This window comes from Triticum urartu, chromosome 6, assembly GCF_003073215.2.
Source record: "Triticum urartu cultivar G1812 chromosome 6, Tu2.1, whole genome shotgun sequence".
NCBI lineage: Eukaryota > Viridiplantae > Streptophyta > Magnoliopsida > Poales > Poaceae > Triticum > Triticum urartu.
Window position 1 is genome coordinate 556,984,786 of NC_053027.1, and position 72,089 is coordinate 557,056,874.

A 72,089-nucleotide genomic window follows, 5' to 3' on the forward strand; every position below is an offset into this window, starting at 1 on the left:
AGACTATGATTCCCCCACAAGTCGGGATGAGACTCCGGATGAAAAATAAAAAAAGAAAAAAGAAAAGAGGCCAAAAAGAAAAAAGGAAGAAGTCCCAAATAAAAAATAATAATGAGAGAAAAAGAGAGAAGGGACAATGTTACTATCCTTTTTCCACACTTGTGCTTCAAAGTAGCACCATGGTCTTCATGATAGAGTCTCCTATGTTATCACTTTTATATACTATTGGGAATTTTACATTATAGAACTTGGCTTGTATATTCCAATGATGGTCTTCCTCAAAATTGCCCTAGGTCTTCATGAGCAAGCAAGTTGGATGCACACCCACTTAGTTCTTTGTTGAGCTTTCATACACTTATAGCTCTAGTGCATCCGTTGCATGGCAATCCCTACTCGCTCACGTTGATATCTATTGATGGGCATCTCCATAGCCCGTTGATATGCCTAGTTGATGTGAGACTATCTTCTCCTTTTTGTCTTCTCCACAACCACCATTCTATTCCACATATAGTGATATATCCATGGCTCACGCTCATATATTGCGTGAAGATTGAAAAAGTTTGAGAACATCAAAAGTATGAAACAATTGCTTGGCTTGTCATCGGGGTTGTGCATGATTTAAATATTTTGTGTGGTGAAGATAGAGCATAGCCAGACTATATGATTTTGTAGGGATAACTTTCTTTGGCCATGTTATTTTGAGAAGACATGATTGCTTAGTTAGTATACTTGAAGTATTATTATTTTTATGTCAATATTAAACTTTTATCTTGAATCTTTCGGATCTGAACATTCATGCCACAATAAAGAAAAATTACATTGAGAAATATGTTAGAAAGCATTCCACATCAAAAATTCTTTTTTTATCATTTACCGACTCAAGGACGAGCAGTAATTAAGCTTGGGGATGCTTGATACATCTCCAACGTATTTATAATTTTTGATTGCTCCATGTTATTATATTATTTGTTTTGGATGTTACTGGGCTTTATTTTACACTTTTATATCATTTTTGGGACTAACCTATTAACCGGAGTCCCAGCCCAAATTGCGGTTTTTTTGCCTATTTCAGTGCTTCACAGAAAAGGAATATCAAACAAAGTCCAAATGTGTCAGGACCCCGATTCCAAGTCACATCGATCTAGCCGGTAACACCTCATATCACTTTGTGGCCTCACGCACGGCATTCCCACGGGTGTCGCCTTACCATGGCCCGGGACCGTTTGCGCCTTTTGGCTCACGTATATGATAGTGTCGCTAGCATCCATATGATAGAGAACCCGGGCCGACATGGCTAGTCATGAACCCAAAGCGGCACTAACCTATGGGGACAGGCATACATGAATCACATCGAGCATGTCGGTCAGCAGCGTGTGAATCCGGACTGTAGCACTGGGCTAACAGGACTCTGGGAACCCGGGCTGTAGCAGGCTAGGCAGGACTCCGGATGTCACCACGTGACATTTCCCCGAAGGGACAGACACGGGAATGAAGTGAAACACATGCCGGCCAGTCAAGTGTCCTGAGCAGTAGTGCTGGGATAACAGGACTCCGATGAACCGGACTGTAGCGGACTACTATGGCTCATGGAAGCACTAGACTACATTTCCCCATAAGAGAGGCTGCCAAGGATAAACAACTAGATTGTCGGATCCCACACATACCAAGCATTTCAATCATACACACAATATGCTCGATATGTGTAAATACAACATGGCATCACAACATAACTCTACAACTCAAGTATTTATTCATTAGGCTCCGAGGAGCGAGATATTACAAACATGGGTCTCATGACCCAACAATCATAGCATACAAATCAAAGCACATGCGGAAGCTTAACATGTCTGAGTACAGACATCTACAAATGAAAAAGGCTAAGAAGCCTGACTATCTACCAGATCCTGCCGAGGACACAAGATCGTAGCTGAGGTATCAAGCTAAACGTCGAAGTCCACATGGAACTACTAGCGAGACTGACGTCTCTCTGCAAAACATAAAATAGGAAAACGTGAGTACAAATGTACCCAGCAAGACTTACATCAGAACTAACTACATATGCATCGGTATCAACAAGGGGGGGTGGTGGAGTTTAACTGCAGCAAGCCAGCTTTGACTCAGTGGCTAACCTGAACTACGACTGCAAGCAACTCTTTTGAGGTGGCGCACACGAGTCCACATATTCACCATATCAATACACCACTATGGATCCGCTCTCGTCTCCCTACAAGAAGGCCATCCATAGCACTCACGCTTATCTTGCGAGTTTTAGAGTATCCACTTTCACTTGTCTATGAACTATGCAAGGGGTCCAAGTTTCCATATCCGAGGAATCCGGATTTTCGAATAGATAATGAAAACCCTGCAGGGGTGTACTTATTCACACATGCTCCCACCACTTACCATCATTTACACGACATGTACTCGGCAACCTTCGAGTGGAAGCCCAACGAGGGTGTCGGCCACGGCCTACCTAATCACTCAAGTCTCTAGTCCAGGTTTATCGCCTATCCAGGTTCCATCCGCAGGGAGTCCGGCCGAGGTTTCCACATATGGCCCCGAACGATGTGATCAGGGTTCCCGAGACACCAAACGGGCGCCCGGTACACCGTGCCACGGTGTATCTACCGCATCATAGCCCACCCTTAGGGTCAGCGCTACGCACGGCCGCCAACACATAACCTACAAACACCAGAAACTAGTTGCAACTCCTGGACAGAGTACTAGGGTGATTAAGAAGCCGGGAGGGTTAATTAAGGATCCCAATGAGTGGTAGTAACTGTTAATGGATCACAGACACAGAACTCAGTTCCTAAGGACGGTTTCAATGAGACAACCCACCATGTACTCCTACATGGCCTCTCACCGCTACCTTTATCAAATCGTGTTCACACACTTAGCTCACACATAGTAGGACATGTTCACACACCTCCGATTCATCCTCGATGAATCAGACCTGACACAACTCTATGCAATAGCAGGCATGACAAACAAGCATGAATGAGTAGGCACATCAGGCCTCAAACAACTCCTACTCATGCTAGTGGGTTTCATCTATTTACTGTGGCAATGACGGGTCGTGCAGAGGATAAGGGGTTCAACTACCGCAGCAAGTAACAGATGAATCGTTGTTGTCCTAATGCAGTAAAAGAGAGCAGGAGCGAGAGAGTGGGATTGTATTGAAATGGACAAGGGGGTTTTGCTTGCATGGCACTTCTGAAGATAATATAGTTCTTCATCGGTGTCATCGATCACGTCGTCGGAAACATCGTCGTCTGAGAGGGGACGGTTACCGGCAAACAGAGAAGGACACAATCAATGCAATGCAACAATATGATGCATGAATGTGACATGGCAATATGCTATTGATTGGCCTAATGCAACTAGCAACAAGTTAAATGGAGTTGGTTTGAACACTAGGTTCAAATTCAAACTCCATATGTGCTTTCCTAAATGCCATTTAATTAGTTTGTCCTAAACAGCAATGTTAACTTGCTCAAATATGCATGAAAATGCCATAAACAGATTCCTTGAATTTTTTTGATAATTTTTCATATATAACTTATTTCATTTGGAGTTACGGTTGAATTTCTATGATTTTTAGAAGTTTATACTATTTTCTGGAATTTTCTGAAAAAGAATAAATCAATAAAATAATTAACTACGTCACTGTGATGTCAGCGGTCAACGGGGCCGGCCAGAGTCAAACCTGACGCATGGGACCCACTGGTCAGTGACTCAGGGCCAGTTAGTGTCACTGACAGGTGGCCCTGGTCAACTGCCACGTCAGCCAGTCAACCCTGACGCGTGGTTCCCGCTGGGTTAATCTAAACTAAACAGGAAATAAAACTCGGGGTTAATTAGGGTGTGGGGCCCATGTGTCAGTGGATGTGGGGTTGGTTAGCGGGGTTATTATCAGGTAGTTAGGTGCTAATGACGGCGCCACATCGACGTTGTCGTAGTTCAACGCCGGCGACCTATAACCGCGGCGGTGTCCGCTCAGGAGGCCGCGGGAGGACCACCCGAGCTCACCAGGCGGGAGAGCGCACTCGCGCGCATCCACTGAAAGTGGCAGAAGGGCGCGGGGTAGCCGGAAACGATGCCGGTGATGACCTCGCGCGGCGGCGCACACACGGGCTCAACGGGGAGGAGGCTACGGAGCACGGGCGAGCAAGCTGAAGCTTTCTACGGCCATCTGGGAGCGCAAGGAGGACGGTAGCATCCTCAGGCCCTACTGGTTCGAGCTCAGGCTACGACGGCGACGAGGCCGTGTGACGGCGAGCTTCGGCTTGTGCGGGCAAGGAAGATAGAGGGCATGAGAGAGCAGGAGAGATGGGGGATTCGATGCGTCAGCTCACAGCGGTTTGGAAGAAGCAGACGGCGAGCTCGGCGAGGCGAAGACGGCGAAGATCCATGGCGGCCGAGGAGGAAGACGAGGACGCTAGCGATGAAACAGAGCCCTCCGGCTCCTTTCCTTCAGCTTGGGGGTGTGGTGATCGATGGCGGAGCTTCTGGTCACGGTCACGGGGCGAGGGGCGGCCGGTGGACGCGGTGGCAGCGAGCGGCGGCAACGGTGGTGTTCGGTCGCGGGAGAGAAAGGGCGGCAGAGGAAGGGATGAGCATGAGAGGGAGTGAGAGGGGCCTGGGGGTGTGTGGCGTCTCCAGGGAGTCGCGGGAGGAAGCAGGGAGGCAGGAGGTGGCCTAGGCGCGTGCTCGCGTGCGCTGGCCACGCGCCCGTCCTCCTGGCGCGGTGGAGAAGATGACAGGGGTTGTGCTGCTGGGCTGGGCTGCCAGCTACAGTGCTGGGCCAGGTAGGCCGGCCCAGGTAATTCCTCTGCCTCTTTTTTTAAAATTGTTACTGTTTTCTATTTTTGTTCTGTTCGTTTTGATTTAGTAGGAGTACTAAACAAATTTATTTTTTTCTGTAAATTATTGTATGGACTAGAGATATTATTCTAGAGCCCCACAATAATTTCCAGAATTATTGGGCATGTATTTCTTTTATAACAGAAATGAAGCCAATTCAAATACATTATGATTTAATTCAAATGCCCAAAATAAATATTTCTGTGACTCCAAAAATATTGGTTTGAATTTTACCTCTTACCAATATTTTCACAGGATAACAGGAACATTTCCTTGGACTCATTTGATGAGAATTAAATGTTGATTATTTTTGAACTGGTTTCTGAGGGTTTCAACAAACCTCAATTCAACTTTCAGAAATTTTAGACATGATGCATGAGTGCAGATGCAACTATTTCACTCAGGTACTCTAGGGCTGTGACAACTCACCCCTACTAAACAAGAATCTCGTCCCAAGATTCAGGTCGTGAGGTAAGAAGACAGAGGGGGCACCAACTAACACAATCTTCTTGATCCAACTGCTCTTCTCGAAGATGTTGATTCATTGCATCATATTAATCTTGACATCTTTGCTTTCGAGATCTTCACCCAACACGACAAGGGAAAGAGAGGGAAGCTCTACAGGATTCGATCTTCACGAAGATCAAGCAAATCATGATCAACTCACGGAATGAGATGTAGTAACATCTCTCGAACTAAGACACAAAACACACATAGAGAGGGATGGAAGAAACAGATGGCGAAAGTTCAATTTGGTAGGCAACAATTCCACACCTAAGAAGATGGTGGACGAAGTCAGAGTAGCGAGGAGTTAATTGCTATGATTCCATAACGGGGCACCTTAGGAAAGGTGACTCGTAGAATTATTCCCTTAAGTGGCAAAAAGAATTACTTTTGATTTAGAAATCATTGAGACTCTTTATACCAGCCTAAGGCAATCACAATCGATCATTTGAAGGAGTTCGAAGAAATGGCATACCCGGACTAGAATGGACGATGTGGACTACCTTGTTGAAGACAACGCAATGGATGACTTTTGCTTATCACCAGAAATGGATGGGACCCATGACAGGACCACTTTTGAAGATGATCCTGGATAGAAACTACCGAGAAGAACATCCCATGGAAAATTGACACGATGGGGTGCAAGCTGGGAACAAAATACAAATGTTGGGAATGTTCCAACCATCATATCTGCCTGAGATTCGGATCTGGTTAGAAGCAGGATACTTCAGACTCACATGTCTGAAAAGAAAAGTTGCAACACAAATCGACGAGATAACGTTGCAATACTCTCAGGAGAAGAACTACGATAGCGAGCTCCAAAACATGAGCGGGTTCTGCTACACTCCTGTGGACACACTATCCTAGACAAGCATGACGACATGGTAGTCTTATAATTAAACACTACCGAGTTCTGGTTGGGAACCAACATCGAGGATAATGAAATCCTGTACAAATCCGTCTGGTACCTTCAGGACTAGCACTTAGAACTTATTATCCTTGAACAAGTCAATCAGTGGCTTGGCGTGCTAGGAAATACATTTGGAATGGAGGTAGCTAATCTCACAAACCAATGTATACTTCACACATGCATGACTGACTTGGGATGATTCCAGAGGAAGCAACAACAAACTTTCTCGAATCCACGGCGGCAACTTACATCGATTGCACGTGAACTTTGAGTAAGTCACTACTTTCATCCAAACATATGCTTCATGAACGGAACATGAAGGCATCGTTTACAAAGTTTCCAACACTAGCTTCATGTTTAACACGAATCATGGTGGAGACAAGATGCTGCTGATGGGCTCAACAGCAACTCATCGGAATTTTCCATATCACTGGAATTCCACCATTATGTGAACAATGTGATAGTATTGGTCAAACCAAAGGATGTAATGGTGTATACTCGAGGAACAACCACGATTAGGACAACATTATGAATATCGTTGGTTCTAACTTGATTTGACGATAGCCCACACTCAAATCAAGGTTTGGATAAGACGATAGATTCAACAACTGATCACGAGGAACAATCGATGAAGATATCATCTCTCATCAACACACACACACAAGATATCCCCTTTAAAGTGAACTAAGTGGATTAAGCTTTTATCTTCCAACTCTCCAAGTTGTTGTTTGGTTTAACCAACTAGCTCAGGGGTATCCAACACAGATTCTTGGAGAATGGGTGGTTTGGAGGAAAACCAACATGATCACGAACTCAACATAGCGGTCAGGGGACAACCTGGTAATGCTTCTGAGAAGATATTCGGAAAATCACGAACCACCAATATGTTACAAGGCTCGAGAACAATCTTTCTTTTTAGGGCAAGATGATATGATCAAAAGAGCGAGGAATGACACAATCCTAACTCATTGATCGAAGAGTGCACCGGAAATAAGGACAAGGTAGCACAATCAATCCTAGAATAGTGTTTCAATAACCAACACGCTAAGAATGATATTAGTGTCCATTAACTACCAAGCAACATGGTTGCTAGGAGTATTGATTTCACACATCATGGTTCACTTGTCGGCATTCTGGTTGCGACAACACAGGAACGAGGAATGAATGATGATGGTGCGAAGTATCACTGCATCAAGAATTCATAAGAGATGGTGCAATTCCCACGATATTCTTGACATAAAGTGGGTAATACTTCAGGGTAGAACAGAATCAAAAGCTTGATTGCATTTGATCTGCGGAATACAACTGCTTTGACCCAATCCTAGAAATGGATGAGGTATTGGAGCTTGTTTCTCCTAGTCATTCTGGAATAGAATGGCTTGACGAACCACAAGAATAATAAGCATTGATAACACGGATGCACAATTACTCCTGACTATCAATTGATAGATGATAGTCGAAATACAAATGAAGAGGAACAACTCAAGGAACATATAATTTTCTGAGTTATGGATGCATGGATTAGCATGTTATTTCTTCCGGATAACCCATGCAGAAATGTTGAACTGGAAGAGTCACAATATAGAATGGAGAACTCCTCAAGAGTACTCTGATTGTAATATTTTGGTTCAAGAGAACTCCTGCCATATTGGTTCATGGTATTGGAAGAACGTTGTACCACGGACCTCGAGGACTATCGCAAAGGTTGCTAATATCCTAAAGGAACTATCAAACACTATCAACATGAGGTAAGTAGGGTGAATCTCGGGTTCAAGAACCCATGAATAGAATACCTACCACTACATGGCATCACGGGATGCTTTCAAGAATGATGGCCAGAATCATCACACTGGGGATACGAAAGCATTGCTAAATTACTAGGTGACTCCCTAAAACACCTAGGGTCATAATAATAGCTCCAACATATATGTCGAGGTAGTAGAGTACCTCAACAGACCGTTAGTGTGCTTAATCTGGCCCAAAAGGACATCGGAAACGGGAAGAAGGGATTTGCAAATGCATCAGACTAGTTAGAGACCTGGGATGACTCGGATAGCATAACGGCTGTAAATGCTCAAAAGATTTGAGACATCCTGCAAAATGGTGGCATAACCACTCAACAACACAATATCAAGGTTCCGAGATCAACTGTCAACATACAGAAGTAGTGGGAACGAAACTGAGGCTTGAAACTATCAATTCTATAAGTCTATGGATTAGTAACACGTCATCCTGATAGATAGATGAGAAGGCCTAGTTCTTAATCCCCGTAGAAAAGAAGAGGTTGACTCGGATCAAAAGGGCATAGGGTAAAGGAGTAAAAATAGCCTTACGTTCCCTTCCACAATCAATTCCCTTACATAACTAAAGCATTTCTAGACTCGACGTCGGCCAGTTTGGCTTGGTAATCCTACAGGCAGTCAGGCTCTGATACCAAAGCTTTCAGGACCCCGATTCCAAGTCACATTGATCTAGCTGGTAACACCTCATATCACTTTGCGGCCTCAAGCACGGTATTCCCACGGGTGTCGCCTTACCATGGCCCGGGACCGTTTGCGCCTTTTGGCTCACGTATATGATAGTGTCGCTAGCATCCATATGACACAGAACCTGGGCCGACATGGCTAGTCGTGAACCCAAAGCGGCACTAACCTATGGGGACAGGCATACATGAATCACATCGAGCATGTCGGTCAGCAGCATGTGAATCCGGGCTGTAGCACTGGGCTAACAGGACTCCAGGAACCCGGGCTGTAGCAGGCTAGGCAGGACTCCGGATGTCACCGCGTGACATTTCCCCGAAGGGACAGACACAAGAACAAAGTGAAACACATGCCGGCCAGTCAAGTGTCCTGAGCAGTAGTGCTGGGCTAACAGGACTCCGGTGAACCGGGCTGTAGCGGACTACTATGGCTCATGGAAGCACTAGGCTACATTTCCCCATAAGAGAGGCTGCCAAGGATAAACAACTAGATTGTCGGATCCCACACATACCAAGCATTTCAATCATACACACAATATGCTCGATATGTGTAAATACAACATGGCATCACAACATAACTCTACAACTCAAGTATTTATGCATTAGGCTCTGAGGAGCGAGATATTACAAACATGGGTCTCATGACCCAACAATCATAGCATACAAATCAAAGCACATGCGGAAGCTTAACATGTCTGAGTACAGACATCTACAAATTAAAAAGGCTAAGAAGCCTAACTATCTACCAGATCCTGCCGAGGACACAAGATCGTAGCTGAGGTATCAAGCTAAACATCGAAGATCACACGGAACTACTAGCGAGACTGACGTCTCTCTGCAAAACATAAAATAGGCAAACGTGAGTACAAATGTACCCAGCAAGACTTACATCAGAACTAACTACATATGCATCGGTATCAACAAGAGGGGGTGGAGTTTAACTGCAGCAAGCCAGCTCTGACTCAGTGGCTAACCTGAAGTACGACTACAAGCAACTCTTTTGAGGTGGCGCACACGAGTCCACATATTCACCATATCAATACACCACTATGGATCTGCTCCCATCTCCCTACGAGAAGGCCATCCATAGCACTCACGCCTATCTTGCGAGTTTTAGAGTATCCACTTTCACTTGTCTATGAACTATGCAAGGGGTCCAAGTTTCCATATACGAGGAATCCGGCTATTCGAATAGATAACGAAAACCCTGCAGGGGTGTACTTCTTCACACACGCTCCCACCACTTACCGTCGTTTACACGACATGTACTCGGCAACCTTCAAGTGGAAGCCTAACGAGGGTATCGGCCACGGCCTACCTAAACACTCAAGTCTCTAGTCCAGGTTTATCGCCTATCCAGGTTCCATCCGCAGGGAGTCCGACCGAGGTTTCCACATATGGCCCCGAACGATGTGAACAGGGTTCCCGAGACACCAAACGGGCACCCGGTACACCGTGCCACGGTGTATCTACCGCATCATAGCCCACCCCTAGGGTCAGCGCTACGCACGGCCGCCAACACGTAACCTACAAACACCAGAAACTAGTTGCAACTCCTGGATAGAGTACTAGGGTGATTAAGAAGCCGAGAGGGTCAATTAAGGATCCCAATGAGTGGTAGTAGCTGTTCATGGATCACAGACACAGAACTCAGTTTCTGAGGACGGTTTCAATGAGACAACCCACCATGTACTCCTACATGGCCTCTCACCGCTACCTTTACCAAATCGTGTTCACACACTTAGCTCACACACAGTTGGACATGTTCACACACCACCGATTCATCCCCGATGAATCAGACCTGACACAACTCTATGCAATAGCAGGCATGACAAACAAGCACGAATGAGTAGGCACATCAGGGCTCAAACAACTCCTACTCATGCTAGTGGGTTTCATCTATTTACTGTGGCAATGACGGGTCATGCAGAGGATAAGGGGTTCAACTACCGCAGCAAGTAACAGATGAATCGTTGTTGTCCTAATGTAGTAAAAGAGAGCAGGAGTGAGAGAGTGGGATTGTATCGGAATGAACAAGGGGGTTTTGCTTGCCTGGCACTTCTGAAGATAATATAGTTCTTCATCGGTGTCATCGAACACGTCGTCGGAAACATCATCGTCTGAGAGGGGACGGTTACTGGCAAACAGAGAAGGACACAATCAATGCAATGCAACAATGTGATGCATGAATGTGACATGGCAATATGTTGTTGATTGGCCTAATGCAACTAGCAACAAGTTAAATGGAGTTGGTTCGAACACTAGGTTCAAATTCAAACTCCATATGTGCTTTTTTAAATGCCATTTAATTAGTTTATCCTAAAAAGCAATGTTAACTTGCTCAAATATGCATGAAAATGCCATAAACAGATTCCTTGAATTTTTCTGATAATTTTTCATATATAACTTATTTCATTTGGAGTTACGGTTGAATTTCTATGATTTTTAGAAGTTTATACTATTTTCTGGAATTTTCAGAAAAAGAATAAATCTAGAAAAGAACTAACTGCGTCAGCACTGCGTCACTGTGACGTCAGCGGTCAATGGGGCCGGCCAGAGTCAAACCTGACGCATGGGACCCACTGGTCAGTGACTCAGGGCCAGTTAGTGTCGCTGACAGGTGGCCCTGGTCAACTGCCACATCAGCCAGTCAACCCTGACACGTGGGTCCCGCTGGGTTAATCTAAACTAAACAGGAAATAAAACCCGGGTTAATTAGGGTGTGGGGCCCACGTGTCAGTGGTTGTGGGGTTGGTTAGCGGGGTTATTAGCAAGTGGTTAGGTGCTAATGACGGCGCCACGTCGGCGTTGCCAGAGTTCAACGCCGGCGACCTGTAACCGCGGTGGTGTCCGCTCAGGAGGCTGCGGGAGGACCACCCGAGCTCACCAGGTGGGAGAGCGCACTCGCGCGCATCCACTGAAAGTGGCAGAAGGGCGCGGGGTAGCCGGAAACGATGCCGGCAACGACCTCGCGCGGCGGCGCACACACGGGCTCAACGGGGAGGAGGCTACGGAGCACGGGCAAGCAAGCTGAAGCTTTCTATGGCCATCTGGGAGCGCAAGGAGGACGATAGCATCCTCAGGCCCTACTGGTTCGAGCTCAGGCTACGACGGCGACGAGGCCGTGTGACGGCGAGCTTCGGCTCATGCGGGCAAGGAAGATAGAGGGCACGAGAGAGCGGCAGAGATGGGGGATTCGATGCGTCAGCTCACAGCAGTTTGGAAGAAGCAGACGGCGAGCTCAGGGAGGCAGAGACGGCGAAGAATCGTCGGTGAAGATCCATGGCGGCCGAGGAGGAAGACGAGGACGCTAGCGACGAAGCAGAGCCCTCCGGCTCCTTTCCTTTGGCTTGGGGGCGTGGTGATCTATGGCGGAGCTTCTGGTCACGGTCACGGGGCGAGGGGCGGCCAGTGGACGCGGTGGCAGCGAGCGGCGGCGACGGTGGCGTTCGGTCGCGGGAGAGAAAGGGCGGCAGAGGAAGGGATGAGCACGAGAGGGAGTGAGAGGGGCCTGGGGGGTGCGTGGCGTCTCCAAGGAGCCGCGGGAGGAAGCAGGGAGGCAGGAGGTGGCCTAGGCGCGTGCTCGCGTGCGCTGGCCACGCGCTCGTCCTCCTGGCGCGGTGGAGAAGACGACAGGGGCTGCGCTGCTGGGCTGGGCTGCCAGCTATAGTGCTGGACCAGGTAGGCCGGCCCAGGTAATTCCTCTGCCTCTTTTTAAAAAAAATTATTACTGTTTTCTATTTTTGTTCTGTTCGTTTTGATTTAGTAGGAGTACTAAACAAATTTATTTGCTTCTGTAAATTATTGTATGGACTAGAGATATTATTCTAGAGCCCCACAATAATTTCCAGAATTATTGGGCATGTATTTCTTTTATAACAGAAATAAAGCCAATTCAAATACATTATGATTTAATTCAAATGCCCAAAATAAATATTTCTGTGACTCAAAAATATTTGTTTGAATTTTACCTCTTACCAATATTTTCACAGGATAACAGGAACATTTCCTTGGACTCATTTGATGAGAATTAAATGTTGATTATTTTTGAACTGGTTTATGAGGGTTTCAACAAACCTCAATTCAACTTTCAGAAATTTTAGACATGATGCATGAGTCTAGATGCAACTATTTCACTCAGGTACTCTAGGGTTGTGACAAAATGGAATGAAACCTTTGGGAACGTGATTTTCTCAACAAACGTGATCCAGGAGACTTGGAGTGGGCGTCAAGAAACAATCGAGGAGGCCACGAGGCAAGGGGCGTGCCTTCCACCCTCGTGGGCCCCTCGTTGCTCCACCGACCTACTTTTTCCTCCTATATAATTCCACGTACCCCGCAAACATCCAGGAGCACCACGAAAACCTAATTCCACTGCCGCAACCTTCTGTACCCGAGAGATCCCATCTTGGGGCCTTTTCCGGAGCTCCGCCAGAGGGGGCATTGATCATGGAGGGCCTCTACATCAACTCCATGGCATCTCCGGTGATGTGTCAGTAGTTTACTTCAGACCTTCGGGTCCATAGCTAGTAGCTAGATGGATTCTTCCCTCTCTTTGGATCTCAATACAAAGTTCTCCTTGATTCTCTTGGAGATCTATTCGATGTAATCTTGTTTTGCGGTGTGTTTGTCGAGATCCGATGAATTGTGGGTTTATGATCTAGATTATCTATGAACAATATTTGATTCTTCTCTGAATTATTTTATGTATGATTGGTTTATATTTGCAAGTCTCTTCGAATTATCAGTTTGGTTTGGCTTACTAGATTGATCTTTCTTGCAATAGGAGAAGTGCTTACTTTGAGTTCAATCTTAGGGTGCTCGATCCCAGTGATAGTAGGGGAAACGACACGTATTGTATTGTTGCCATCGAGGATAAAAATATGGGGTTTATATCATATTGCATGAGTTTATCCCTCTACATCATGTCATCTTGCTTAAGGCGTTACTCTGTTCTTATGAACTTAATACTCTAGATGCATGCTGGATAGCGGTCGATGTGTGGAGTAATAGTAGTAGATGCAGGCAGGAGTCGGTCTACTTGTCGCGGACGTGATGCCTATATACATGATCATACCTAGATATTCTCATAATAATTCGCTTTCCTATCAATTGCTCGACAGTAATTTGTTCACCCACCGTAATACTTATGCTATCTTGAGAGAAGCACTAGTGAAACCTATGGCCCCAGGTCTATTTTCCATCATACAAGTTTCCAATCTATTTTATTTTGCAATCTTTACTTTCAATCTATATCATAAAAATACCAAAAATATTTATCTTATTATTATTATCTCTATCAGATCTCACTCTTGCAAGTGACCGTGAAGGGATTGACAACCCCTTTATCGTGTTGGTTGTGGGGTTCTTATTTGTTTGTGTAGGTATGGGGTGACTCACGCGTGGTCTCGTACTGGATTGATACCTTGGTTCTCAAAAACTGAGGGAAATACTTACGCTGCTTTACTACATCACCCTTTTCTCTTCAAGGAAAAACCAACGCAGTGCTCAAGAGGTAGCAACATCTTCACCAGCACCATCTCATCTCAAACCCTAGTTCATCTCTTGTATCCAATCTTTGTCCCAAAGCCTCAGATTGGTACCTGTGGGTTGCTAGTAGTGTTGATTACTCCTTGTAGTTGATGCTAGTTGGTTTATCCGATGGACGATCATATGTTCATATCCTTTATGCATATTAATACCCCTTAGATTATGAGCATGAATATGATTTGTGAGTAGTTATGTTTGTTCCTGAGTACATGGGAGAAGTCTTGCTATAAGTAGTCATGTGAATTTGGTATTCGTTCGATATTTTGATGAGATGTATGTTGTCTTTCCTCTAGTGGTGTCATGTGAACGTTGACTACATGACACTTCACCATTGTTTGGGCCTAGAGGAAGGCATTGCGAAGTAATAAGTACATGATGGGTTACTAGAGTGACAGAAGCTTAAACCCTAGTTTATGCGTTGCTTCGTAAGGGGCTGATTTGGATCCATATGTTTCATGCTATGGTTAGGTTTACCTTAATACTTCTTTTGTAGTTGCGGATGCTTGCAATAGGGGTTAATCATAAGTGGGATGCTTGTCCAAGGAAGGGCAGTACCCAAGCACCGGTCCACCCACATATCAAATTATCAAAGTACCGAACGTGAATCATAGGAACGTGATGAAAACTAGCTTGACGATAATTCCCATGTGTCCTCGGGAGCGTTTTCCTTTATATAAGAGTTTGTCCAGGCTTGTCATTTGCTACAAAAAGGATTGGGTCATCTTGCTGCACCTTATTTACTTTTATTACTTGTTACCCGTTACAAATTACCTTATCACAAAACTATGTGTTACCGATAATTTCAGTGCTTGCAGAGAATACCTTACTGAAAATTGCTTATCATTTCCTTCTGCTCCTCGTTGGGTTCGACACTCTTACTTATCGAAAGGACTACGATAGATCCCCTATACTTGTGGGTCATCAAGACTCTTTTCTGGCGCCGTTGCCGGGGAGTGAAGCGCCTTTGGTAAGTGGAATTTGGCAAGAAAAATTTTATATAGTGTGCTGAAATTTACTGTCACTTGTTACTATGGAACATAATCCTTTGTGGGGCTTGTTCGGGGTATCTTCACCCCGACTAGTAGAGCAAAGAGTTGCTCCTCAACCTACTGAAAATGTTTACGTTGAAATTCCTTCGGGTATGATAGAGAAACTGCTAGCTAATCCTTTTACAGGAGATGGAACATTGCATCCCGATTTGCACCTAATCTATGTGGATAAACTTTGTGGATTATTTAAGCTTGCAGGTATGCCCGAGGATGTTATCAAGAAGAAGTTGTTCCCTTTATCTTTGAAGGGAAAAGCATTGACATGGTTTAGGCTATGTGATGATATGGGATCATGTAACTACAACCAATTGAAATTGGAATTTCATCAAAAGTTTTATCCTATGCATCTTGTTCATCGTGATTGCAATTATATATATATAATTTTTGGCCTCGCGAAGGAGAAAGCATCACTCAAGCTTGGGGGAGTCTTAAGTCAATGTTATAATACTAGAACACCTACACCCTCTGAGCAAATTAAAGTTGAACCTAGTATTGCTATGGTTAAAGATCTCTTGGCTGATAATATTGATGGGCATGTTATTTAATTTTGTGATGAAGCTGCTAGAATTGCTAGACCTGATACTAAAAATAAACATAGACCAGTTGTAGGCATGCATGTTATTTCTGTTAAAATAGGTGATCATTGTTATCATGGCTTATGTGATATGGGTGCTAGTGCAAGTGCAATACCTCATTCCTTATACAAAGAAATTATGCATGATATTGCACCTGCTCAGATAGCGGAAATTGATGTTACAATTAAGCTTGCCAATAGAGACACTATTTCACCAGTGGGGATTGTTAGATATGTTGAAGTCTTGTGTGGGAAAGTTAAATATCCTGCTAATTTTCTTGTTCTTGGTTCCCCACAAGATGACTTTTTCCCCATTATATTTGGTAGACCCTTCTTGAATACTGTTAATGCTAAGATAGACTACAAAAAGGATGTTGTTACTATTGGTTTTGGGGGATATGTCTCATGAGTTTAATTTTGCTAAATTTCATAGACAACCCCATGATAAAGAATTGCCTAGTAAATATGAAATTATTGGTCTTGCTTCTATTGATGTGCCTCCTAGTGATCCTTTAGAACAATATTTGCTCAACCATGAAAATGATATGTTTATGAATGAAAGAATGGAAATAGATGAAGTATTCTGTAAACAGGGACCTATTTTGAAACACAACTTGCCTAGTGAAATTCTAGGGGATCCTCCTCCACCCAAGGGTGATCCTGTGTTTGAGCTTAAACCTTTACCTGATACTCTTAAATATGCCTATCTTGATGAGAAATATATATATCCTATTATTATTAGTGCTAACCTTTCAGAGCATGAAGAAAAGAAATTATTGAAAACTCTGAAGAAGCACCGTGCTGCTATTGGATATACTCTTGATAATCTTAAGGCCATTAGTCCCACTCGATGCCAGCACGAAATAAAATTGGAGGAAGACACGAAACCGGTTGTTGATCACGAGCGACGGTTAAATCCTAAGATGAAACAAGTGGTAAGAAAAGAAATACTAAAGCTTCTGGAGGCAGGTATAATTTATCCCATTGTTGATAGTCAGTGGGTAAGTCATGTCCATTGTGTCCCTAAGAAAGGAGGTATTACTGTTGTTCCTAATGATAAAGATGAATTGATCCCATAAAGAATTGTTACAGGTTATAGAATGGTAATTGATTTCCGCAAATTAAATAAAGCTACTAAAAAGGATCATTACCCTTTACCTTTTATTGATCAAATGCTAGAAAGACTATCCAAACATACACATTTTTGCTTTCTAGATGGTTATTCTGGTTTCTCTCAAATACCTGTGTCAAAAGAGGATCAAGAAAAGACCACTTTTACTTGCCCTTTCGGTACTTTTGCTTATAGACGTATGCCTTTTGGTTTATGCAATGCACCTGCTACCTTTCAAAGATGTATGAATGCTATATTCTCTGACTTTTGTGAAAAGATTGTTGAGCTTTTCATGGATGATTTTTCCGTTTATGGAACTTCTTTTGATGATTGCTTAAGCAACCTTGATCGAGTTTTGCAGAGATGTAAAGAAACTAATCTTGTCTTGAATTGGGAGAAGTGCCACTTTATGGTTAATGAAGGTATTGTCTTGGGGCATAAAATTTCTGAAATAGGTATTGAAGTTGATAAAGCTAAAGTTTATGCTATTGAAAATATGTCCTGTCCTAAGGACATCAAAGGTATAAGAGGTTTCCTTGGTCATGCCGGTTTTTATAGGAGGTTCATTAAGGATTTCTCAAAAATCTCCAGGCCTCTAACTAATCTCTTACAAAAAGATGTTCCTTTTGTCTTTGATGATGATTGTGTAGAAGCATTTGAAATACTTAAGAAAGCTTTGATTTCTTCACCTATTGTTCAGCCTCCTGATTGGAATTTACCCTTTGAAATTATGTGTGATGCTAGCGATTATGCTGTAGGGGCTGTTTTAGGACAAAGGGTTGATAAGAAATTAAATGTTATCCAATATGCTAGTAAGACTCTGGATAGTGCCCGGAGAAATTACGCTACTACTGAAAAAGAATTTTTAGCAGTTGTATTTGCTTGTGATAAGTTCAGACCTTGTATTGTTGATTCTAAAGTAAATGTTCACACCGATCATGCTGCTATTAAATATCTTATGGAAAAGAAAGATGCTAAACCTAGACTTATTAGATGGGTTCTCTTGCTACAAGAATTTGATTTGCATATTATTAATAGAAAGGGGGCTGAGAACCCCGTTGCAGACAACTTGTCTAGGTTAGAGAATGTTCTTGATGACCCACTACCTATTGATGATAGCTTTCCTGATGAACAATTAGCTGTCATAAATGATTCTCGTACTGCTCTATGGTATGTTGATTATGTTAATTATATTGTTGCTAAATTTATACCACCTAGTTTCACATAGCAACAAAAGAAAAAGTTCTTCTATGACTTAAGACATTACTTTTGGGATGACCCACACCTTTATAAAGAAGGAATAGATGGTGTTATTAGACATTGTGTACCTGAGCATGAGCAGGAACAGATCCTACGCAAGTGTCATTCTGAGGCGTATGGAGGACACCATGCTGGGATAGAACTGCACATAAGGTATTGCAATCCGGTTTTTATTGGCCTACTCTCTTCAAGGATGCCCGTAAGTTTGTCTTGTCTTGTGATGAATGTCAAAGAATTGATAATATTAGTAGACGTCAAGAAATGCCTATGAATTATTCACTTGTTATTGAACCATTTGATTTTGGGGCTTTGATTATATGGGACCGTTTCCTACCTCTAATGGGTATACACATATTTTAGTTGCTATTGATTACGTTACTAAGTGGGTAGAAGCTATTCCAACTAGTAGTGCTGATCATAACACCTCTATTAAGAAGCTTAAAGAAGTTATTTTTCTGAGGTTTGGAGTCCCTAGATACTTAATGACTGATGGTGGTTCACATTTTATTCATGGTGCCTTTCGTAAATGCTTGCTAAGTATGATGTTAATCATAGAATTGCATCTCCATATCATCCATAGTATAGTGGCCAAGTAGAATTGAGTAATAGAGAGCTTAAATTAATTTTGCAAAAGACTGTTAATAGATCTAGAAAGAATTAGTCAAAGAAACTTGATGATGCATTATGGGCTTATAGAACTGCATATAGAAATCCTATGGGTATGTCTCCGTATAAAATGGTTTATGGAAAAGCATGTCACTTACCTATAGAACTAGAACACAAGGCATATTGGGCAATTATGATTTCAAACTTACCGGTGAGAAGAGGCTTTTTGACATTAGCTCACTTGATGAATGGAGAACCCAGGCCTACGAGAATGCCAAACTGTTTAAAGAAAAAGTTAAAAGATGGCATGACAAAAGGATACAAAAATGTGAGTTTAATGTAGGTGATTATGTATTATTATACAACTCTCATTTAAGGTTTTTTGTAGGAAAACTCCTCTCTAAATGGGAAGGTCCTTACGTTATCGAGTAGGTCTATCGCTCCGGTGCCATAAAAATCAACAACTTCGAAGGCACAAATCCAAGGGTGGTGAACGGTCAAAGAATCAAACATTATATCTCAGGTAATCCTATAAATGTTGAAACTAATGTTATCGAAACCGTAACCCGGAGGAATACATAAAGGACACTTCCAGAACGTTTCAGACTCCGAAAAGGAATAGGTATGAGGTACAGTAAGTAAACCGACTCCAAAACAGTTCTAATAGCAATTTTTCTCCGTTTTGGAATATTTAAGAAAATAGGAAAATAAGAAGCAGTCCGGGAAGGACACGAGGCTTCCATGAGGGTGGAGGGCGCGCCCTACCCCCCTGGGCGCGCCCCCTGCCTCTTGTGCTCTCGGGACTCCATTTTCTTGCACGATACTTCTTTTGGTCTGTAAAAATTCATTATATAATCTCCCGAAGGTTTTGACCACCATATCACGCAAATATCTCATGTTTTTGTTTCGAGCTATTTTCTGCCAGGGTTGTCAAGGCCAGGCATCATGTCGTCTCCCTCCTCCTCCAACAATGAGGGCAACGATCCTTGGCTAATGAAGATAGAGCTGAAGAGAGAAGAGCCCGGAGAGATCAACAAGGATGATGGGATCAAGAAGGCCATGGGAGATCAAGTGCCGGCAGTAGTAGAAGAAGACATCCTTCAACCTCCTCACAATCTCTTTACTCCAACGGAGATTGAAGCTTTCAAGAGATTGAATTAGCTCGCATTCAAAACAAGTATCTCACAAGTGAAAATATTTTGTTGAAGGAGCATATCATCGCACTCAAGGGCATTATCTGCAAATTGGAGGATCTCCTACGCTCGATGTGCGATTATCCATCATCACAAACACCTTCTTCACCAACAAAGAAGAACTGAGTATCTGGTATGGGCACTCCCCTTGGCAACTGTCAAGCTTGGGGGAGTGCACCGGTATCGTATCACCATCACACCTTTATCTTTACCATTTTTCTTAGTTCGATCCTTTTGGTAATATTTTGATCTAGTAGAATAAAGTTTTAGTATGATCTAGTTTTGAGTTTTTCTTAATGATCCTCCTATGTAATTGAGTCCGTGAGTTATATAATAAAGATTAGTGTTGAGTCAAGGGCTTGGTTATCTTGCTATGATCTTGAGAGAATAAAAATAAAAGAGAAAGAATAAAAAGAAATATAGAGATCTTATGGATCTTATGGAGAGTAATGACTTCACATATAAAGAGTATGATGAATAAAAGTTGTTGAAAGTTGACAAGCATAGTTTTGGTCATCCTTGCAATTAGTAGGAAGTAATAAAGAAAGAGAGGTTCTCACATATAAATATACTATCTTGGACATCTTTTATGATTGTGAGCACTCATTAAAATATCACATGCTAAAGAGTTGATGTTGGACAAGGAAGACGACGTAATGGGTTATGTTTTCTTACATCTGAAATAAATTATATTGTAATTGGATCATCCACTATGTTGAGCTTGCCTTTCCCTCTCATGCTAGCCAAGTTCTTTGCACCAAGTAGAGATACTACTTGTGCTTCTAAATATCCTTAAACCCAGTTTTGCCATGAGAGTCCACCATATCTACCTATGAATTGAGTAAGATCCTTCAAGTAAGTTGTCATCGTTGCAAGCAATAAAAATTTCTCTCTAAATATGTATGATTTATTAGTGTGGAGAAAATAAGCTTTATACGATCTTGTGATGTGGAAGAAATAAAAGCGATAGACTGCATAATAAAGGTCCATATCACAAGTGGCAATATAAAGTGACGTTCTTTCGCATTAAGATTTTGTGCATCCAACCATAAAAGCATATGAAAACCTCTGCTTCCCTCCGCGGAAGGCCTATATTTTATTCTTGTCTTATACTTCATACAAAAGTCTTGGTGATCTTCACCTTTCCTTTTTTTACATTTTATCCTTTGGCAAGCACAATGTGTTGGAAAGATCCATATATATATAGCTAATTGGATGTGAGTTTTCATGAACTATTATTGTTGACATTACCCTTGAGGTAAAAGGTTGGGAGGCAAAACTATAAGCCCCTATCTTTCTTTGTGTCTGATTAAAACTTCATACCCATAAATATTGCGTGAGTGTTAGCAATTGTGAAAGACTAAATGATAGTTGAGTATGTGGACTTGCTGAAAAGCTCTTATATTGACTCTTTCCGATGTTATGATAAATTGCAATTGCTTCAATGACTGAGGTTATAGTTTGTTAGTTTTCAATGAAGTTTATGATTCATACTTGAAACTGTGAATGAATTGTTACTTTAGCATAAGAGATCATATGACAAACTGTGAATGATCATGATGCCCTCATGTCCATATTTTATTTTATTGACACTTCTATCTCTAAACATGTGGACATATTTTTCGATATCGGCTTTCACTTGAGGACAAGCGAGGTCTAAACTTGGGGGAGTTGATACGTCCATTTTACATCATGCTTTATATCGATATTTATTGCATTATGGGATGTTATTACACATTATGTCACAATACTTATGCATATTCTCTCTTATTTTATAAGGTTTACATGAAAAGGGAGAATGCCGGTAGCTGGAATTCTGGGCTGGAAAAGGAGCAAATATTAGAGACATATTCTTCACAACTCCAAAAGTCCCGAAACTTCACGGGAGCACGTTTCAGAATATATAAAAATATTGGGCAAAAAAATACCAGAGGGAGGCCACCGACCGTCCACGAGGGTGGGGGCGCGCCCTACCCCCTGCCTCGTGGGCCCCCTGGCAGCCCTCTGATGCCCATCTTCTGCTATATGAGGTCTTTCGTCCAGGAAAAAATCATAAGCTAGCTCACGGGATGAAACTCCGCCGCCACGAGGCGGAACCTTGGCGGAACCAATCTAGGGCTCTGGCGGAGCTGTTTTGCTGGGGAAACTTCCCTCTGGGATGGGGAAATCATCAACATCGATCCTCTCATCGGGAGGGGGTCAATCTCCATCAACATCTTCACCAGCAACATCTCATCTCAAACCCTAGTTCATCTCTTGTATCCAATCTTTGTCCCAAAGCCTTAGATTGGTACATGTGGGTTGCTAGTAGTGTTGATTACTCGTTGTAGTTGATGCTAATTGGTTTATTCGGTGGACGATCATATGTTCAGATCCTTTATGCATATTAATACCCCTCTGATTATGAGCATGAATATGATTTGTGAGTAGTTACGTTTGTTCCTGGGGACATGGGAGAAGTCTTGCTATAAGTAGTCATGTGAATTTGGTATTCGTTCGATATTTTCATGAGATGTATGTTGGCTTTCCTCTAGTGGTGTCATGTGAACGTCGACTACATGACACTTCACCATTGTTTGGGCCTAGAGGAAGGCATTAGGAAGTAATAAGTACATGATGGGTTGCTAGAGTGACAGAAGTTTAAACCCTAGTTTATGCGTTATTTCGTAAGGGGCTGATTTGGATTCATATGTTTCATGCTATGGTTAGGTTTACCTTAATACTTCTTTTGTAGTTGCGAATGCTTGCAATAGGGGTTAATCATAAGTGGGATGCTTGTCCAAGGAAGGGCAGTACCCAAGCACCGGTCCACCCACATATCAAATTATCAAAGTACCGAACGCAAATCATATGAACGTGATGAAAACTAGCTTGACGGTAATTCCCATGTGTCCTCGGGAGCGTTTTCCTTTATATAAGAGTTTGTCCAGGCTTGTCCTTTGCTACAAAAAGGATTGGGCCATCTTGCTGCACCTTATTTACTTTTATTACTTGTTACCCGTTACAAATTACATTATCACAAAACTATCTGTTACCAACAATTTCAGTGCTTACAGAGAATACCTTATATACTTAAAACTGCTTATCATTTCCTTCTGCTCCTCGTTGGGTTCGACACTCTTATTTATCGAAAGGACTACGATAGATCCCCTATACTTGTGGGTCATCAAAGCCCTGTTCCGGTAGCAACATCATCACCGTCATCACGTCGTCGTGTTGACGAAGCTCTCCCTCGAAGCTCTATCGTGAGTTCGCGGGACGTCACCGAGCCGAACGTGTGCGGATCACGGAGGTGCCGTACCTTCGGTGCTAGGATCGGTCGATCGTGAAGACATACGACTACATCAACCGCGTTGTCATAACGTTTCTGCTTACGGTCTACGAGGGTACGTAGGCGCTACTCGCCCCTCTCATTGCTATGCATCACCATAATCTTGCGTGTGCGTAGAAATTTTTTAAAATTACTGCGTTCCCCAACACTCTTTATACTCAGTAGTGATTACTGTAAGCTCTATGTGATGGACAATGGGTGCATATGCACCTAGGAGCCATAGCCAATTTCCATACCAGCACATGCTTCTCTATCCCTTAGACGTTGTTTAAACTTTCTTCCATTGTTGGCCACGAGGTCAGATTTATTGTAGAAAATCGAAGGGGGGGAAACGTATGGCCATTGTTAGTTAGGTAATTCATTTATAATTACCATCAGCGCGAACCTCCATCTCTGTGATCGGCTGAGAGAGGAAAAATAACACGAGGAACCAAAAACGCCTATGCATATGCATGTTCGGCATAGAAATGTTGATGAAGAGTGAAAATATATTTAAAATAATATTTTATTATAGAAAAACTCCTCCTGAAAATTTAAAAACAATGTGTTTTTTAACACGCTTAAAAGCGCAAACACACACCCACGCTTACATACCATCTACTAAAGAATGGAGTTGCCAATTTTAATACTCATTCCATTAGAAAGCATAAGGTGTAGTTTGACCATCATAATTTCATGCTTTGACTATCAATGTTATAGAACAAAACCATATCTAATATTTAAACTACACATTGATTTTATTTTTTTCCGTTATACTCGTTTTAAAATTCTCCGTGTGGAAGTGTTCCATTGGTATATATTTATGTTTACAAAATACCAAGACATAAAAATCATCGAACAAATTACTTAGTGTAGTAGTTTCAAGTTGCTAGACATTGCTACATTAACTATTAAATACCATCTTTGAAATCATAGAAAATAGCGTAAAACATTCTAATCTTTACTACACTAGATATTGAAAGTGCTAAACTTAAATTTATATGCATTCTCTTGGATCGGATTGGTTTATAGTTTTTTTTTGCAGGGGGTTGATTTATAGTAATAGTCATCTAATAATAAAAGGAAGAGGAATAGAAATGTTTTCTAAATTTAGGTACTGTTTTCATATTTTGTGTGTGTGTGTGCGGACACACACACAGCATATTTAATAAAAATAACGTATGATCAACAATATCTCATAATAGGCATATGTTTATGGACAGAATAAATCTCAGTGTTACAATTTTATGAAATATCCATCTCTAAGAGGGCTACTGTGTTAGTTTAATTAGTCTAAATATAAAATTAAGATGATGCATCGCATCGATCCTACCAGGCTACCACTTGGTTCTAGCTAAGGATATAGCAAAGGGGGTTGACAAGGAATGAGGAGACTCAACGAAGAAGAGCCAAACATGGTGGAGGGATCTTTTTATACATGACTATTAGTCAAGGGGGTTTCCATAAAATGCACAGAAGTTCCACCAATTCCCGATGCATTGAATCTGAGACATCCATTCAAAATCCGATGGATGTCACTGATTTTTTTTCTATTTTTGCACACTAGGTGTTGCTTACACTATCTCTCCAACATAAAGTCCTAGTAACTCCAGAGCGCGACATCAGCTCCGGCTCCGCCGTCGGCGCAGTCTCCATTGTCCCAGTACGCCCCGGTGGCCATGGTAGGCGGTGGCTCCATGAGCAGGCCCTGCGCAAGGTTCGCGTAGTAGTACGTGTCCGAGTCCGTCTCCCCAAACAGGCAGTCGAGGTCGAACATGTCCATGCCTAATGCGGCCGCCTCTTCAAAAGTGGCATCACCGGAAGTCTTCGCCGTCTCGGACGAGGGGACGCTGCACGCCGCCGACGACGGGACGGCCACGCTGGACGTGACTTCCTGGCCCGCCCCAGCGGCGGCACCCGTGGCCTCCGGACGGCGCAGGAAGTCCGCGACGGCCTGGACGGCCGCGCGCCGGACATCAGAGAGATTGGAGAAGGCGGGCGGCACCGCAAGCAGCCACGCGGAGTCCCGGAAGTTGAGGCACGCGGCGGAACGGCCGCGCAGCATGAGCATGGCGGCGTCGTGCGCGCGCGCAGCCGCCTCGGCGGTGAAGTACGTCCCGAGCCAGAGGCGCGTGCCGCGGTCCCCGGGGACGCGCACCTCGCAGACCCACCGGCCGGCGTTCCCGCGGCGCCGCACGCCGCGGAACACGGGGTGCCGCGTCTCGCGGAACTTGGTACGGCCAGCGGGGCGCTTCGGTGGCCACGGCCATGCCGTCCCGCCGCGCTCGGTCGTGGACGAGGAGGAGGCAGAGCTCGAGTGCTCGAGGCTCATGTCCATGGCTGCTGGCTGCCGGTGGATGGCTCGCTGGTGGTATCTAGCTTGAGGCTTGTGCTCGAGCGAGAGAGTGAGAGTGTTGCTTGGTGTAGTGCTAGTGCCTGTGCGTATTTATACGTGTGACAATAAGATGACAGCTGTTTCCTTAGCCGCGTTGCTGCATCGCGTCTACTCGCCGACGCGTTTTGGCAACGCAGCTTACGCCGCTTTGTGTGCACTCCAGCGGGCAAGACGCGGCTTGGTCTAGCATCTCTGCTCGTAGCCGCCAGCTGAGTTCACGTGTTGTCAAGTCGCTATCCGAAACGTCGATTTGTGGCATGGTGGCGCTTTCCTGCAGCGCGTTATGTTACCACGTGGGAAGGATGGCGCTTTCATGCCGGGCGTTTGCCTGTTCGCTAAGTGAGTGTGAAGAAAGTCAGGTCAGGTCAGGTCAGATGCCACGCGTGACTCGTGAGGCTAGCGACTGGCATAGTGGTGGCAACTGGCAAGGGCTTTGCTGAAACTGAAAGCTTGCGTTTAGTTTCAGGGGCGTTTGGGTTCCATGTACATCGCATGTCAGTATCTATTGAAAACATGAATAAAGCTAATATCAGAGTTTTAGCACCTCAAAACGAACGCATTTTTCAACATTAGATTATTAGCACGAATCTCAGGGCTAATCTACTGCCATGTAGGCTTCTGCCATCCCTTCTTATGGTCGAACGAACGGAACGACAACCGGCAGCCCACCCAGTCATCTCCCTGCTCACAGGACGTCTAGGCTTAAATAAATGCGGAATAAAACTAAGTATACCAGGTTTAACTATGTGCACCTGCAATTTGTGCTAAACCAGATACACAACTATGTGGTTGCAAGATATATAACCTGAAGCATAATCCAGCAACGGCGACGGTGTGAGCTTCGAGGGGAAACCCTAGATCTGGGTCTACCGGATCGGGTGATGATAGCATCTTCGATGTCGCTGTCCCTTCTGGAGGCATCGTTTTGGAGCACGCGCTGGCTGGAGGGGACAAGAGGAGGAGCGATGTTACATCTACCGCAAGGCCGGCGGCGGATCCTGGTGGCATGGCGCCGCAAAGATTCGGCGATGGGCGCATCTGGAGATGGACTCGCGCAGGAGGAGGAAGCTGTCTGGCGTCATGGTGGCGTTGATGGCAGAGAGGCTTGGCAAGGTCGGTGCAACAATTTGCTTTGAGGATGGACCGAGGGATGATGGAGGTGACGGCCCTTGCAGCGTGCGGTGCTCACTGGGAGTGTGCCTGACCGGTGTGGGACCCAATCCAGGTAGTGGCTTGGAGGGGACACCCGGCTTTAGATGTTAGGTTTTAGTGCGATGTCTATTTGGTATTAGGCCCGGACATTTGGCACGCCTTCATCAAGGGGATAGAAGTAGCAACGGTGTTGTCAAGATGGTGGCTTCAGGCTTATTGATGTACCACCTTATATGGTCTTTGTGAATAATTAATAATATGGCTGCATGCATCGTCCAGATGCAGAGGCCGGGGATACATCCTCCTTTTCTAGAAAAAATAAAATAACCTGAAGCATAATGACTATCATAAAATAAGTGCATAAGTAAAGAGCTCGGTTAAGAGATAACCAAGGCTTACGGAGACGACGATGTATCCCGAGGTTCACCCCTTTACAGATGCTAATCTTCGCTAGAGCGGTGTGGATGCACATTGCTCCCTAAGAGCCACAATGGCTCACAATATTCTCCTCACGCCATCACACAATATAAGGTGTTGTGAATCTACTAAGAGACCCTTGAGGGTGATCACCGAACCCGTACAAATGGAGACCCTTAAGGGCGGTTACCGAACCCGTACAAATTGCCCGGGGCAATCTCCACAACTTAATTGGAGGCTCTCAAAGATTTCCCAAAGCTTTACACCATAATGATTGAGCTCCGTGACAACACCAACCATTTAGGGCACCCAATCACCCAGGAGGAACAAATTGTAGGGTACCAAGCACCCAAAAGTAAAAAACTTCTCAAAATTTCACTTCCATGTATCATTGTGGAGAACTCAAATCTATGCACCAAATACAATGGCAAGAGCATATGGGATGCTCAAGTCCTTCTCCCCAAATCCCACCACAACAAAAAATGTTATGCAGAAATATGAGAGAAAGAACAAAAGAGAATAACACAAAAGAATGCCAAGATCTAAATCTAAAGGGTTCCCCTCACTTAGAGGAGATATGGATTGGTGAAAATGTAGATATAGATATCCTCTCTCTTTTCCCTCAAATAGACGCAAGAATCAGGGGAGGAATAGAGAGAAAGCAAACTACAAGAGGTCAACAATGATGGGGGAAAACTTGCTCAGATTAATTGGGGCCATTGGGGAAGAAGACCCCCTTAAATAGGCTCCTACGAATCTAAATGTTATGCTGCAGAGAAACACTAGAGCAGTACAAGCACTTGAATAAATGGTACAACCACTCCAAACAGTAAAACCAGGCAGTAGTGGCCTGAGCGGTACAACCGCCTATCACACCGGTTGCACCGTTTACTAAAACATAACCGGAACTACGGTGCTCCCACCGCTCAGTACCGCACCCCAAACCCAGAGGAATCACCCTCGAGCAGTAGTTGTGGCGGTGCAAATGCTGGAATAGCCGTCTCAAAAGCTCACATGAGTGGCTGTAAGTTTCATTGCGATACAAATGTCGAAACAACTGTCCCAAAACCATGCACATGCCAGTCAAGCAACCCAAACCGCCAAAGTCGTTGACGGAACCGAGAATATCCGTTAACGCATGAGTGGTTACATTTCATTGACCAAACTGCTAAGAAGAGACCATCTGTTCAAAATCCAACATTGAAGATGCTACGGTAAGCTTACGCATCCGACACAAGTGTATGCCAATAATAAATCTGGGTGTTATCTCACGTCCCAGAAAATACATCGCCTTTGCTGCACCTTCATAACCGCAACTAGCCATCACTAATTTTGTCAAGCATGACCTGACCATTCCTTTTCAAAAAAATAGCATGGCCACCCAAACGAGACTAAATTGGAAAAGTAAAAAAAAATGGAACATGATATTCAAATATGGTACTTGTGTACAAATCAGACTTGCAAGAGCAAGACACATTTTTCTCTCTTGATCCCAAATTACGATATCATTCTTTCTTTTTTTAGGAAGAAGAATTTATTAATAATGGGTAGAAGTACATTCATTACAAAATAAATAATGCCCCCTCCGTTCCAAAATACTTGTCGTGGTTTTAGTTCTATTTACATGCCACACTTTACTTTGTAGAAATACACAATTAATTTTATGCTGAAGTTCCATACTCCTGACAGTATTTTCTTTTCTTGCTACAGCTTTGCTCTTGTTGTATCAGATAGGCTTGTCCCCTGTCCTGCCCTGTTACAAGTACGCGCGCTTCTGTGCTATGGGAACAACGGGAAGAGGCAGATGTCCCTTTTTCTGCAAGCAGGCCACTGTCTCGTACAAACTTTCTTTCAACGGAGTGAACTCCAATCCCAGGTCTCTGAGCCTTTGGTTCGAGAACTTGTACGGCTTCGCCATGGGCTTGCCGTCCTCTTCGCACCTGCCGCGCCAATGAATTCCGCGGTGAGCAAGCAAGCAATGCCCAAAATCGAATCAAACACGATTGAAATAAGATCGATCATGTTGTGCTTATACTTGGCGGTTATGTGGTACTGCGGGAAGAGGTCGCCGAGGAGCTGGAGGAAGTGCGCGCGGTGTAGCACGGCGCCGATGCAAAGGTAGCGGCCGCACGCGTCGGGGTGCTCGTAGACAAGGACGTGTGCGCGGGCGACGTCACGGACGTCGGTGTAGGCGGCGACGGCGTTAGGGTAGGTGGGTTTGGCGCCGGTGAGGTAGCGGGCGACGTGGCTGCTGCTGAAGTTGAGTGACTGCTGCAGCATGGGGCCCATGGTCATAGACGGCACCACCACCGCCAGCTCCAGGCCCCTCTTGGCCGCCTCCTCCGTCGCCGTGATCTCCGCCATCATCTTGGCGCAGCAGTACAGGTTCTGCAGTGCACACGATCTCAGTTCACCGGCTAGAAAGATCGGGTGCGATGGAGCAGAGTATTCGTTAATTTCTTACCCCTGTTTTTTTGCAGTACTCGTAGTCGCTCCAGCACGTCTCGTCGAGCACGGCGTCCGGGCAACGGTTGGGGTCCATGTGAACGGCGCCGTAGGACGAAGTGAACACCACGCGCTGCACGCCGGCGTCCGCTGCAGCTCTGATCACGTTCCTGGTGCCCTCAACGGCGACCGGCACGAGGTCCTGCAAAAACCGGCAGCACATGTAACAGGTAAGTACGCGGCCCTTGCTGAAACTAAAATAAGTGAGCAGCGCAAAGTATGTGCACTGACGGGGTCGTTGGACACCGGCGAGGCGACGTGGAAGACGCCGCGGCAGCCGCGGAAGGCGGCGCGGAGGCCGTCGTAGTCGAGGACATCGGCGCAGCACAGGGCGAGCCTCTCCTCGGCCCCCTCCAGCGCCAGCAGGTGCGCGTTCTTGCGGTCAGCTTCACAAACCAATGCAAAGGCGCGCGCCATTAGATGAGCTGGTCAAGCACCACAACACTCGGCGAGATCATGGGTGGTGTGTTAGCTGATGCTTACCAGGATCTCGGGCGGTTCCCCTGACGCGATAGCCGCGGAGGAGGAGCTCCTTGACGACCCAGGAGCCGATGAAGCCTCCGGCCCCCGTGACGCAGACCAGCTCCTGCTCCGGCTGCCTCTGCTTCAGCTCGCCGTTGTCGATGGCCTTGTCGATCGACGGCATGGTGACTGACGAGCACGGTGGACGCAAGAAAGATTTGCAAGTTGACTGCACGGGCTAGTACGTACTACCAATTTGCCTTTGCTTTGTTGTTGCTGCTGCTGAGCAATGGATGAAGCTTGTGTGGTCTGTACATTCAGTCCGCGGCACCATTTATACTACTGGCTGGTAGGCTGGTACTGGCACACGACAAAACTGCGGTGCGATACTACGCGTGAGCAGGGAGGAAGGCGAGGGGAGGCTCGGGTGCAGCTTGGCGGGAAGCAAAACATGGGGCCGTCGCGTTTGGTCATGGAGCGATACAGCGACTCAAGGAATATTCAGCGGCGGGTGCAGATGCAGCGCCGACGGGCTCGATGGGTGGCTTCGGACCGGCCTGGGCCACGTGACCGCAAGCGCGGACAGAATCCTTCCTCCTGCCACGGAAAAGGTCCATCACCTGGCACGTCACCGTTGCACGACCAAGGTCCTGTTTGGATACGCTAACACTGTTAGAGTTAGAGTTATTTTCTAACCCACTCTAACTCAAATAAGCACCTCTCCATCAGGATAGTTGGGTTAGATGAAACTAATCCACTCTAATCCTTTCTGTTTGAATACTTTTGGATTATTTGAGCCCCAAACTAATCCAAACTAGCTCTAACCCCATGATCCAAACAGGAAGCTATGCTGGTTTCTCCGCTCGCTCAGCTACCAAAATGCTTCTGCGTCCTGGATTTGACTTCCGGCAGAGTTTGAACACGTTTGCCGGCCAAGAATGATGATGACTTGGTTATACGGAGTACGTGTTTACCTCTTGTAACGGGTCTAGCTTTATTGGACATTTCGTTTACTATGTTTCCTTGTGAGATGATTAAAGCCTCATCGTCTAGCCATCACGATATAGCGGGTACTAGGCGTCGGTCAACCGGGAGATACCCCGATCGGTCATCTGATCCGCGAGAACGTATTCAGTGCACCGGTGGTTGTGGTGCTACCGGTGCACCGGACACCCTAACATTTTTGAAAATGTTTTTTTAAAGAAACAAATTAGAACATTCACTCAACATCAATATTTGGTATCACAAAATTTCAAATCAAAATATGAAACATTCTTCGAGATAAAAAAATGGTAAATTTGATATCAATGTGATAATCGGTCAAATCTAAAGTCCAACTTATACTACGTACTATTCGGTGTTAAATTTATCATTTTTGTATCTCGGGCAATGTTTCGAATTTTGATTGAAAATTTTACGACAATAAATATTGATGTTGTGTGAATGTGCTCAGTTGATGTCACACTTTTTGGAATTATTTTAAATGGGCTACGGAGATTCGGTGTACCAATAGCACCACAAGCACCGGTGCACTAGATATTAGCTGTTTGGTCCATGCACTGTACATCATTTTTCACCTTCCGCACCTTAGATCTAATCGAAATTCAAGAGGAAAAAAATCCCCTTCCACACCATCTTGTCTCTGCTCCACAACGGCGTGCATAAGAGCGCGTAGATGTGTGGCGAAACCGCACCCCCCTACTCCCACAGTTGCTCGTCGTCTCCGGCTCCCATATCAGACTCGTCGGTGTACCCCCCCCCCCTCTCCCCCCTCGCCGTCCCATGCTCTCCAATAGTAGTAGCCCTGACAGCAGATTGTAGGATTGAAGAAAGTCGGTTCCCTATCTCCCATCCTTGCTCACAACTCCTACCCCCTACCGCCATGATCGCTCGTAGCTTCCACTCTCACATCTCTAGCACCACATGCTTCTCTGGGCAGTAGTGGCGGTTGTGGTCGCAATAGTGTCGACCGTGGTCGTAGGATCCCCGACAGTCGTTTCCAGCAAACCCCATCCGTCGGTCGTTCAATCCTCAACTATCGGTTGCAACATATCTCAGTTGCAACATCCTCGACCGCCGATCGTTGCATCTTCAGGAGGCGGGTCCAGCTTCGCTTGCAGACACCCCTTTCTCTTGGTTTCAACATTGTCAAGAGAGGGTACCAATTTTAGCACCATCCGGTCGCTGCATCCGCGGCTGCAGGTTGCAACATCGCAGCCCACGGGTCATAGCATCCCCATGTGCTCGTCGCATCGCTATCAGACATCTCTTGTAGCACTCTGCAACCGTGTTCCCCCGATTTGCTAACTCACCGTCTCTGGCACAGGACAAGCGCTCCCCCCCCCCTCTCATAGAAGTCGTGTGGCCGCTTGCACTGGTGAGGGCAACGCGTGGTCGACCTTGAAGCTCCCTCGTGGTGCTCGCTCCTGCGGGGGGGGGGGGGGGGGGGGGGGGGGGTGGTAAGGTTATCAGTGATTTTCTACATACTTGTCGCGTAGAAATGGTCATAAGCTGACTGCACTAAATTTGCAAAGTTGCTGCAATTAATCTTGTCTTGAGTCAAAATTTGCAAACTTTAATGAAGTTTATAGAATAAAAATGTCAACATTTATTAGACCAATCATATTGTTTGACCTATCATTAAGTTTATCTTGCATTTTTGCATTATTTTGAATGAAGCTACCTTGAGTTGTTGCTCAAAGCAGTCCGCGGCATATTGTGAGAAGAGGTATATGAGTCGAGTTGACTGATTTCACTCGCATGCTGCCTTTCAAAAGACGGCATATGTTTGGTAGCTTGGAGGAAGCCACATGGTACGGCAATGGATGTTAGAGGATCTCTAATCAGACACAACGTCTTTTCTAATGTGCCCGAACATGAGAGAGAGAGAGAGAGTAAACTTTTTTTTCAACTAGAGCCCTAAATCATTCCTACATAACCCTGCAAAAAAATCATTCCTATATGTACGGGTGTCTGACACTCCTTAAATCCAGTCCATATATGGGAAGGGTATGAAGGTGTTCTAGCAGCCCGCCACATAAGATATGGCCCTGCAAAAAAGATTTAGGCCTCCTTTGGTTTAGAAGAATTTTGTAGGAATTTCATAGGATAGGATTTCTATAGGAAAAATTTCTTTAGAGCCCATTTGGTTTGTAGGAATGGAATCCTATTCCTGTGGAAGAATTCTTCCTATCCTCCACATTTTATAAGAAAATAAACATTAGCCTAGACTCAATGGAAAAAATCATATGATGTGAATCAAAGGGCATCTTCTTTCCTATTCCTACTCATAGGATTTGAGATACATGTCATCTCATTTCCTATGACTTTACTATTTCTACGATTTTTCTACCCTATGAACCAAAGGAGGCCTTAGCAGTTGGAAAGGTAAACTGCTGTCTCTAGGGAAAAGATTGGTCCTCATAAGTTCAGTACTTAGTAATATAGTACTATATATGATTTCCTTCTTCCAGTTACCAAAAGGAGTTTTACATAGATTGGATTACTTCCGATCAAGATACTTTGGGCAAGGAGATAGCGGGAGAAAGAAATATCGACTGGCTAAATGGAGTGTGGTTTGCCGTCCTAAAGACCAAGGCGGGTTGGGCATTCATGACCTTGAGGTTAAGAATAGGGCCCTCCTCGATAAATGGTTGTTTAAATTACTAACGGAAGATGGTGTATGGCAAACCCTTCGAAGGAGAAAATATGTGGGTTCCAAGGCGGTATCCCAAGTATATCGGAAGCCTGGGGATTCCCACTTTTGGGCGGGTCTAGTGGCTACAAAGAAATATTTCTTCTGTTATGGATCCTTCTTGATTAAGGACGGCTCGGAAATTAGATTCTGGGAGGACAAGTGGCTAGGAAATGCCACACTCCAGAAACAATATCCGGCTCTATACAACATTGTGCGCCACAAAGGTGATACTATTGCCACGGTAATGGAATCATTTCCGCCAAATGTGACGTTCAGAAGAGACTTAATTGGACCCAGACTCCAATCGTGGAACATCCTGCTCCAACGGTTGTCCATGGTGCAATTGTCACATGGGTCTGATGAATTCCGATGGAACCTCCATTGGAATGGACAATTCTCAATGGATTCTATGTATAGAGCGTTAATTCAGTCTGATGTGCTAGTTGTTAATAACAAGAAGATCTGGAAGATGAAGATACCTCTTAAGAATAAAATCTTTGCATGGTATCTTCGTCGCGGAGTCATTCTTACTAAAGATAACCTTATTAAGAGGAATTGGCATGGAAGCCCGCTATGTGTCTTTTGTCACCATGAGAAGACAATAAAACATTTATTCTTCCAATGCAAATTGGCTCGTTCTATATGGTCAGTCATCCAAATAGCTTCTGGCTTGTACCCTTCCTGTAGTGTTGCTAATGTATTTGGCAACTGGTTACATGGGATTGATCACAGGTTTAGAAGTATTCTCATGGTGGGAGTGCTTGCCGTTATTTGGTCGCTTTGCTTATGTAGAAATGATAAGGTTTTTAATGATAAAATTACTTCTCTGTTGCAGGTTATCTACAGATGTATCAGGACTCTTCGTTTATGGTCCTCTCTACAACGCGTGGAGAATCGAGGCCTGTTTACGGAGGTGTGTACACGATTGGAGGCTACGGCGAGGGATACTTTTACCCAACATGGGTGGCAGCAGGATCTAAGGATTGGCCTCCTCCGCTTTAGGCGTTATACGGATTCTACATGTTTCGTTGTAATTCATCTTTTTATTTTTATTTTATGTTAGAGGATCTTATTTGGCTGTGTGTATCTTAGTTATGCATAGGCCGGGTGTAATGCTTAAATATTTTAAATAATAAAGCGCCTCTTTTAGAAGAAAAAAAAAGATATGACCCACCTTGAATCATCATTTTATTTCTTTCTCACTCTCCATCGCACCAATCATATGCTTGTGACCAGACAATTTTGAAGGTCATGGCTGCATGCATGAACAAACGAGAGCTTAAAGTAGATACACCTGAACATTGTTCAGTTGTGTCAACGGGCTTCCTCTATTTCATAATGTAAGACGTTTTTTGACTCTACACTAGAATGAAAACATCTCACATTATGAGGCGGAGGGAGTAGAAAAGAGCAATTGGCAATCTCCCATTATTAACACTTACATAGACTTGTAGGCACCAAGAGGGAACACGAAAGTTGCCAAAAAAAAAAAGAGGGAACCCGAAAGCTTCTTCGGACCTCGTTCGTTTTTCTCAAAATAATGAGAAGACAATATTAAATATTATCCTCCTCTGTTGATCAAAACAGTCAGGCCAATACGCAGCATATTCACGAGTCGAGTTGACTGCCTGACCTCCAGCAGCCGGCATATATATGCTCGGGAAGCGGCTGGTATCGTGATGGTACTGCCCCATGTTTGAGATTCCAGAACGTGCTTTTGACGGCCTCTTGCTCGCGTCAGCGGAGAAGCAAAGAAGCAACTCGTGCTGCTCCTCCCGCGTGGGGTAGCTCCGGTGGCCCGTGTCTCTCTGTCGGCAGCTCGTTCCTGCCAATCTTTTTCCTGCGGGCGCAGCTTAAGTCCACCACGCGTAGGTGCACCGGGCAGCATCGGACGGTACCCAGCAGCCGATTTCAAATCAGCCATTTTTTCAATGCTAAAAATAATATTTTAGAAACCATTGTGCTACAAAAAAAATTAAATCCAGATTTGAAAGGGTACTGCTATGGGTCAACTGACCGATCCCATCCTACGATCGGTCCCTCGTGGGTCATAGGATTAGCACACCAGTGATCGTTGGATCATGTTGTCTTTTGTTTTTTGAACACTTGGATCGTGTTGTCGTTCCTTCGCCTCGCAACCTCTTCTTCTATACAAAAAATAGACACCGGCCGAAAGCGCACTCTTAGCTTTGGGCTGTCGTATGCGTCCCTGCTTAACGTTGTTGTTGCTGACACTTTGTGACCCTCCCATCGGTCATCGTCGTCGGTCGTCGGCGAATTGTAGCATCGCCGATGGTGTTTCCTTCTCGTCGATAGCTCGCAACATTGTGAGTCACCCGCGACATGAGTCTTCGGCCGGCTGCATCAACTCGGTGTCGTGCTCACCGCTTGCCAGCGGGCTTGCAGCAACCCGAGGCCGCACTCATGGCATGCCCCGCTAACGAGCACACATCATCGCCGCCAACCGATTCCAGCATCGCGCACTCCTAAGAGCAACATCACTGTCAACCAACTCTGGCACGAGGGTCATCGCAGTATCACCGACAACCGGTTCCAAAATCACGTACTCACGCAAATAGCATCGCCGACAGCCGGCTCCAGCACATGACGGTCATGCTCGCAGCGGGCGGTCACAGCCATCGCAGCACCCCGATTCACTATGGTCGTGCAACCAGCCACCACGGTCGCAACACATGGTCGCCACCATCGCAACATCCCTTGAAGCAGCATCTCTCGACTTCGAAACATCCTCGTTTTGCAGCATTACCCTCTCAGTGCCCCTATTGCAACGGCATGGTCCCTACCATCGCAACTTCCCTTGACGCAGGATCTCTCGACTTCGAAACATCTTCGTCTTGCAACACTACCCACTCAGTGCCCCTATTGCAACTACATGTGCATTGAGGAGATGATGAGAGAGGGAGCCAAAAACCAGCATCTGCCCTGGTCGGGCTATGGGAGGAGAGCCCCGAGTTAATGGAGCGGCAAGCGAGACATGAGAGAGAGAGAGAGAGAGAGGCACACACTTCCCATGAAGGGATAAGGATATGAACGGGAAGAGAAGAAAGCATATGGGTTGCATCGAGGTGAAACATAGTACACCAACAAAAATGATTTATGATGAAAAAAGGGCCATCCAGTTCACACTTCAACTATTTACCCCATGATTTTTTTTGTCTTTTCAAGATATGTTTTTTGAATGTAGATTCTACTTATATCCTCACAAAATATCGTAGTCTTTCAAAATTTTAAATGAAATTCATGGATATTGGGGGCACACCAGATGCTTTGAGTTCACTGCATACGTTCCCTTGCACATGGTACCGTTAGTTTTTCCCTAAAAAATGAACAAGGCTTTGAAAAAATTGCCATTCAACATGAGGAAACAGATCTATTGCAAAGCACGCTCGGGTATCATAAAAAAGCACAAGGAAACAACTATCTCGACATTCATTCTTATCTGAAGTATCTCCACAACCATTGGATAAAGAATGATGAAGGTAAATTAGTGATTCCGAAGACTTAGATTCAAATTATCACAACATAATTCATTTTTTACATTATTAATAGAAAAATGACTTACATTAGGGGTTTTCCCCTACTAATTTTTGCTCAAAAAAATTTCATTTTGAGCGAATTCTAATTTTTACCCCCTACTCTGATGTTTTTGACGCTAATTACCTCCTTTAACAGTTTTCTTTATCACGATTACCCCCTTTTAGCGAAACTTATACTCCTTCCGTTCCTTAATGTGTAGTGTGTATAGATTTTTTAAAAGTTAAGCTATGCTAACTGTGACCAATTTTTATAGAAAAGAATTTTATATCTACAATACGAAATACATAAAATATGAAAGTACATCTTATGATGAATCTAATGATATATGTTTGACATTCTACTCCACAAACTTGATATATGTCTATTAAAAAACACATTTACCAGAGGGGAAAGTCATATTGATGTATCCAGGACATTTCAATATAAGTCCATTTTAGAGATTTCAGTATGAACTACATACATAGCAAAATGAGTGAATCTATACTCTAAAATATGTTTATATACATTCGTATGTAGTTTATATTGAAATCTTTTAGAAACATATATTTAGAAATGGAAGGAGTAGATGTAATGTATTTCTCCACAAACTTGATATATTGTCTATTAAAAAGACACCTTTACCAGAGAGGAAAGGACATTTCAATAGTACCAAGCATAGGTTTTGTCATGGAAGGAACGATGACGCGCGAGGTCGTGGACCTTCCCGTGGCAGGAGGAAGGATTCGCTTCGCGGAAACGGAATCTGCCGTGCTCCAGTCCAATGTCGGCTGAGCCCCAAACCCACCCATCCGGTCGCGCCGCTGAATATTCGGTCGCTGGATGGCTGCACCACTCCATAAACAAAACGAGCTGCAGCCGGGAGACGAGCCTCCCATCGACTTCCCGCGCACGCACTCGAGCCCAGGTAGTATTGCACCGCAGTTTTGTCGTGCTGTTGTGCAACGGTGCCACTGCTTTGCAGTATAAATAGTGGAGCGCGTTAACCGGACAGAACACACATGCTCGACCCACTGATCATCGTCAGCAGCAAGCATCAAGCATCAAACAAAGGCAGTTTGGTACTACTGTACTAGCTAGCCCGTGCAGTTAGGCGACTAGCAAACCTTGCATCAACATCCACATATTGATCGACCACACTGGTCATCAAACACCCATTCACCATGCCGTCGATCGACAAGGCCAGCGACAACGGCGAGATGAAGCAGCGGCAGCCGGAGCAGGAGCTGGTCTGCGTCACCGGGGCCGGAGGCTTCATCGGCTCCTGGGTCGTCAAGGAGCTCCTCCTCCGCGGCTACCGCGTCAGGGGAACCGCCCGAGATCCCGGTAAGCAACAGTTTACTTACACCATGCGCCAGTCCATGATCGATCTCGCTGAATTTTGGGCTCATCTGATGGTGGAGTGGTTTCCGCAGCTGACCGCAAGAACGCCCATCTGCTCGCGCTCGAGGGCGCCGAGGAGAGGCTCACCCTGTGTCGCGCCGACGTCCTCGACTATGACGGCCTCCGCGCCGCCTTCCGCGGCTGCCGTGGGGTCTTCCACGTCGCCTCCCCTGTCTCCAGCGACCCTGTGAGTTCGCTTCCTCTGCTCTGCTCACTTCTATCGATTTTAACAAGGTCCGTGTACTTACTTGCTTCCTAAATGTGTCACTAACTTGCAGAACCTTGTGCCAGTCGCCGTCGAGGGAACCAAGAACGTGATCAGAGCGGCGGCGGACGCCGGCGTGAGGCGTGTGGTGTTCACGTCGTCCTACGGCACCGTGCACATGAACCCCAACCGCGGCCCTGACGCCGTACTCGACGAGTCCTGCTGGAGCGACTACGACTTCTGCAAGAACACAGGCGTAAGAATACTCTGCTCCATCGCATCTGTTGTTTCTCGCTGGTGAACCGCGCTCATTTATCGATCGCCGTGTGCAATACAGAACCTCTACTGCTGCGCGAAGATGATGGCGGAGATCACTGCGACAGAGGAGGCCGCTAAGAGGGGCCTGGAGCTTGCAGTGGTGGTGCCGTCCATGACCATGGGCCCCATGCTGCAGCAGACGCTCAACTTTAGCAGCAGCCATGTCGCCCGCTACCTCACCGGCGCCAAGCCCACCTACCCGAACGCCGTCGCCGCCTACACCGACGTCCGCGATGTCGCCCGTGCACACATTCTCGTCTACGAGCACCCCAACGCGCGTGGCCGCTACCTCTGCATCGGTGCCGTGCTACACCGCGCACATTTCCTGCAGCTGCTCGGCGACCTCTTCTCGCAGTACCACATAACTGCCAAGTACGTTCGACTATAAAACGATCTTTGTGTCATTATTATGGGTGTTGTGCTTGCTTGCTCATCGCGGATTTCCTTGGCGCGGCCTGGCAGGTGCGAAGACGACGGCAAGCCCATGGCGAAGCCGTACAAGTTCTCAAACCTGAGGCTGAGGGAGCTGGGGTTGGAGTTCACTCCGTTGAGGGAAAGTTTGTATGAGACGGTGACATGCTTGCAGAAAAAGGGCCACCTTCCTCTGCCCGTTGTTCCCATAACACAAAAGCGTGCCTACTTGTAACAGGCCACGGGACAAGCCTGCCTGATGAAATAAACAGAGCAAAGCAGGAATGAAAGAAGAAGATGAACAAGAAATCATGTTTTCTAAGATTCAACATGGAATTGTGTGTTTCTACAAGTATAAAGTGTAGCATGTAAATACTACTATTATGTAATGAATGATGATACTGTCATTCTGGTTCAATGATAAACAGAGCAAAGCAGGAGGAGCAAAAGAAGGCTTTTTCCTAGGAAGAAATCAGGATTTTAGGGATTCATCATGTAAATGGCGTATTTCTGCAAGTGCAGAATGTAACATGTAAAAGTTGTCATGTTGTAATTTACAAATAAATAATAACGTCATTTGGGATCGATGGAGAAGAATGAGTCTTACAAGTCTGATTTCATACAAGTACTACTATATTCCATTTCTCACAGGGAGAGTAAATTGCAAATAGCCACCATAGTTGGCAAAGATACTGTTGTTTCTTTTCTTTTTTATCGTTTTGGTTTTCTCGTTGAAGGGAACTTATGTCGACATATCAAGATGATCCAATCCCATACAATTTCAAACTATTTTTTTCTGAGGGGACACAGTCACACAGTTTCAAACTTGTCTCTGCATAACAAGATATACAATAGAGGCAAAGCATATAGACAGTCCATGGCATTCTCGAAAACAAAACAGCCTATGATAATTCAAACGAAATTGCCATCCATGCGTGGTAAATTCTTCACTAACTTAATACCGATCATTTACCTATTTATAGAAGATGACCCCACAGCCATAGACATGATCCATCAATTTTTTTTAGCTTCGTCCCTGCTTACAAGCCTGATCTCTACTGAAATGGGACATTCAGCGTTTCTTCATGGACTCTGGCTGATTGAGAATACCTGTCGCGTATGAAGGTCATACAAGCATACAACGTTGACAGCCTATGACAATCATGATAGAAATAACAGAGCAAAGCATGGAATGAAATAAGAAATCAGGATTCCCTGATATAGAAAAAGACATCGATAGCCTGTTATGGTCTTCAACTCATCTTTTCCATGGTGCGCTCCTGTTTTGCTTGCTGCAATTTCTTGCTCATTTCAAGACTTTTGATAGCATCCTTATCCATGTACCGGGTGATCCGGCTGGCGATGAAGGAGTTGCCATAGAACACACCAGAAGCGCGTCCTTCCTCTTCTTCCTCCTCGTTGATGTAGAGCGCGACAGCCCCCAGGACCTTGTTCTTAATGTTGACGCTTACCAGCCAGAAATTGTGGTAGCTATCCTCCAACGTGAAGCAAACATCATCAGGATCAACCATGCTCATTGTCGGAAACTCTGGAAGGAGACGTGGAAGACGCTTATCTGTGTCAATAGCGGCCCAGAACTCGTCGGATCTGATGGTGACAACCTTGTGCCATTGCGCTGGCTCGAAGTTGAAGGTCCAGGTTGTGATGTTGAAAGCGGAACACGAGCGGGCGAGGACACTGCGACCTGCGTCGTTGCTAATGCTGATGAGCTGCATAATGCCTGCGTCGGTGACGCACACGCGGCGGGCTGGGTCAGGGGCCCCGGAATCAATGTACGTACGACGTTGATCCAGCTCCACGGGTAGCCGGGCATAACGTGGCGGCGGTGGATGATTGATGACGACGTCCACAAACAGCAAGCCCAGATAGAGGTCGACCCAGCACAAATGGCGACCATCAAATTCAAAGGGGATGACAATGTCAGTTTCCCAGGAACAGGAACGGCCACCGATCACCAGGTTCGGGGTGCCGTCATGACCGTCACAAGGCACTGGCGTTGGCAGCTGCTTGACCTCCCATTTCATGTCCGTCTCCTCAGGGGTATGGTGCAGCACTGAGAACTCACCGAGAGAGAGCCACGGTTGAACGCCCACCGAGAGGTTCGCCACCGTGAACCCACCGTCGCCACGGCACAGGAGACCGATGTCTCCACGCCACATTGCCCGCTGATGATGACTCAGGTACGGCTTGCAGTAGTGATTCATCATAGCAGCGTCCACCCGGCCGCTCTTGAAGTGCGTCGGTAGTCGCCGGAGCGACGTGGACCTGTTGGGGCGGGAGGGGGCCGTGTAGACGAAATAGTCGATGGGGTAGCTGATGGTGCTAAGAGCATCTCCAACAACCGCGCTAAGCGTCGCGTCCAAAAATCTGTTTACCGCGCGCGCTGCGGCTGGTTTTGCGCGCCCGCCTGCGCTGGCTCCAGCAGCCGTGCTATAATGCAGCGCGCGCGCCGCTCTAGCAGAGCGCAAAAATACAGCGCGCGCGACTCGCCGGGCATTTTGCATATATAATATTTTGGACAAAATGAACATGTGAAATTTGACACAAACAAGTTGATGAATAAAAATTCATGCCCACAAATTCAAAATCATGCCCATAAGTTCATCCAACCAAGTTCAAATGCAAACTAAAGTTCAAGACATGAAAGACACATCAATCTTCATCTTCCTCGTCTTCGTCTTCGTCCTCATCTTCCGAAGACGACTCTTCCGCCTCCGAAGATGAATCTTCCTCCCTCTCCTCATCACGCACCGCATCACGCACCGCATCATGTGAAGCTCCGACGGTGTTGGCAAGATCTTCAACGGCATCTTCATGGGAATGTGTCTGAGAAGGCACATCGAAAGACATTGCACCCATGGCGGCCGGAGGTGCACCCATGCCTCCCATGAGAGAAGCAAAACTCATGCCTCCCATGGCGGCCATAGCGTCGGAGGGTGCTCCAAAGCCACCCATGCCTCCCATGGCGGCCGGAGGTGCACCCATGCCTCCCATGGCGGCCGGAGGAGCGCCCATGCCTCCCATGGCTCCGAAGCCACCCATGCCTCCCATGGCGCCGAGGCCACCCATGCCTCCCATGGCGCCGAGGCCACCGCCACCCATGGCGCCGAGGCCACCGCCTCCCATGGCTCCGAAGCCACCCATGCCTCCCATGGCGCCGAAGCCACCGCCACCCATGGCGCCGAACCAAGGCTCTTTTTTGGATCAAGACTTCTTGTTGGGCAAGATTGACATACTCTTTTTACGCCGCATTGAGGTTAGATGTGTCCAAGAAGAACAAGTGCTTCTCCCATTCCAACAACTTAGCTCGCTCCTCGTTGCTCACTTTCCTCTCCTCCAAAGCCACCTTTCTCTCCTCGGCCGCCACCCTTCTCTCCTCGGCCGCCAACCTCCTCTCCTCGGCCACGGTATCTTGGTTCCTTGCCATTTTCCTCACCTCATTGGCTTCGACCCTTGCCTTCATAATAGCTTCCATAGCATTTTTGAGCTCATCATCTCCTTTCCTCTTCTTCTTTTCGGTTTTGTCTTTCTTGCACCCATCCGGTCGTTTTGGCTTCGAGTATGAAACCGAGTTGGGTGTGGGGCTTCTCTTGCCGTCATCACTTGATGCATCATCCTCCTCCTCATCATCATTCATCTCAATTGCTCGCTTCCGTTTGTTGCTCAAATGCAAATCCTCCAAACCATCACGCTTCTTTCATTTCTCATCATCCTTTAACACTTCATAGCAATGAGGCAAGGTAAAGACCCTGCCTTTCTTGATCTTCCCCTTCTTGGTTGTCCTTGTCTCTTCTTTGAACAAGTTTTGTGCAATGTTGTTCTACAAGAAAAACAAAACAAGTTAGCACTTCGGTCACCAAAAACAAGTATGATGAATATATATGAGATGCCACTTACTCGATCATCCTCATTTGTGCCACTTGGGTTAATCTTGTCAACTGCCTTTTGTACGGCCGCCCACTTTTGACAATCCGAGTTGATTGTCGACCATCGGGACCGAAGTGATCTCTCGGAGCGGTCAATTCCACTCAAGTTGTGAGCATCAAAGTGTTCTTTCATTCGCCCCCAATACGCGTCTCTACTTTGATCACCTCCAATGGATGGATCCCTCGACACTTGCAAATAAGTATGACATAGTAACTTGTCATCGTTGGTTGAATAATTGTCCGCTCTTCCTTTCGGCGCCTCGACAATTCCCTCACCCTCCTCGTCCACCTCAAACTCATGGTCTTCGAAATGGATGTCATTGGTTTGAGACCAATGCGAATTGTTGGACCCAACACCCATAGTGGACATGTATGCATCATCGTTGAGACTACAAAGTTTTTTGAACAATGCAAATAAGCTATCTATATGTGATGATGATGCATTGAAAAAATAAGAAGAAAAGAAAAGTTGGAAATTTTTTCACCTTGGGGGCATTTCGTCGAACACGTGGTGCGCGTCGGCGGCCGGCTCAACGAGTCAGCTCGCCGGCGCTTCGGTAGCCGCCGCGGCCGTCGAACGCCCTGCAAGCTTCTTTCCCCTCACCTTCGTGGTGCCGGAGCCGTCCGCCGCCTTGTTTTTCTTCGCGGATGTTTTGCCCTTCTTCGTCCGCGCCGCATTGGGGACCTTCTTCGACGGTGCGGCGGTGGCACGGGACGGCGCCGTGGTCATCCGCGGCGGCAAGAAGAGGCTGCGCGCGAGGCCGACGCTCGGCGGAGCTCCGGCGGTGGCGACGCCAGCGCTTCCCGCGCTAGGGTTTCCGGCGGCGGCGACGGGGGGGTCGCGGCTGTACAGCGGGGTGAGCGGGGCGGTGTGCGCGTCCATGGGTGGGTGGCAGGGCGCCGGCGCCGGCGCGCGCGGGGCGTAGGACGAGGAGAGGAGAGAGTGCGGCGCGAGCGCTCGAGTGTGCCGCGCGCTGTAGCTGGCGCCCAAAATACGCCGCGCGGGTAAGTGTTTTCAACCGCGCCCCCAACCCGTTATAGCGCGCGCGCCGTTGTTGCGCGTCCGCTGGAGCGACCCGCCGCGTGTTGCGCGCGCTAAAACGGCCTAATTTGCGGCGCGGCGCTAGTTTAGCGCGGCTGTTGGAGATGCTCTAAGGCCGCAGGCGTGGATGGGGACGTACGTGTGCCAGGATGACGGTTGGCCTGTTCATGTCGCTCATCTCCGGCCTGAGTCCGCCCGGCCAGTGGAGGTAGAGGCGGGACACCTCCGGGGGCTCGGCTACCCGGAGGGAGACGGCGATGGGCTTGCCGGTGCAGGTGGGTGAGATCTCCGACAGCGTGCCGTCGGCAACCTCGTCTCGAACAACCCGATCCCCGTCCCCTTTGGTGCGGTGGACGATTCGGTCCACCATCGCCCAGGGAATGCGAGAGCCGGCGGACGGCTGGTGGTGGCAGGAGGACGCCTCGGCGGGCGATGGACCACGACGTCGACGGGATTTCTTTCCCATGTCGCACGGCGCAAGATGAGAAGTGGAGGCTAATTCGGATCTGGGGTTGGGAAGGTTTACCTTGCAGACTTGAAGAGATTTTTTTTTGAGACAACTAATAAAATGCCCGTGCGTTGCGGACCCAATAAGCTTAGTTCAAGACTTTCATAGGTTCATGTCTTCTATTTAACACGGCGCCACACCTTTATGCAATATGGTATATGATAGTGTGGTTGTTTCTTCGAGCACCTTATAAGCATTTTCAAATCAGAAAATAGTGTGAAATTTTGAATTGTCCATGCCTTTAAAAATAATTGTGGTTACCAGTCATAAGCAGAGTGGGCCTAAAATTGTTTTCCATGATGTATTCTTAGCAATTTACTTTTATTTATTTCTACCATGTATACTTGCCCATCTATGTAGTTATAGTCCACAGATTGTGTTTTAACACACACATAAAATATTACAATTATTCCATTGGTTAGATTTTTAGAAAAATAACATTACACTAAATTCTGGTAAAACAGTATGTGGTTATGCTTTAAAATTCTATGGGTAACATTTTGGAACGACGATATTGATCAATTCATGAAACCACTCTGTCTACTATATCACAAAGTTCCCTAGGATTGGAGGGCTCTCATTCAATTGAGGTCATCAATCTAGAATTAGGTCATCGATTTTGACCGAGTCAACAATCTCTCACTCAATTCTTCTAATTGAAAATGCTCTCTAATTCTGGAGCTCTCTCATTCAAATGAGAAATTCAATATTGAATTTCGTTCATGATTTTGACTGGTCAACAATTTTTCAAATCAATCGAAAGCAACCCGCCTTAAAAAACCATACCAATCCTGCACACCCTCATCACTTAGAAAAAAGAAGCAACAACATGTGATACTGTAGGACCAATATAATACATGCAACCGTCGACGCAGAAAATTTCTCACAAAATCACACCACCAAAGGCCCATCAAAACACCACTATATGAATGAAAAAACATACTCCATCATCTTCACCACTAACCAAATCAAATAATCACTCTGTTTCAAAATATAAGGTGTATTAGTTTATTGAAAAGTCAAATTCTTTTAACTTTGACCAAGTTCAGAGCCAAAAATGTCGACATCCATAATACTTCCTCCATCCCAAAATTCTTGTCTTAGATTTGTCTAAATATGGATGTATCAAGTCACATTTTAGTATTAGATACATCTGTATCTAGACAAATTTAAGACAAGAATTTTGAGACGAAGGGAGTACTAAATAAATGAAATATGTAAATTCATTTCATGACGAATCTAAAAATCAGACTTGATATTATAGATATTGATATATTTCCACGCAAATTCGGTCAAACTTAAATAGGTTTGACAGTTAAAAAAAGTAATACACCTTATATTTTGAAATAGATGGAGTAAAAAAGTATGAAAACCCAATTACATCAACGAGGCAGCAAAGTGCGCCCAACTCTTCTAGTAAACACTAAAGCCGAAGTCATTCAGATGTAAATCAAGCTATAAGCTTCAAATTTGTGTATGAATACAAAGAGAAGCATGGCCATTCTGCAATGTTGACAGATTATTATCATCCTTCAAAAAGTGTAATGGACAAATGAGATAAAAATAGAGAAAGAGGTCAGCACCGAGTAATGAAATGAAGGACAAATCTGTCCAATTGATAACCTCTCCGTCATGCAGTCAGTGGCCTTGAAGAGGACAATTAGTTTATCAAAGAAGCTGGGCATGAAAGGTTAAACATAGCAAAACAAGGGACAAAAAGTTAAAACACATATATGCTGGCACCATACTTGAAGGGCAATGATAAACTGCACCTTTTAGATTAGCAAAATATAGCACCGGCACTTGTTCTTAAAAGGATAATACTACAAAACGTATAGCAGCGTAATATGTGCACAGCGACTGTAAAATAAGTCAATGTTTTTTAAGTCGAGATAGTAAATCATAATGAAATGCATTAGTTCTACCAAGAATACCACCATTATTGATTTTAGAACACGAACACACTCAAAATACAATATTTTAATTATATAAGAAGCTACATCTATTGGGAAATAAGCATAGATCTGTAGGGAGGAGAGCGAAAGAAACTTTCAGGTTTCGCTTTACCTATGGGTGCCTTTATCTAACCTTTGTTGCTAAACTGAAAAAGAAATAAGCTGTAAGAACGAAATACATACGACCACAGGAAGGAAGCCAAACTTTCAAGTTTTTAGACATGAAGTTGCTTTAGCTACACCTTTAGTATAAACATTCCTGAGTTCAGCTCCCTAATGTCCCTTGAGGTGATCAAGACATCCAAGGATATGGTAGTGAGTTTCATTAGTAAATTAGCCCAACAACTCTGCACTTCAGGATATTACTGTCACCTACTCGTATATATGAGTAATGTGAATTCCCTACTTTGCACTAACCTGTAAGAAAAGAACATATATCTCCGAAGCTACTCTGTACCTACAATCTTTCCTAACCAAAACAAGGCGGACCACCAATCAAGACACAGGAAAGACACCTATAGCATTTAAAAGAAACTATGTTGTACACTGAAAATTTCATACAAACAAATATTACCGATAAAAGAAACGAGGGCCTGCATATCGTATAGGATAAACTGGGGATTTATTAAAACAGAGCCATGTGTATCCAAATAAAGAGGATGGTGAAATAAGTAGGTTACATTCAGAAATATGATTTACACAATGGAAGTAATCAGTTTCTTCGTTTGCTTCCTAGTATCTCATAGTATTGGCTTGCATAAACACTGCATATAATTTCAAATGAATAAAATATTTTTTACAGGATCAAGGAGAACATAGTTGGTTAATCTTTAAAGTTTCAGCTACAGTAATTTGAAGAGCTGCAACTGTAGTTAAATTCATCAAATCATAATGGCATTCATGATTGCATAATTTTCAACTGTAATTAAATTCAGCATAAGGGGCAGTCTACCTGCTGCCCACGCCCACAGCTCGTGCCTCGTGCCGGCACTACTCGAGATTTAAATGGTAGATAACTGATACTTGGTGACCTTTGCGAAACCTACTAACTAAAGTTGTGTCATCACAAGAAAATGTTGTGTTAAAAAAATCAATATCAGTCATTCGTGAGACAATTCGATTCCAGTCTTTATTAAGATTGGGTATGCACTTTCAGTATTCAAAAACTAAAGCAGAATATGAAAGCTAGTGAATCTCAGCTCCTAACACAAAAATCCATTGTTAAAATATGAAAAAAAAGCCGCAGAAGTAATACAACATAACCAACAGTGCACAATGAGAGATACTACAGACACGATGTTCGTCAGTCAAGTAGGAATAGTACTTGCCAGATTAGAAGAGGATTCTCATTGTGGTGGTTTCTTCCTGTGAGCAACTGATGCACTATCTCATCTGGATCATCCCAAACAAAAGGAACCGAGCAAGAAACTTCTACCTAAACACACAACATAAATGATCTATCGCGTGAGTCAACTAAGATTGCATGAACGAGCACACAAAGGTCGAGCACAAAGAGGGCATGAAATCATATATATACTGTTGGAAATATGCCCTAGAGGCAATAATAAAAGCATTATTATTATATTTCCTTGTTCATGATAATTGTCTTTATTCATGCTATAATTGTGTTATCCGGAAATCGTAATACATGTGTGAATAATAGACACGAACATGTCCCTAGTAAGCCTCTAGTTGACTAGCTCGTTGATCAACAGATAGTCATGGTTTCCTGACTATGGACATTGGATGTCATTGATGACGAGATCACATCATTAGGAGAATGATGTGATGGACAAGACCCAATCCTAAACATAGCACAAGATCGTATAGTTCGTTTGCTAGAGTTTTCCAATGTCAAGTATCTTTTCCTTAGACCATGAGATCGTGTAACTCCCAGATACCGTAGGAGTGCTTTGGGTGTACCAAACGTCACAACGTAACTGGGTGACTATAAAGGTATACTACGGGTATCTCCGAAAGTGTCTGTTGGGTTGACACGGATCAAGACTGGGATTTGTCACTCCGTATGACGGAGAGGTATCACTGGGCCCACTCGGTAATGCATCATCATAATGAGCTCAAAGTGACCAAGTGTCTGGTCACGGGATCATGCATTACGGTACGAGTAAAGTGACTTGCCGGTGACGATATTGAACGAGGTATTGGGATACCGACGATCGAATCTCGGGCAAGTAGCATACCAATTGACAAAGGGAATTGTATACGGGGTTGCTTGAATCCTCGACATCGTGGTTTATCCGATGAGATCATCGAGGAGCATGTGGGAGCCAACATGGGTATCCAGATCCCGCTGTTGGTTATTGACCGGAGAGTCGTCTCGGTCATGTCTACATGTCTCCCGAACCCGTAGGGTCTACACACTTAAGGTTCGGTGACGCTAGGGTTGTAGGTATATGTATATGCAGTAACCCGAATGTTGTTTGGAGTCCCGGATGAGATCCCGGATGTCACGAGGAGTTTCGGAATGGTCCGGAGGTAAAGAATTATATATAGGAAGTGCTATTTCGGGCATCGGGACAAGTTTCGGGGTCACCGGTATTGTACCGGGACCACCGGAAGGGTCCCGGGGGTCCACCGGGTGGGGCCACCTGTCCCGGGGGGCCACATGGGCTGTAGGGGGTGCACCTTGGCCTACATGGGCCAAGGGCACCAGCCCCAAGAGGCCCATGCGCCTAGGGTTTCAAGGAGGGAAGAGTCCCAAAGGGGGAAGGCACCCCTAGGTGCCTTGGGGAGGAGGGATTCCTCCCCTTGGCCGCACCCCCTAGGAGATTAGATCTCCTAGGGCCGGCGCCCCCCCTTGGCCCTCCTATATATAGTGGGGAGATGGAGGACTTCTTACCTTGATCTTTGGTGCCTCCCTCTCCCTCTCCAACACATCCTCCTCCTCCATAGTGCTTGGCGAAGCCCTGCCGGAGTACTGCAGCTCCATCAACACCACGCTGCCGTGCTGCTGCTGGAGCCATCTCCCTCAACCTCTCCTTCCCCCTTGCTGGATCAAGAAGAAGGAGACGTTACGCTGACCGTACGTGTGTTGAACGCGGAGGTGCCATCCGTTCGGCGCTAGGATCTCCGGTGATTTGGATCACGTCGAGTACGCCTTCCTCATCCCCGTTCTTTGAACGCTTCCGCGCGTGATCTACAAAGGTATGTAGATGCAATCCGATCACTCGTTGCTAGATGAACTCCTAGATGGATCTTGGTGAAACCGTAGGAAAATTTTTGTTTTCTACAACGTTCCCCAACAGTGGCATCATGAGCTAGGTCTATGCGTAGTTCTCTTGCACGAGTAGAACACAATTTGTTGTGGGCGTAGATGTTGTCAACTTTCTTGCCGCTACTAGTCTTATCTTGCTTCAACGGTATTGTGGGATGAAGCGGCCCGGACCAACCTTACACGTACGCTTACGTGAGACCGGTTCCACCGACTAACATGCACAAGTTGCATAAGGTGGCTGGCGGGTGTCTGTCTCTCCTACTTTAGTTGGAGCGGATTCGATGAAAAGGGTCCTTATGAAGGGTAAATAGAAGTTGACAAATCACGTTGTGGCTTTCACGTAGGTAAGAAAACGTTCTTGCTAGAACCCTACTTCAGCCACGTAAAACTTGCAACAACAATTAGAGGACGTCTAACTTGTTTTTGCAGCAAGTGCTTTGTGATATGATATGGCCAAAGTTGTGATGAATGATGAATGATCTATATGTGATGTATGAGATGTTCATGCTATTGTAATAGGAATCACGACTTGCATGTCGATGAGTATGACAACCGGCAGGAGCCATAGGAGTTGTCTATATTTTTTGTATGACCTACGTGTCATTGAGAAACGCCATGTAAATTACTTTACTTTATTGCTAAACGCGTTAGCCATAGAAGTAGAAGTAATAGTTGGCGAGCAACTTCATGGAGACACGATGATGGAGATCATGATGATGGAGATCATGGTGTCATGCCGGTGACAAGATGATCATGGAGCCCCAAGATGGAGATCAAAGGAGCTATGTGATATTGGCCATATCATGTCACTTTTATTATTTGATTGCATGTGATGTTTATCATGTTTTTGCATCTTGTTTACTTAGAACGACGGTAGTAAATAAGATGATCCCTCATAATAATTTCAAGAAAGTGTTCCCCCTAACTGTGCACCGTTGCGACAGTTCGTTGTTTCGAAGCACCACGTGATGATCGGGTGTGATAGATTCTAACGTTCACATACAGCGGGTGTAAGACAGATTTACACATGCAAAACACCTAGGTTGACTTGACGAGCCTAGCATGTACAGACATGGCCTCAGAACACAGAAGACCGAAAGGTCGAGCATGAGTCGTATAGAAGATACGATCAACATGAAGATGTTCACCGACGTTGACTAGTCCGTCTCACGTGATGATCGGACACGGCCTAGTTAACTCGGATCATGTTATACTTAGATGACTGGAGAGATGTCTATCTAAGTGGGAGTTCATTGAATAATTTGATTAGATGAACTTAATTATCATGAACTTAGTCTAAAATATTTACAATATGTCTTGTAGATCAAATGGCCAACGTAGTCCTCAACTTCAACGCGTTCCTAAAGAAAGCAAGCTGAAAGACGATGGCAGCAACTACACGGACTGGGTCCGGAACCTGAGGATCATCCTCATAGCTGCCAAGAAAGATTATGTCCTAAAAGCACCACTGGGTGACGCACCTGTTCTCCCTGCAGAACAAGACGTTATGAACGCTTGGCAGGCACGTACCGATGACTACTCCCTTGTTCAGTGCGGCATGCTTTACAGCTTAGAGCCGGGGCTCCAAAAGCGTTTTGAGAGACACGGAGCATATGAAATGTTCGAAGAGCTGAAAATGGTTTTCCAAGCTCATGCCCGGGTCGAGAGATATGAAGTCTCCGACAAGTTCTTCAGCTGTAAGATGGAGGAAAACAGTTCTGTCAGTGAGCACATACTCACTATGTCTGGGTTGCATAACCGCTTGACTCAGCTGGGAGTTAATCTCCCGGATGACGCGGTCATTGACAGAATCCTTCAGTCGCTTCCACCGAGCTACAAGAGCTTTGTGATGAACTTCAATATGCAGGGGATGGAAAAGACCATTCCTGAAGTATTTGCAATGCTGAAATCAGCAGAGGTAGAAGTCAAAAAGGAACATCAAGTGTTGATGGTGAATAAAACCACTAAGTTCAAGAAAGGCAAGGGTAAGAAAACCTTCAAGAAGGACGGCAAGGGAGTTGCCGCGCCCGGCAAGCAAGCTGCCGGGAAGAAGCCAAAGAATGGACCCAAGCCCGAGACTGAGTGCTTTTATTGCAAGGAGAATGGTCACTGGAAGCGGAACTGCCCCAAATACTTAGCGGACAAGAAGGCCGGCAAAACGAAAGGTATATGTGATATACATGTAATTGATGTGTACCTTACCAGTACTCGTAGTAGCTCCTGGGTATTTGATACCGGTGCAGTTGCTCACATTTGTAACTCAAAGCAGGAGCTGCGGAATAAGCGGAGACTGGCGAAGGACGAGGTGACGATGCGCGTCGGGAATGGTTCCAAGGTCGATGTGATCGCCGTCGGCACGCTACCTCTACATTTACCTACGGGATTAGTTTTGAACCTCAATAATTGTTATTTAGTGCCAAGTTTGAGCATGAACATTGTATCAGGATCTCGTTTAATACGAGATGGCTACTCATTTAAATCCGAGAATAATGGTTGTTCTATTTATATGAGAGATATGTTTTATGGTCATGCTCCGATGGTGAATGGTTTATTCTTAATGAATCTCGAGCGTAATGCTACACATGTTCATAGTGTGAGTACCAAAAGATGTAAGATTGATAATGATAGTCCCACATACTTGTGGCACTGCCGCCTTGGTCACATAGGTGTCAAACGCATGAAGAAGCTCCATGCAGATGGACTTTTAGAGTCTCTTGATTACGAATCATTTGACACGTGCGAACCATGCCTCATGGGTAAAATGACCAAGACTCCGTTCTCAGGAACAATGGAGCGAGCAACCAACTTATTGGAAATCATACATACTGATGTGTGCGGTCCAATGAGCGTTGAGGCTCGCGGTGGCTATCGTTATGTTCTCACCCTCACTGATGACTTGAGTAGATATGGGTATGTCTACTTAATGAAACACAAGTCTGAGACCTTTGAAAAGTTCAAAGAATTTCAGAGTGAGGTTGAGAATCAACGTGACAGGAAAATCAAGTTCCTACGATCAGATCGTGGAGGAGAATACTTGAGTCACGAGTTTGGCACACACTTAAGAAAATGTGGAATAGTTTCACAACTCACGCCGCCTGGAACACCTCAGCGTAATGGTGTGTCCGAACGTCGTAATCGCACTCTATTGGATATGGTGCGATCTATGATGTCTCTTGCTGATTTACCGCTATCTTTTTGGGGCTATGCTTTAGAGACTGCCGCATTCACTTTAAATAGGGCTCCGTCGAAATCCGTTGAGACGACACCGTTTGAATTATGGTTTGCGAAGAAACCTAAGCTGTCGTTTCTAAAAGTTTGGGGATGCGATGCTTATGTCAAGAAACTTCAACCTGAAAAGCTCGAACTCAAGTCGGAAAAATGCGTCTTCATAGGATACCCTAAAGAAACTATTGGGTATACCTTCTGTTGGGGAACGTAGCAGAAATTCAAAATTTTCTTACGTGTCACCAAGATCTATCTATGGAGAGACCAGCAACGAGGGGAAGGAGAGTGCATCTACATACCCTTGTAGATCGCTAAGCGGAAGCGTTCAAGAGAACGGGGTTGATTGAGTCGTACTCGTCGTGATCCAAATCACCGGAGATCCTAGTGCCGAACGGACGGCACCTCCGCGTTCAACTCACGTACAGCCCGGTGACGTCTCCCATGCCTTGATCCAGCAAGGAGAGAGGGAGAGGTTGAGGAAGACTCCATCCAGCAGCAGCACAACGGCGTGGTGGTGATGGAGGAGCGTGGCAATCCTGCAGGGCTTCGCCAAGCACCACGAGATATGAGGAGAAAGAGAGGGAGGGCTGCACCAACAGGCAGAGATCAGATCGCGTGTATTGGGCAGCCCCTAGGCCTCATATATATAGGGGGGGAAGGGGAGGAGGGTGCACCCCCTCTAGGGTTCCCACCCCTAGAGGGGCGGCAGCCCCAAACCCATCTATGGGTGGCGGCCACAAGGGGGGAGGAGAGGGAGGCGCAGGGAGTATGGGCCTTAGGGCCCATCTGCCCTTAGGGTTTGCCCCCTCTCCCCTTCTAGGCGCATGGGCCTTAGTGGGAGGCGCCCCGGCCCACCTAGGGGCTGGTGCCTTCTCACACTTGGCCCATGTATGCCTCTGGGGCCCATGCCCCCCCCGGTGGACCCCCGGACCCCTCCGGTGGTCCCGGTACATTATCGATAAACCCCGAAACCTTTCCGGTGACCAAAACAAGACTTCCCATATATAAATCTTTACCTCCAGACCATTCCGGAACTCCTCGTGACGTCCGGGATCTCATCCGGGACTCCGAACAACATTCGGTAACCACATACAAACTTCCTTTATAACCCTAGCGTCATCGAACCTTAAGTGTGTAGACCCTACGGGTTCGGGAGACATGCAGACATGACCGAGACGTTCTCCGGTCAATAACCAACAGCGGGATCTGGATACCCATGTTGGCTCCCACATGTTCCACGATGATCTCATCGGATGAACCACGATGTCAAGGACTTAATCAATCCCGTATACAATTCCCTTTGTCTATCGGTATGATACTTGCCCGAGATTCGATCGTCAGTATCCCGATACCTTGTTCAATCTCGTTACCGGCAAGTCTCTTTACTCGTTCCGTAACACATCATCCCGTGCAACTCCTTGATCACATTGTGCACATTATGATGATGTCCTACCGAGTGGGCCCAGAGATACCTCTCCGTCACACGGAGTGACAAATCCCATTCTCGATTCGTGCCAACCCAACAGACACTTTCGGAGATACCCGTAGTGCACCTTTATAGTCACCCAGTTACGTTGTGACGTTTGGCACACCCAAAGCATTCCTATGGTATCCGGGAGTTGCACAATCTCATGGTCTAAGGAAATGATACTTGACATTAGAAAAGCTTTAGCATACGAACTACACGATCTAGTGCTATGCTTAGGATTGGGTCTTGTCCATCACATCATTCTCCTAATGATGTGATCCCGTTATCAACGACATCCAATGTCCATGGTCAGGAAACCGTAACCATCTATTGATCAACGAGCTAGTCAACTAGAGGCTTACTAGGGACATGGTGTTGTCTATGTATCCACACATGTATCTGAGTTTCCTATCAATACAATTCTAGCATGGATAATAAACGATTATCATGAACAAGGAAATATAATAACAATCAATTTATTATTGCCTCTAGGGCATATTTCCAACAGTCTCCCACTTGCACTAGAGTCAATAATCTAGTTCACATCGCCATGTGATTAACACTCACAGGTCACATCGCCATGTGACCAACATCCAAAGAGTTTACTAGAGTCAATAATCTAGTTCACATCACTATGTGATTAACACTCAATGAGTTCTGGGTTTGATCATGTTGCTTGTGAGAGAGGTTTTAGTCAACGGGTCTGAACCTTTCAGATCCGTGTGTGCTTTACAAATCTCTATGTCATCTCCTAGATGTAGCTACCACGTTCTATTTGGAGCTATTCCAAATAACTGTTCTAATTGGAGCTATCCTAAATTGTTGCTCCATTATACGTATCCGGCATCTCTACTCAGAGCTATCCGGATAGATGTTAAGCTTGCATCGACGTAACTCTTTACGTCGAACTCTTTATCACCTCCATAATCGAGAAAATTCCTTAATCCACTAGTTACTAAGGATAACTTTGACCGCTGTCCTGTGATTCATTCTTGGATCACTCTTGTACCCCTTGACTGACTCATGGCAAGGCACACTTCAGGTGCGGTACACAGCATAGCATACTGTAGAGCCTACGTCTTAAGAATAGGGCACGACCTTCGTCCTTTCTCTCTATTCTACTGTGGTCGAGCTTTAAGTCTTTACTTCATACCTTACAACTCAGGCAAGAACTCCTTCTTTGACTGATCCATCTTGAACACCTTCAAGATCATGTCAAGGTATGTGCTCATTTGAAAGTACCGTTAAGCGTTTTGATCTATCCATATAGATCTTGATGCTCAATGTTCAAGTAGCTTAATCCAGGCTTTCCATTGAAAAACACTTTCCAAATAACCCTATATGCTTTCCAGAAACTCTACGTCATTTCTGATTAACAACATGTCAACAACATATATTCATCAGAAATTCTATAGTGCTCCCACTCACTTCTTTGGAAATACAAGTTTCTCATAAACTTTGTATAAACCCAAAATCTTTGATCATCATCAAAGCATACATTCCAACTCCAAGATGCTTACTCCAGTCCTTAGAAGGATTGCTGGAGCTTTGCATACTTATTAGCATCTTTCAGGATTGACAAAACCTTCCGGTTGTATCACATACAATCTTTCCTCAAGAAAATCGTCGAGGAAACAATGTTTTGACATCCTATCTGCAAGATTTCATAAATAATGCAGTAACCGCTAATATAATTCCAACAGACTCTTAGCATCGCTACGAGTGAGAAAGTCTCATCGTAGTCAACTCCTTGAACTTGTCGGAAAACATCTTAACGACAAGTCGAGCTTTCTTAATGGTGACATTTACCATCATTGTCCATCTTCCTTTTAAAATCCATATGTACTCAACAGCCTTACGACCATCGAGCTGTTCTGCCAAAGTCTACACTTTGTTTCCATACATGGATCCTTTCTCGGATTTTATGGCCTCGAGCCATTTATCGGAATCCGGGCCCACCATCGCTTCTCCATAGCTCGTAGGTTCATTGTTGTCTAGCAACATGACTTCCAAGACAGGATTACGTACCACTCTGAAGTAGTATGCATCCTTGTCATCCCACGAGGTTTGGTAGTGACTTGATCTGAAGTTTCATGATCACTATCATAAGCTTCCACTTCAATTGGTGTAGGTGCCACAGGAACAACTTCCTGTGCCCTGCCACACACTAGTTGAAGAGACGGTTCAATAACCTCATCAAGTCTCCACCACCCTCCCACTCAATTCTTTCGAGAGAAACTTTTCCTCGAGAAAGGACCAGATTCTAGAAACAATCCCTTATTGCTTTCGAATCTGAGACAGGAGGTATACCCAACTGTTTGGGTGTCCTATGAAGATGCATTTATCCGCTTTAGGTTCGAGCTTATCAGCCTGAAACTTTTTAACATAAGCGTCGCAGCCCCAAACTTCTAAGAAATGACAGCTTAGGTTTCTCTAAACCATAGTTCATACGGTGTCATCTCATCGGAATTACGTGGAATGTGGTTGTCTTTAATGCCTAACCCATAAACTATCGTGGTAATTTGATAAGAGACATCATGGTATGCATCATATCCAATAGGGTGCAGTTATGATGTTCGGACACACCATCACACTATGGTGTTCCAGGCTGTATTAGTTGTGAAACAATTTCCACAATGTCTTAATTCTGTGCCAAACTTGTAATTCAGATATTCATCTCTATGATCATATCATAGATATTTTATCCTCTTGTCACGATGATCTTTCAACTTCACCCTGAAATTACTTGAACCTTTCAATAATTCAGACTCGTGATTCATCAAGTAAATATACTCAACATCTACTCAAATCATCTGTGAAGTAAGAACATAATGATATCCACTACATGCCTCAGCACTCATTGGACTGCACACATCAAAATGTATTCCTTCCAACAAGTTGCTTTCTAGTTCCATTTTACTGAAAACGAGGCTTTCAGTCATCTTGCCCATGTGGTATGATTTGCATGTCTCAAGTGATCCAAAATCAAGTGAGTCCAAACGGTCCATTTGCATGGAGTTTCTTCATGCATATCTACCAACAAACATGGTTCGCATGTCTCAATCCTTTCAAAAATGAGTGAGTCCAAAGATCCATCAACATGGAGCTTCTTCATGCGTTTTATACCGATATGACTTAAGTGGCAGTGCCACAAGTAGGTGGTACTATCATTACTATCTTTTGGCATGAACATGTGTACCACTACGATCGAGATTCAATGAACCATTCATTTTAGGTGCAAGACCATTGAAGGTATTATTCAAATAAACAGAGTAACCATTATTCTCCTTAAATGAATAACCGTATTGCGATAGACATAATCCAGTCATGTCTATGCTCAACGCAAACACCAAATAACAATTATTTAGGTTTTAATACCAATCTCGATGGTAGAGGGAGCGTACGATATTTGATCAACCTTGGAAATACTTCCAACACATATCGTCATCTCACCTTTAGCTAGTCTCCGTTTATTCCGTAGCTTTTATTCGAGTTACTAACACTTAGCAACTGAACCGGTATCTAATACCCTGGTGCTACTAGGAGTACTAGTAAAGTACACATTAACACAATGTATATCCAATATACTTCTATCGACCTTGCCAGCCTTCTCATCTACCAAGTATCTAGGGTAATTCTGCTCCAGTGGTTGTTCCCCTTATTACAGAAGCACTCAGTCTCGGGTTTGGGTTCAACCTTGGGTTTCTTCACCAGAGCAGCAGCTGAATTGCCGTTTCATGAAGTATCCCTTCTTGCCCTTGCCCTTCTTGAAACTAGTGGTTTCACCAACCATCAACAATTGATGCTCCTTCTTGATTTCTACTTTGGTGTCCAACATCGCGAATATCTCAAGGATCATCATATATGTCCCTGATATATTATAGTTCATCACGAAGCTCTAGCAGCTTGGTGGCAATGACTTTGGAGAAACATCACTGTCTCATCTGGAAGATCAACTCCCACTCGATTCAAATGATTGATGTACTCAGACAATCTGAGCACAAGCTCAACAATTGAGCTTTTCTCCCTTAGTTTGCAGGCTAAGAAAATCGTCGGAGGTCTTCTACCTCTTGACGTGGGCACGAGCCTGAAATTCCAATTTCAGCCCTCGAAACATCTCATATGTTTTGCGACGTTTCAAAAACTGTCTTCGGTGCCTCAACTCTAAACCGTTTAACTGAACTATCACGTAGTTATCAAAACGTGTATGTCAGATGTTCGCAACATCCACAGACGACGTTCGAGGTTCAGCACACTGAGCGGTGCATTAAGGACATAAGCCTTCTATGAAGCAATGAGGACAATCCTCGGTTTACGGACCTAGTCCCCATAATTGCTACTATCAACTTTCAACTAAATTTTCTCTAGGAACATATCTAAACAGTAGAACTGAAGCGCGAGCTATGACATAATTTGCAAAGATCTGTTGACTATGTTCAGGATAATTAAGTTCATCTTATGAACTCCCACTCAGATAGACATCCCTCTAGTCATCTAAGTGATTACATGATCCGAGTCAACTAGGTCGTGTCCGATCATCACGTGAGACGGACTAGTCAACATCGGTGAACATCTTCATGTTGATCGTATCTACCATACGACTCATGCTCGACCTTTCGGTCTTCTGTGTTCCGAGGCCATGTCTGTACACATGCTAGGCTCGTCAAGTCAACCTAAGTGTTTCGCGTGTGTAAATCTGTCTTACACCCGTTGTATGTGAACGTTTGAATCAAACACCCGATCATCATGTGGTGCATTGAAACAACGAACTGTCGCAACGGTGCACAGTTAGGGGGAACACTTTCTTGAAATTTTAATGAGGGATCATCTTATTTACTACCGTCGTTCTAAGTAAACAAGATGTACAAACATGATAAACATCACATGCAATCAAATAGTGACATGATATGGCCAATATCATATTGCTCCTTTTGATCTCCATCTTCGGGGCTCCATGATCATCATCGTCACCGGCATGACACCATGATCTCCATCATCGTGATCTCCATCATCGTGTCTTCTTGAAGTTGTCACGTCATCTATTACTTCTACTACTACAGCTAACGGTTAGCAATAAAGTAAAGTAATTACATGACGTTTATGTTGACACGCAGGTCATAAATAAATAAAGACAACTCCTATGGCTCCTGCCGGTTGTCATACTCATCGACATGCAAGTCGTGATTCCTATTACGAGAACATGATCAATCTCATACATCACATATATCATTCATCACATCCTTTGGCCATATCACATCACATAGCATACCCTACAAAAACAAGTTAGACGTCCTCTAATTGTTGTTTGCATGTTTTACGTGGCTGCTATGGGTTTCTAGCAAGAACGTTTCTTACCTACGCAAAAACCACAACGTGATATGCCAATTGCTATTTACCCTTCATAAGGACCCTTTTCATCGAATCCGATCCGACTAAAGTAGGAGAGACAGACACCCGCTAGCCACCTAATGCAACTAGTGCATGTCAGTCGGTGGAACCAGTCTCACGTAAGAGTACGTGTAAGGTCGGTCCGGGCCGCTTCATCCCACAATGCCGCCGAATCAAGATAAGACTAGTAACGGCAAGATAATTGACAATATCGACGCCACAACTACTTTGTGTTCTACTCGTGCATAGTAACTACGCATAGACCTAGCTCATGATGCCACTGTTGGGGAACGTAGCAGAAATTCAAAATTTTCTTACGTGTCACCAAGATCTATCTATGGAGAGACCAGCACCGAGGGGAAGGAGAGTGCATCTACATACCCTTGTAGATCGCTAAGCGGAAGCGTTCAAGAGAACGGGGTTGATTGAGTCGTACTCGTCGTGATCCAAATCACCGGAGATCCTAGTGCCGAACGGACGGCACCTCCGCGTTCAACTCACGTACAGCCCGGTGACGTCTCCCATGCCTTGATCCAGCAAGGAGAGAGGGAGAGGTTGAGGAAGACTCCATCCAGCAGCAGCACAACGGCGTGGTGGTGATGGAGGAGCGTGGCAATCCTGCAGGGCTTCGCCAAGCACCGCGAGATATGAGGAGAAAGAGAGGGAGGGCTGCACCAACAGGCAGAGATCAGATCGCGTGTATTGGGCAGCCCCTAGGCCTCATATATATAGGGGAAGGGGAGGAGGGTGCGCCCCCTCTAGGGTTCCCACCCCTAGAGGGGCGGCAGCCCCAAACCCATCTATGGGTGGCGGCCACAAGGGGGGAGGAGAGGGAGGCGCAGGGAGTATGGGCCTTAGGGCCCATCTGCCCTTAGGGTTTGCCCCCTCTCCCCTTCTAGGCGCATGGGCCTTAGTGGGAGGCGCCCCAGCCCACCTAGGGGCTGGTACCTTCTCACACTTGGCCCATGTATGCCTCTGGGGCCCATGCCCCCCCCGGTGGACCCCCGGACCCCTCCGGTGGTCCCGGTACATTACCGATAAACCCCGAAACCTTTCCGGTGACCAAAACAGGACTTCCCATATATAAATCTTTACCTCCAGACCATTCCGGAACTCCTCGTGATGTCCGGGATCTCATCCGGGACTCCGAACAACATTCGGTAACCACATACAAACTTCCTTTATAACCCTAGCGTCATCGAACCTTAAGTGTGTAGACCCTACGGGTTCGGGAGACATGCAGACATGACCGAGACGTTCTTCGGTCAATAACCAACAGCGGGATCTGGATACCCATGTTGGCTCCCACATGTTCCACGATGATCTCATCGGATGAACCACGATGTCAAGGACTTAATCAATCCCGTATACAATTCCCTTTGTCTATCGGTACGATACTTGCCCGAGATTCGATCGTCGGTATCCCGATACCTTGTTCAATCTCGTTACCGGCAAGTCTCTTTACTCGTTCCGTAACACATCATCCCGTGATCAACTCCTTGATCACATTTTGCACATTATGATGATGTCCTACCGAGTGGGCCCAGAGACACCTCTCCGTCACACGGAGTGACAAATCCCATTCTCGATTCGTGCCAACCCAACAGACACTTTCAGAGATACCCGTAGTGCACCTTTATAGTCACCCAGTTACGTTGTGACGTTTGGCACACCCAAAGCATTCCTACGGTATCCGGGAGTTGCACAATCTCATGGTCTAAGGAAATGATACTTGACATTAGAAAAGCTTTAGCATACGAACTACACGATCTAGTGCTATGCTTAGGATTGGGTCTTGTCCATCACATCATTCTCCTAATGATGTGATCCGTTATCAACGACATCCAATGTCCATGGTCAGGAAACCGTAACCATCTATTGATCAACGAGCTAGTCAACTAGAGGCTTACTAGGGACATGGTGTTGTCTATGTATCCACACATGTATCTGAGTTTCCTATCAATACAATTCTAGCATGGATAATAAACGATTATCATGAACAAGGAAATATAATAGTAATCAATTTATTATTGCCTCTAGGGCATATTTCCAACACCTTCTACCTCAGATCCGAAGGCAAGATCTTTGTTGCCAAGAATGGGTTCTTTCTAGAGAAAGAGTTTCTCTCGAAAGAAGTAAGTGGGAGGAAAGTAGAACTTGATGAAGTATTACCTCTTGAACCGGAAAATGGTGCAACTCAAGAAAATGTTTCTGAGGTGCCTGCACCGACAAGAGAGGAAGTTGATGATGATGATCAAGATACTTCTGATCAAGCTCCTACTGAAATTCGAAGGTCCACAAGGACACGTTCCTCACCAGAGTGGTACGGCAACCCTGTCTTGGAAATCATGTTGTTAGACAACGGCGAACCTTCGAACTATGAAGAAGCGATGGCAGGCCCGGATTCCGACAAATGGCTAGAAGCCATGAAATTCGAGATAGGATCCATGTATGAAAACAAAGTATGGACTTTGACTGACTTGCCCGTTGAGCGGCGAGCCATAGAAAATAAATGGATCTTTAAGAAGAAGACAGACGCGGATGGTAATGTGACCATCTATAAAGCTCGGCTTGTCGCTAAGGGTTATCAACAAGTTCAAGGGGTTGACTACGATGAGACTTTCTCACCGGTAGCGAAGCTAAAGTCCGTCCGAATCATGTTAGCAATTGCCGCATTCTATGATTATGAAATATGGCAAATGGACGTCAAAACGGCATTCCTTAATGGTTTCCTTAAGGAAGAATTGTATATGATGCAGCCGGAAGGTTTTTTCGATCCTAAGAATGCTGACAAGGTGTGCAAGCTCCAACGCTCGATTTATGGGCTGGTGCAAGCATCTCGGAGTTGGAACATTCACTTTGATGAGATGATCAAAGCGTTTGGGTTTATGCAGACTTATGGAGAAGCCTGCGTTTACAAGAAAGTGAGTGGGAGCTCTGTAGCATTTCTCATATTATATGTAGATGACATACTTTTGATGGGAAATGATATAGAGCTCTTGGACAGCATAAAGGCCTACTTGAATAAGAGTTTTTCAATGAAGGACCTTGGAGAAGCTGCTTATATATTAGGCATCAAGATCTACAGAGATAGATCAAGACACCTCATAGGTCTTTCACAAAGCACATACCTTGATAAGATATTGAAGAAGTTCAATATGGATCAGTCTAAGAAGGGGTTCTTGTCTGTGTTGCAAGGTGTGAAATTGAGCTCAGCTCAATGTCCGACCACGGCAGAAGAAATAGAAGAGATGAGTGTCATCCCCTATGCCTCAGCCATAGGTTCTATTATGTATGCCATGCTGTGTACTAGACCTGATGTAAACCTTGCCGTAAGTTTGGTAGGAAGGTACCAAAGTAATCCCGGCAAGGAACACTGGACAGCGGTCAAGAATATCCTGAAGTACCTGAAAAGGACTAAGGAAATGTTTCTCGTTTATGGAGATGACGAAGAGCTCGTCATAAAGGGTTACGTCGACGCTAGCTTCGACACAGATCTGGATGACTCTAAGTCACAAACCGGATACGTGTATATTTTGAATGGTGGGGCAGTAAGCTGGTGCAGTTGCAAGCAGAGCGTCGTGGCGGGATCTACATGTGAAGCGGAGTACATGGCAGCCTCGGAGGCAGCGCATGAAGCAATTTGGGTGAAGGAGTTCATCACCGACCCAGGAGTCATACCCAATGTGTCAGAGCCAATCAAACTCTTCTGTGACAACACTGGAGCTATTGCACTTGCCAAGGAGCCCAGGTTTCACAAGAAGACAAGGCACATCAAGCGTCGCTTCAACTCCATTCGTGAAAATGTTCAAGATGGAGACATAGATATTTGTAAAGTACATACGGACCTGAATGTAGCAGATCCATTGACTAAACCTCTCCCTAGAGCAAAACATGATCAACACCAGAATTCCATGGGTGTTCGATTCATCACAATGTAACTAGATTATTGACTCTAGTGCAAGTGGGAGACTGTTGGAAATATGCCCTAGAGGCAATAATAAAAGCATTATTATTATATTTCCTTGTTCATGATAATTGTCTTTATTCATGCTATAATTGTGTTATCCGGAAATCGTAATACATGTGTGAATAATAGACACCAACATGTCCCTAGTAAGCCTCTAGTTGACTAGCTCGTTGATCAACAGATAGTCATGGTTTCCTGACTATGGACATTGGATGTCATTGATGACAAGATCACATCATTAGGAGAATGATGTGATGGACAAGACCCAATCCTAAACATAGCACAAGATCGTATAGCTCATTTGCTAGAGTTTTCCAATGTCAAGTATCTTTTCCTTAGACCATGAGATCGTGTAACTCCCGGATACCGTAGGAGTGCTTTGGGTGTACCAAACGTCACAACGTAACTGGGTGACTATAAAGGTATACTACGGGTATCTTCGAAAGTGTCTGTTGGGTTGACACGGATCAAGACTGGGATTTGTCACTCCGTATGACGGAGAGGTATCACTGGGCCCACTCGGTAATGCATCATCATAATGAGCTCAAAGTGACCAAGTGTCTGGTCACGGGATCATGCATTACGTACGAGTAAAGTGACTTGCCGGTAACGAGATTGAACGAGGTATTGGGATACCGACGATCGAATCTCGGGCAAGTAGCATACCGATTGACAAAGGGAATTGTATACGGGGTTGCTTGAATCCTCGACATCGTGGTTCATCCGATGAGATCATCGAGGAGCATGTGGGAGCCAACATGGGTATCCAGATCCCGATGTTGGTTATTGACCGGAGAGTCATATCGGTCATGTCTACATGTCTCCCGAACCCGTAGGGTCTACACACTTAAGGTTCGGTGACGCTAGGGTTGTAGGTATATGTATATGCAGTAACCCGAATGTTGTTCGGAGTCCCGGATGAGATCCCGGACGTCACTAGGAGTTCCGGAATGGTCCGGAGGTAAATAATTATATATAGGAAGTGCTATTTCGGGCATCGGGACAAGTTTCGGGGTCACCGGTATTGTACCGGGACCACCGGAAGGGTCCCGGGGGTCCACCGGGTGGGGCCACCTGTCCCGGGGGGCCACATGGGCTGTAGGGGGTGCGCCTTGGCCTACATGGGCCAAGGGCACCAGCCCCAAGAGGCCCATGCGCCTAGGGTTTCAAGGAGGGAAGAGTCCCAAAGGGGGAAGGCACCCCTAGGTGCCTTGGGGAGGAGGGATTCCTCCCCTTGGCCGCACCCCCCTAGGAGATTAGATCTCCTAGGGCCGGCGCCCCCCCCCCCTTGGCCCTCCTATATATAGTGGAGAGATGGAGGACTTCTTACCTTGATCTTTGGTGCCTCCCTCTCCCTCTCCAACACATCCTCCTCCTCCATAGTGCTTGGCGAAGCCCTGCCGGAGTACTGCAGCTCCATCAACACCACGCCGTCGTGCTGCTGCTGGAGCCATCTCCCTCAACCTCTCCTTCCCCCTTGCTGGATCAAGAAGAAGGAGACGTTACGCTGACCGTACGTGTGTTGAATGCGGAGGTGCCGTCCGTTCGGCGCTAGGATCTCCGATGATTTGGATCACGTCGAGTACGCCTTGCTCATCCCCGTTCTTTGAACGCTTCCGCGTGTGATCTACAAAGGTATGTAGATGCAATCCGATCACTCGTTGCTAGATGAACTCCTAGATGGATCTTGGTGAAACCGTAGGAAAATTTTTGTTTTCTGCAACGTTCCCCAACATATACCTCGTAGGACACACCCCAGGAGGTTCCCCTGGGAAAAACCTGCCTTGGAACGGGTGTGACATCAGCCAGCAAACCTGAGGAGTGGTCACGGCTGAGGGTCAAAGATCCAACGAACGGGGAGAGGTGGACCCATGGGATCCAGATCTGCTCCTAGCCGGGGACGCCTCGCCTGGAGCGCTTATCCCATTTGAGGTGGATGTGGGAATTGCAGCGTGTAACTGGGAGCTGGGCGTTGGTCGGACTTAGGTCTCTTCCGTAATCTGTACTTATTTGACGGCCACTGACCGGATTCCTGCCTGTCGCTGGCAAGCTGAAGGTCCGGTTGCCACCAGCAAGGAGACACGAGCAGCAAGGACCTCGCTTCTGATCGGCCCTTCATGGCTGCTTACAAAGGCAGAGCTTCACGTCAAAATTACTTAGTACTAAATTAACAGGATAATAAATAAAGAACTTGTAACTCATGTCGAGAAGGATTACATACCATGTTGATTCAGTTCCATAGAACTATGATTAGCATCAGTGCAAATTCTTTTACATGATAGTGCAGCAAATTCATGTACTGAAAAACGACCCTCAACTAAACAGACAATGTGACTATTTGCATACATTAAAACAAATGTTTTTGCTTGTTGATATCAGGTTATGCTCAAGGTCAAGACTTCAAGCAAGTACAACTAACTGATGTTGTTTAATCCTAAAAAAATAACTGATGTTGTTCAATCCCTAAAAAAAGAACTATATCAGACAAGACACAAATGGTAGTGCCGTATACAAATGTATCTATTTGCTGCAGTATAAGTATGAACAGAGAAAATGAAAGAAGCACGCATATTCTTTATATGCAGAAGCACATATACTATGCTTGAAAATGAGAGTTAGTGGTGATATTTACCTGATTGGAAATTCAGAGCTTTTCATATAGCAATTGAGATAGATGAAAGGAGCAGCACGGCCTCATCCATCTCTTCCTTGGTGGATCTGAGTTGCACAAAATTCAGATAGATAAAAGAGCAGCACGGCTTACTGCTGTTTGTTTATCACGACTGGATCTCATCTACAGAAAATTCAGATAGGAGGAAAAGACCAGCAGTCCAGCATAGTCTGCTACTATTTGTTCATCACGGCTGGGTCTCATCTGCATCCACACGGACTAGCCATCGAACGCCTACCTCCGCTCCCGTGAAGTGCAGCCATGGCGAGCCGCCACCAGTCGCCTCCTCCGGCCTTCCGACAAGGCCAACGCCTCCACCAGCTGCCTCGAAGTCTCCACAGCCCGCCCCTCCCCTAATCCTTCGTCCGCCGGACTCGACGGAGCGACGCTCTCACTCGAAAGCAGCAGCAGCTTGCCTAAGGCTGCGTCTCCAACCGCCCGCAGCCGTAGCCTCGCATGGTGCCCAAGCGCTCGATATTCGCCGGTGAGCAGCAGAATCCCCGCCGGCCAATCCCTTTCCCTTCTCTCTCCCATCTCCCTTTAAATCTCGCCCCGCCATCTTCCCCTGCAGGAGCTCACCGAGCAACCATGGCTCCACCCCGAACTCTGGATCCGGCGCCGCCCAACCTTGTCGGCCTTCCGCGCGCCTCTCTGACCCTCCTCTGTCTGTATCCGTCCGTTGGCAGCCGCTTGTCGCCGTTCTCCACGGTGGGAGGCAGGAGGCGGCCGGCGGAGCTCAGCGAGGCAGGGCGGCGCAGGAGGCGGCCGGCGGAGCTCAGCGAGGCAGGGCGGCGCAGGAGGCGGCCGGCGGAGCGCGGGGGGGCAGGGCGGCGCAGGAGGCCGCCGACGGAGCGAGGCGAGGCAGGGCAGGAGGCGGGCGGCGGAGGACGGTGAGGCGGGACGGCGCAGAAGGCGGCCGGTGGAGCGCTTCGAGGCGGGGCGGGACAGGAGGCCGCCGGCGGAGCGCAGCGAGGCAGGGCAGGAGGCGGGACGAAGCGCGGCGCGGAGAGGGGGAGCGCGGGGCTGGCTTTTTTTCCCTTCGTACCGGTTCGGGCTGACTTATGATGAGGACTGCAGGTCGAATAACTACAACAGCAGGGACTTTTTTGCAAAAAGTCTGACGACGTACCACCGGAAGCAATCGGTGGTTTATTATTAATTAGGGAGAGATGAAGACTTGAGAGATGGAGATTGGGGAGGACGAGGGGGCAAAGGAAGAAACGACGACCAAGGGAACCGTGGACGTAAAAAATCGAAAGTGAACAAATTTGAGCTCTCGGTCCAGGGCGTTTAATCTTGATGATGGTTTTTTAAAAAAAATTTGCTTATACTTTTTAAAATATTTAACTATATATATATATATTAAAAACTCTTCAAAAAACAATTGGAAAATGTTGAACAAGTATTTGACACATGTTGAACAAGTATTTGAATTTTTTTAAAGAGTATTTGACAAAATGTTGAACAAATATTTGAAAAACAATGTTGCTAATGTATAAAAAATATTGAACAAGTATTTGACAAAATGTTGAACAAGTATTTAAAAAATGTTGAACAAGTATTTAAAAAAAAATTTGATCATGCATATAAGAATGTAAAAGGAAAAATAAAAAGAAACAAAGGATGAAAAAAAAGAAATCCGACGAAAAAAAAGAACGGACGAAAGAAAGAATGTAGAATGAAAAAAATCATTAAAAAACAAAGAGAAACCGAAAAAAAACAAACTGTAATAACGAAAAAACGAAAAAAAAGAAGCGGAGAAAGAAAAAAAAAACTCGGGTCTTTTACCTCAATTAGGTTGTGACTCGTTTGTAAATACGAAGTCAAAAGTGGCGCAGTGGCTAGCTACTCTACGCATTATCTCAATGACCCAGGTTTGACCCCCTCGCGCCCTCATTTTGTGCTACTTTTTCTATTTCTCTATGCCCTAGTGGCCCCGCCCGACTAGTAGAAACGCTTCAGTGAGAGAAACATTCGGGCTCGCTGAATGTGAGAAATAGTCCTCGTGAGGGGAGCCCCTATTTAACGCGTGAGGCGCCCCCGAGTTGCGGCAGCGCGCATTCTCCAGCCCTCCTGCGCGCCCTGTTGGGCCGACCATGTGCGAGGCAGGGCACTCCTTTTTTTGTTTTTCATTATTTTATATTTTTTTATTTTCTAATCTTATTATTCTAGGTTAAAATAATTCGGGATCACAACAAGTTCTATTTTTTAAAAAAACTACGAATTGTTTAAAAAACAGTTCTTGACTTCAAAATATGTTCGCGATTTAAAAAAGAATGAACATTTTTTAAATTTTATTTAAACAACTATGAGCATTTTTTTAATACTGATGAACAATTATTTTTATTTTATGAACAATATTTGAACTTGATGAACAAAGTTTGTATCCAAGAACTTTTTTCTAAAAAAATGTGAACAAATATTTAATTTGATGAAGTTTTTCCAAAAAAGTGAACAGAAATAGAATTTGATGAACATATTTTTAGTTCAATGAACAAATTTTGAATTTTGGTGAACATTTTTAAAATCCGATGGACAATATATGAATTCTTGAAAAAGAATTTCTACATGGTAGAATATTTTTTGAATTTGATGAACAAACAAATGTCACAAATTTGAAAAGAAAAATTGCAAAAGTAGTGAAAATGTAAAGAAGAGAAAAAATAGAAAAAAAAGGGAAAATAAAGAAAAAAAGAAAATAAATAAAAAGAAAAAAAGAAAAAGAAAAAAAGAAAAGAAAAGAAAAAAGAAAAAGAAAAGGAGAAAAAAACCGATAGAGAAGACATAAAAAAAATAAAAAAGGGGTTTTTGGGAAGGTTCTACATTCCCAAAATAGGTGGGGGAGTAAACCGCATAATGGGCCGACCCACACGAACGACCTGCGCGCCAAATAGGAGCTGCCCGATACTAGGGCATCGAGGCGCTGCTGCGGCGTCATCTGTTCTGGATCGCCGGCGCCCGCCGACCGATTCGATCCTTGACGCCTGCCGTCGTCGATGGCAACCAACAGCGACACGCATGCATGATGCATTGTGAACACTCCAAGCCTGACTTGCTTCACGGCGCAGCAGCGCGGCACCCGAGTGCATTTGCACCCAAATCTCGTGATTCGTGGGTGTTCTTTCTATTTTTCTTAATTTCTGATTTCTTTAAAGTGCCTTTACTTCTTAATTTCTAATTTCTTTAAAGTGCCTTCACAAGTAGTTTTAATGTAGTATATCTACCGACATAGGAAGTCGGTGGCAATCGACAGGAGCAAGTTCTGAACTCACGTTAGTCGTTCTTCGTCAGCATCTGACTTGCAGTGGAACTTCCCGTCCTTACTTACAACCTCATTACTGATGATTTTGGCCAACACATTTTGGATGCCCTTATGCTCAATTGAGAATTCCCCTATGTTCATGCCCCTCTCCTTCTCCTCAGACCACTGGATGGTTTGGCTATGATTTTGTAAAAAAGATATTGTGCAAAAAGTCGTCTATGATGACCATGATACAATAGCCAAACCTTGGAACCTTCTTCAGTTTGGTTCGAGACTTCTGATGGTCTCTCGTGACTCATGAGCGTTCTTTCTATTTTTCTTCAATTCGCCTTTGTAGAACTGCCGCTATAGAATTCTAAGTGAAACAAAACCCAGATTTTATGCCTCAGCTTTTTAGGAGGTACACACATACATCATTAATTAATTTATAAACCCATTGTTCTTCTTCAAATATCATACCCTTCCTACATGTCAGAGGCAAAAACCCGCACACAGAAAGTTCCCTATAAAAGGAGCTAAAAATAAATATATAATTCAGCTCGAGGAAGAATCATGAAGCCTTTCCCCCGAATTGGAGGTAATCACACATATAAAATTAATATTTATAAATCTACTTATTCTTCTGTAAATATAAAAGTGATGATAAGATGCAACTGTCTACGAAGCAAGTAGTTGAAGAACTAATCGAGAAGAATCAAATGGGCACAAAATCCATAAATTTGAAGGAATGAAGTTTTTATCCTTCCACAAATAAGATGATTTTGTGTATTATGACACACCAAAATGAAGAATCCTAGAAAGACTAACGGCATGAACGGCAACCTTGTTACAAAAGGCAACAAGGATGAGGTTGATGTGGACAAAATCAGAGAATAATAAATTAATCCTCCATCTTTGATGAGCTGATACACATCAATGATGTTTATCTAGAGCAAAGTCATCTAAGTGTCTCGACCAACGACAATGTTAATTAAGAAACTGACGAGTGCTTGGGCGAACATGTACTATTTACAGACTTGTTTGAAACCAAAATATTCATATTGGTGTTTTAAAATTGATGTGTTTTTTGTGTTTCTTAATTGGCTCCTTAATGCATGCATCGAGATACTTAGGGCCAACAAACTTGAAGATGTGAGAAAGGACGAAAAGGTTTATCTTGAAAGATCGACCAAGGTCTAGCTTCTAAAATTTGATGGGCTTCCTAACATAGAAAATGAGATATTGGCATGGGGATGTTAGCTTTGCACATGAGATGGTAGGAACTACCCTATACAAAAGATCTAACATATATTTATTTATTTTGCATATGAAGGCCAAAAACTAATTTTATGTTTCAGATATTCTCCCAATGAATATGTAGAACATGCATGTTATTGGCCGCACTGAACATACTAGAAAGGCGGATCTAGATCCTTGACTCCATGCTTAATGAGAAAGGGAGCTTCGCCAAACAATGAATTGCGATATAGATATACTAGGTGTTATGTATGGGTCGTATGATTT

The 72,089-nt window shown here is 45.1% G+C and overlaps 3 protein-coding genes across 3 annotated transcripts; 1 reads left to right on the forward strand and 2 right to left on the reverse strand.

Annotated features, from left to right (window-relative positions):
• Nucleotides 1-24,873: 24,873 nt before the first annotated feature.
• On the reverse strand, nt 24,874-25,799 carry LOC125512961 (dehydration-responsive element-binding protein 1H-like). The gene has a single exon (XM_048678016.1). The coding sequence runs from the start codon at nt 25,751-25,753 to the stop codon at nt 25,016-25,018; it is 738 nt and encodes a 245-aa protein (XP_048533973.1). The 5' UTR covers nt 25,754-25,799; the 3' UTR covers nt 24,874-25,015.
• Nucleotides 25,800-28,949: 3,150 nt separating this feature from the next.
• Nucleotides 28,950-30,632, reverse strand: LOC125512962 (cinnamoyl-CoA reductase 1-like). The gene is made up of 5 exons (XM_048678017.1): nt 30,368-30,632; nt 30,116-30,270; nt 29,844-30,026; nt 29,415-29,767; nt 28,950-29,319 (listed from the first exon to the last, which is right to left on the reverse strand). The coding sequence occupies exons 1-5, from the start codon at nt 30,528-30,530 to the stop codon at nt 29,136-29,138; spliced, it is 1,038 nt and encodes a 345-aa protein (XP_048533974.1). The 5' UTR covers nt 30,531-30,632; the 3' UTR covers nt 28,950-29,135.
• A 7,981-nt stretch (nt 30,633-38,613) lies between these two features.
• Nucleotides 38,614-40,488, forward strand: LOC125512964 (cinnamoyl-CoA reductase 1-like). The gene is made up of 5 exons (XM_048678020.1): nt 38,614-38,924; nt 39,014-39,168; nt 39,260-39,442; nt 39,524-39,876; nt 39,967-40,488. Exons 1-5 carry the CDS (start codon nt 38,762-38,764, stop codon nt 40,148-40,150), a joined length of 1,038 nt encoding a protein of 345 aa, XP_048533977.1. The 5' UTR covers nt 38,614-38,761; the 3' UTR covers nt 40,151-40,488.
• Nucleotides 40,489-72,089: the final 31,601 nt, after the last annotated feature.

Coding starts and splice junctions, on each gene's coding strand:
- LOC125512961 (XM_048678016.1), bottom strand. CDS start 25,753: ATGGACATGAGCCTCGAGCACTCGAGCTCTGCCTCCTCCTCGTCCACG.
- LOC125512962 (XM_048678017.1), bottom strand. CDS start 30,530: ATGCCGTCGATCGACAAGGCCATCGACAACGGCGAGCTGAAGCAGAGG. Junction 29,768..29,843: donor AGTACTGCAAAAAAACAGGG/GTAAGAAATTAA, acceptor TGTGCACTGCAG/AACCTGTACTGCTGCGCCAA. Junction 29,320..29,414: donor CAGTACCACATAACCGCCAA/GTATAAGCACAA, acceptor TTGGCGCGGCAG/GTGCGAAGAGGACGGCAAGC.
- LOC125512964 (XM_048678020.1), top strand. CDS start 38,762: ATGCCGTCGATCGACAAGGCCAGCGACAACGGCGAGATGAAGCAGCGG. Junction 39,169..39,259: donor CCCCTGTCTCCAGCGACCCT/GTGAGTTCGCTT, acceptor ACTAACTTGCAG/AACCTTGTGCCAGTCGCCGT. Junction 39,443..39,523: donor ACTTCTGCAAGAACACAGGC/GTAAGAATACTC, acceptor TGTGCAATACAG/AACCTCTACTGCTGCGCGAA.